This window comes from Mizuhopecten yessoensis, unplaced genomic scaffold, assembly GCF_002113885.1.
Source record: "Mizuhopecten yessoensis strain PY_sf001 unplaced genomic scaffold, ASM211388v2 scaffold10573, whole genome shotgun sequence".
NCBI lineage: Eukaryota > Metazoa > Mollusca > Bivalvia > Pectinida > Pectinidae > Mizuhopecten > Mizuhopecten yessoensis.
This window is the reverse complement of record NW_018408614.1, coordinates 263675-326776: the sequence shown is the minus strand read 5'-3', so window position 1 is coordinate 326776 and position 63102 is coordinate 263675. Positions and strand designations below refer to the sequence as shown.

Below are 63102 nucleotides of genomic sequence, written 5' to 3'. Positions count from 1 at the left end.
AGAAGAAGTCGTTTGAAGTTTTTGACATATTTGACCCCTGTGACCTTGAAAACAGGTCAAGGTCATTTTCGTTCTCAAACTTTGTAGGGCTCCTACCAACGAAGCTTTCAGCCAAATATCATGACTCTAGGCCTGTCCGTTCTTCAGAAGAAGTTGTTTAAAGGAAAAGTTGACGGACGAGGACGGAAGGACGGACGGACGACGGACGACGGACGCCGCGCCACGGCATAAGCTCACTTGGCACTTCGTGCCAGGTGAGCTAATAATGCTTGGTGCCTACATATCAATGTTAGGCAATGACATATCAACGCTTAATGTTGATATAAACAGGAGGATTTACATGAATTTTAAGTGGTCCTTTGTTGCTCAGCAATTGTTCATGTTGTTATAGGGTAGGGATCTCAAAAGTTGCTGTGGATCTTGACCATTTCCATTTTATGAACCAGAAAGTCCCTGTTGGCTGAAAGCATATGTGTATTCATCTTTTTATGCCAAGCAATTGCATATTAAATTGTTATAGAGTGAGGATCTCAGCAATGTTCGTGTTGTGACCAGGGAATCGAGTACCAATACCCCAGGACCAACTCTGATAGCATATATGTGTTTCATGCTATCTTTATGCCAAGCAATACCGTATTTATTTTACCACCAATNCCCCCCCCCCTCCTGAGAAAAAAGATGGGCCAAAAGTGCTAGCAACCCCCCTGTTCACATAAATTCAACATGGTCTACCATCTTGGTCTTTATCTCACCTCTACTGTTGAGTGTCCAGTAAATATTTCGACATAAAAAAGTTCATGTTCTATTCCGTAATATACTATATATTTGTATCTGTGGCATACATATGAGATCTATAATATATGAACCCTGAGTAGACATCGTTGTCATGAACTGTTAACCACCTAAGTGAGTTTTTCAAGCCGATTTTGTTCTGCCCGGATTTCAGGTGGAATCTGCATTAATAGAATTAGTGCTTCGTAAATAAGAGGTTGCAGTCGTCAAAATCATATCCGATAGAAAAAAGGCCGACCAGCGGCCTCTCATGTTATAGGAGTAAGAAGGTACATGATTTTAATCAGATTGTACAAATGTCAATTTTTTGTTTCATGTATTAAACACATGTAGGCAAGCAAGTTCTGTTATCCACGGGATTTTTTTCCCCTTTAAGGGGTGGGGGGTGGGGTAGGGGCTTAATGGCAGGCACCCACCCTGTTCCCAGGACATTTACCAAAGTGGGGAGGGGGCTTATTGCCGGTAAAATACGGTAATATGGTTATGGGATGAGGACCTCAACTGTTTTCAAAGTTGTGATCAAGGGACTAAGGTTCCTCCAGGGGTAGAGCCAGCCACTGGAACCAATCTAGATTATTTCCCATGTATACTGCCAAGTACCAGGTAATAACAACTCAAACCCTGATTCTACAACTCTAAAACTTGAACATGTTCAAGGTATTTGTGTACCAAAAAACTATTAACCCGGTATATAGTTTTGTGAAAATCACAAGCAAAAAGAGCAATGAAACATATTTTCTATTCATAAAAATGACCTTGACCTTGGATCTACAACCCTGAAAGGCAAGCCCTTTAAGTAAATTTTTGTGTTCTGAACAATTGTATCGAGTAGCATTCAAATCAGAAAGAAAATGAAGCCAGTAGAGTGATGATTAAGATTTTTTATTTACAAACAATGAACTAGACCTTGGATCCGAACCCCTTGAACACAAACTTATTTATATTTCCGATTTCAATGTGAGGCATGTAAAACAGACATAAATTCTAGACACAAAGTAGCTAAATCAGCTGCTCTTTTAAGCTCAAATTACCAGTATAACAATTTTGCTGAAACTTATTGGAAATGATAAACACATGGTCCTGACCAATTAATGTTTTTTTAAACCTGATTTGAATACCAATATGGCAGCAATTAAAAAAAAAAAAATGGAATTTAAACTCAAACTCTATGAAAGCAATTTTGACAAAACATGGTCTTGACAAATTCTTCTTATTGTCAAGTCGATTTGAAATCCAATAAGGCCACCATTGCAGCCATTTTGAAAACCTATTTGATAATTAAACTCAAATTCTACTGCTGAAACTTCATGTAAATGATTAGGGCATGGTCCTGGGTCAGACTTGAAATAAAATATGGCCGCCATTCAATTGTCTTGAAAGTCTGTTTTGAACTTTCAGTATGATCATAATGATGTAAACATTATTGTGCCATAAAGTAGTATGCCTCTTACAGTGTCTGTTCATCTTTTTTCATTTTAATTAGGTCATAAATCTCATGTGAGTGGTAAGGCCCTGTGTTCCTTTTGTTTGAATTGAAAAGTAAACGCAATGATCCCTTAAGAAAATACTGCTATTACTGTATCATGTCTAGCGTATGGAAACTCTACAAAAAAGCCTTTATGCCTGCAACATAGCTATCTATCAGCTACTCAGCACCTGGTGAAGTGTTTACTCTTGTTTACCTCTGTGCTGATACTGTACATTCAATACACCCAGTAGATGATGTCTGAAACAAGAGGCCCATGGGCCTTAACGGTCACCTGAGTCTATAGTATTTATTTTTGTTGTTGAAATATGTACCAATTTGAGTAAAAAATAGTATAATGTTAACTTAACTTTGTCAGGACCATGAGACGATCATTCCTACCAACTTTCAGTTCAATCGGTCCAGCAGAACTTGACTTTAAGTTTGAAATGTAAAATGTTAACGGACGACGGACGACGGACGACGAGGGACGAAAACGGGTAGCAATAGGTCACTTGAGCTAAAGCTCAGGTGACCTAAAAATGCTCATGCGCAACACAAAACGTTCGTATATCCAACAGGTAAGTGTATGTTTTATCCAGTATACCTACAGGGGCTACAATAGTAAGGAAACTTTCTGGAATGCTTCAAAATGATATACTAAAACAATTTTATCATGCTAACTTTTTGCCCATTAAAGTGTTAGCTTTATATAAAGGGGTTTGGCCATATTATAATGGAAATACATAAAGGAATATTAGGAAACTAGATTTAATTTGAAGTGGGGACTTTGTTCACACACCTTAAGATTTTTATATAAAACGATACAGAAGAGAGGTTTAACTGATCCTTTTTTGGTATGCTACACATCATCTGACCATGGTAGGTATAAGCATACGAAGCATGATCTCCCTACATGAATCTTTGCATAAGATATGGCACAGAAACCTGTATTTGGGGTCCTCAACATCAAGGTTAAGTGGGGATTATAGTGTCCTGTTCAGTGCCTTCTCATGATGTTCCTAGATACCAAGTTTAATGTCCGTATATATAACAGTGGCCAAGATATGCTCTATATTTCTGCATCTGAAGGTAAACAAGAGCACAGCGAGCGGAAGCATGATACAGCACTGCTAAGGGATAGAGTCAAGTGTATTTAATAGTCTATCTAAAACAGAATCAGTCCAGTTCAAAAAAGTGTACTAGTCCATGACAAACGTACAAAGGTGAAGAAATTGCAAACTTTGACCATCTGTCGACACTGCAATGCTGTTTGGTGTCCGACAAGCTTTGTTCCTGAACTGAGACAGCTCTGATACTCATGGTCAGGCTACTTGTGTAGCCAGTCCCTGGCCACAGCAGAATCATCCAATTTAGCATGCTAGAACCTTTGATCAGAAACCTGTGGAGACAGGCTTGGTGAGTGACCCTTAGTCTGGTAAGTGTTCAGGAAATAGGATTGTTCTGACTGGCATGGTTTTCAAACTCTTGCTGTAGTCTCTCCTCCAGTGCACCCACAAACAAGGGAGGTAACTGTGCCTCTTGACCAATTCTTCTAGCAACCGCCCCAGCTCTGTCACACTGGAAGAAAAAATAGAGAAATAAAAGGTTTTGAAAGGTCAATAATCAAAGATCAATATACTTCATGGAGTTCACAGGTAAAATGTACAAACAAACACATCAGTAAACAAATGCTACCTGTGATGTCAACAAAGGTGAATTTGTTGCATTTTTTGCATGTTTTTTGTTAAACAGTCTCAAAATTGACTATGCCCAAATTTGGACCAGCAGGAACCTAGCTATATGTGAAGTTTAAAAAAAAATACCTCAAAGTTTCCAAGAAATTATAAATAGGGATAATTTTTAACTGTTAAAATCTGATAGCTGCCTGGTGAACATGTTCTTCTGGGTATCAGATTCAAAAAGGAACAAACACAACTATTAAAGGATCAACGGGAACCTACATCTGAAATTGGGGAAAGATCCATCCAGTACTTCTTAATGAATAGAGAAAACAAACATTAACAGTCAATATCCTAGATGGCCACTTGGCATGTGACCATTCCTAAAATTAAAAATGTACAACTAAGGATGAAGAAAAACCTGCTTGTGACATTTAAGAAAGATCTTTACAATACTTTATGGCAAACAGTGAAAATAACTACAAATGTTAAAAATCCAAGATATGATCAGTCTCAAAATAATACATGCACAACCAAGGACCAATTGGAACCTACATATGATATTGGAGAAAGATTCAACCAGTAATTATTGTGAAATAGTAATAACAAAAGTTGCCCAAGGAAGAACCACAGTCGGACCATGAACCAAAGTGATAATAGTGAGCTAAAAAGAAACTGATGGCTGTCGATGACGCAAACCTGTCTTAAATCACGAACCTGGTAGACCGTGAAGTTGTAAACTTCTCCATTTTTGTCTTCAAACTCCAAACAAAACATTTCTTCTTTCAAATTTTCATCTAGAAAAAAAGAAAAAATAGTTCTTGATAAAATTTTCCTATTTAAAAGGAAATAAAACAAAGTAATAAGTGAAACACTTTGCATTTGAAATTCAGATTATTTTTTTCTTTAGAAATTTAAATTTTCAAACATTCAAATATCAAACAACTATCTATGATTTGATAAAATGCATTGCAACATGTGCTTTTTACCAAATACTTCTTTTCAAAAACACCGAAACAAATAGTCACATTACAGTGACAGTGGTAATAAACAGTTTATTGGTACCCTCTACTTTATTACAAGATTGACAAATTATTACCAATATTTTGACGAAAACTCATGGGCCTACAACAAGTTTCATTTACAACTTTCTTATGCCGAATATGTTCAAATGCTTGAGGAAATACCTTAACTGGCAATTATGATCTATACACATCTTTTTTCTGATTTTTTTAAGACAATCAATCAAAATGTTTCTGGTAGAGTGTGGAAAAGAGCACATGACTCCAAGTGTGAATTAGCGGTACCTTTCTGCTGTCTCATAGGAGGAATGTACACATGGGCCTCAGGTTTCTTGTGCTTAGACCCAGAATGTTTGCCAGTCTTTGACACGCCCTTCTTAGCTTTGACTTCTTTCTCATATGTGTTTCTGTAAGTAGATGTAATATAAAGTGATAGACATATAACAGGTGTGAGAATGTAACAGACCAGATGGAAGTTAGAACTTGGTACCCACAAATTATTGATGGACACTCTGCCAATGATACCCTGTCAAAAGCTACTTCGGTTAAACAATTTAACTACAGGATACTTACAACTTCAAACTTGACATTTCTATTGCTCTTGGACATAAAAAAAGGTCCACATGGCCTGTATCATTCATCTGGATATCTAAGAAAATCACTGCGATATATTCTCATTACAAGTAGTGCAACCTTGCTATATATGTTCTTCCCCATTGCCACAGCATCAATATTATGACCATAAACTTTAGTTGTTTTGATGTTGTTAGAACATTATAGGACTATATCTCTGAAGTCTGGTAGCTGCTTGAAAATATTACAACCCTGGGCATTTCTAAAATTTAATGACTTTTACTTATTAAAGTCCATGTTGTCATTGACCCTAGTTGATACTTTATAATAAGCTGAAGTTTGACCTATTCACAACATAAAGCATGTATGACAAAGAATTATTAACATTTTACGGTACCATAGTATCAAACCTCTACACATAACGATGTTTTAGATAATGCTACTGTTACTAGTAACTCTAGAACACTGGTCCCAATTTTGATTGGAGCCTTTAAGTTCTCTTAATGGACTGGATGATTTGCGAAGACTTTTCAGCATTTTCCAGATTTACAAAGGAACCGCAACATCCTGATCTTAGGTACTGAAACTATCGGGCCGAAGAAACAGAATTTGATGGGAGTTTGAGAGGGTTGGGGGGGTCCCAACCTGAACATGTTGAAACAACTATGCAGAAAAAGGCAGAAAAAGAAAAACAGAAACAAAAATGAGAGATATCGAAATGGTCAGTTAAATTTAGACTACCATGACTACTGAGGTTTTAGTACTGATCGCCAAGCTAGCCTATTGGCATCACAATCGATTTGATCTCTGAATTGATTAAACATCTGAATTTGATCAATTCATCTCTGGAACAAGGCTGTTACCTTCAGGGCCTCCATGATGATTCCTCATCATTTGCTAGAGGATTCATGACGATAAAACTTTGGTAACGTCAGTGAAATGTGGGAGGACTTCCATCTTAACCTGAGCAACATCTAGTCTAAGAATGTCCTGAGCAACATCCAGTCTAAGAATGTCCTGAGCAAAATGTCCTGATCGTGCCACACAAACCTGTGGATTAACACTGACATGTACATCAGGAGACATTTAGGAGGCACGGTAGTCTAGTGGTAGGACTCTGGGCTCGTCACTGAAGGGTTGAGGTTCGAGTCACGGCACAGCACTGTGTTGTATTTTTGAGCAAGATAATTTACTCCATTTAATCCAGTCTACTCAGCTGTAAATGAGTACTTGGTTGGGCAGTGCTAGAATTGTAGAATACTAGCTGTGAGCGTCAAAATGGCAGCACCGGCTCAATGCTCCCCAGGGAGTTGAGAAAGGTATTGGTTGGTTGTAAAGGTCCCATAACCACGGATAATAAATTGTGAACCACTTTGAGACGACCTATGAACTAGATTGTGATAAAGCGGTATATAAGAACCTCAAATTATTATCAATCATTATTACTAGCTCACCTGCCCGAAGGGCAAGTGAGCTTATGCCATGGTGCGGCGTCCGTCGTCCGTCTGTCCGGCGTCAACTTTTTACTTAAACAACTTCTTTTCAGTAACCGAAAGGCCTAGGATGATGATATTTGGCCAGTAGCATCCTGGAATCAAGGGCTACCAAGTTTGTTCAAATGAATGACCTTCATCCATTTTCAAGGTCACAGGGGTCAAATATGTTAAAATCTTTGAACAACTTCTTCTGAAGAACCAAGAGGCCTAGGGTGATGATATTTGGCCAGTAACATGCTGGGATGAAGGGCTACCAAGTTTGTTCAAACAAATGACCTTCTCCCATTTCCAAGGTCACAGGGGTCAAATATGTTTAAAACCTTTAAAACAACTTCTTCTCAATAACCAAACAGCCTTGGATGATGATATTTGGCCAGTAGCATCCTGGAATCAAGGGCTACCAAGTTTGTTCAAATGAATGACCTTTATCCATTTTCAAGGTCACAGGGGTCAAATATGTTAAAATCTTTGAACGACTTCTTCTGAATAACCAAAAGGCCTAGGGTGATGATATTTGCCCAGTAACATGCTGAAATGAAGGGCTACCAAATTTTTTCAAACAAATGACCTTCACCCATTTTCAAGGTTGTAGGGGTCAAATATGTTAAATACCTTTCAACAACTTCTTCTCAGTAACTAAAAGGCTAAGGGTGATGATATTTGGCCAGTATCATGCTTGGATGAATGGCAACCAAGTTTGTTCAAACAAATGACCTTCTCCCATTTCCAAGGTCGCAGAGGTCAAATATGTTTAAAACCTTTAAAACAACTTCTTCTCAATAACCAAACAGCCTTGGATGATGATATTTGGCCAGTAGCATCCTGGAATCAAGGGCTACCAAGTTTGTTCAAACAAATGACCTTCACCCATTTTCAAGGTTGCAGGGGTCAAATATGTTAAAATCTTTAAACAACTTCTTCTGAACTACCAAGGGGCCTAGGGTTATGATATTTTGCCAGTTAGATGCTGGGATGAAGGGCTACCAAATATGTTCAAATGAATGACCTTGACAATTATTCAAGGTCACAGGGGTCAAATATGTTTAAAACCTTTAAACGACCTCTTCTCAATAAGCAAAAGGCTAAGGGTGATGATATTTGGCCATTAACATGCTGGGATTAAGGACTACCAGTTTTTTTCAAATGAATGACCTTCGCCCATATGCAAGGTCACAGTGGTCAATATATGTTTAAATCTTTAAATGACTTGTTCTGTATAACCAAAAGGTCCTGAGGTTAATGATATTTTGCCAGAAGCATGCTTGGTTGGACAACTATAAACTCTGTTCAACCTTATGTCCTTATTCGACATTCAAGGTCACAGGCGTCATATGTTTAAATCTTTTAATAGGTTCTTATGAGTCAAACACTGATATTCTGCCTGTAGCTGTATTTTAGTCCACTTTAAAGATTATTTGTGAGATTAATACCAGGTGAGCGATTCAGGCCCATTGGGCCTCTTGTTATTATCAGACGACTCATCAGACGTTTGGACCGAGCCTACTACAAAGCCAAAGCTAAGGAAAAGGATCGTGACTGGAGAAGGTATTACCCTGAAGACTGAGGCAAGGAGGAAATCAGATCTCCCCACAACCAGTATGTCAACAACATCATCAGTCCACACTGAGTGCAGAACCCAAAACAATTCTGGTCCTTTATCAAGAGTAAAAGACAGATGTTTTCTGGAGTTGTACTCTTGAAGAAGAGAGATGGCCCGCTGTACAACAATGCTGTACCACTATGCAATCTATGGGTCACCATCAGCACATGGACATGAGTATTTAAGCTTCTGGGAGGACTCCTAAGCCTCACAAGGCTTCAAGACCGGACTCCGGACCAGCAAGGCTACTCAATGAGCTACAGGAAGAAACAACACCTGTCCTAAGGATGATATTCCAGTCATCACTTGACTCAATGCATGAAAACTAGCCTATGTTGTTACGGTTTTCAAGAAGGGCGACCGGTCAAGCGCTGCTAACTGCAGACCTGTGTCATTGACTGTAACATGTTCAAAGTTAATCGAACACATCCTACATAGCTCTATCATGGAACACCTGGACCAAGAACAGATTCTGTCTGACACCCAGCACCGATTCCGGAGAAGGTGGTCATGCAAGACCTAGTTGGTGAAGACCATTGATGACATTGCAGAGGGCACTGACAGTGGGAAGCAGACAGACATCATTCTTTTGGACTTCTCTAAGGTCTTCGACAAGATCCCACACCAATGTCTCCTTCACAAGCTCCACCACTATGGGATCCGAGGAAACATACATCAATGTCTCCTTCACAAGCTCCACCACTATGGGATCCGAGGGAACATACATCAATGTCTCCTTCACAAGCTCCACCACTATGGGATCCGAGGGAACATACATCAATGTCTCCTTCACAAGCTCCACCACTATGGGATCCGAGGGAACATACATCAATGTCTCCTTCACAAGCTCCACCACTATGGGATCCGAGGGAACATACATCAATGTCTCCTTCACAAGCTCCACCACTATGGGATCCGAGGGAACATACATCAATGTCTCCTTCACAAGCTCCACCACTATGGGATCCGAGGGAACATACATCAATGTCTCCTTCACAAGCTCCACCACTATGGGATCCGAGGGAACATACATCAATGTCTCCTTCACAAGCTCCACCACTATGGGATCCGAGGGAACATACATCAATGGATCAGGAACTGTTTATACAGCAGGAAACAACGAGTTGGCGCTGAAGGGAACAGATCATCAGAAGTGGACGTACTATCAGGAGTTCCCAGGGCACGGTGACCGGACCCTTAATTCTTGCTGAATATAAATGACCTGCCGTAGGTAGTGAAATCCAACCAACAAATACATTCTGCCTGAGACGGCATTGAGCTACAGGGCAATCTCAATGCCCTCCACCAGTGGACATGCAATTGGCAGATTGATTTTTACCCAGACAAGTACGTTTTCATGCATGTAACTCGTAGAAGGAACATCCAGAAAACTAACAATCACATGAACAGAATCCAACTTGCAGAGGTAGAGAACAGCCAATACCTTGGTGTCACCATCAGGAACGACCTCTCCTGAGTCCTGGCATGATCACATCAGTGCTACATCATCGAAGGTAGATAGGTTGGTAGGCTTCCCCCAAAGTAACCTCCGAGTCTGCCCAGAGGAAGCTAGGGCAAGAGCATATACCACTCTAGTCTGTCCCATAATGGACTACGCTGGAGCAGTATGGGACACTTATCAAGACCAACATTATATCGAAATGATGAACAGAGTCCAAAAGCAGGCTGCAGGATTTTCTACACAGAACTACTCCAGAGATGAAGATAGCATGACGGCCATATAGCCCAAGTTTCCTCTGGCCCCGACACAAGACTTAGATATTTTGAAAGATAGATGCCTGGTGCGGGGCTAGAGCGTACTGCTATATATATGAAAACGTGGAATTTTCCAACTGTTTGGTATGGAGGAGTGACTAATCAACAAAAAGATGCGGTCCGGAAATCTTCAAAACAAGAATAATATATCCCGTTTTCGATAAGGGTGAAACGATAAACTGTGGTACAGGATTTACCGCGGTATTTCTTTTCGTTTCGGTTCACGATTATTTTGAGCAGTCCCACGGTACAGTCGTTACGGTCCTGCCCACTCGGCTGTTTACAACACCCCAATATAACGCCGGTTCTGATTGGTTTGTCTCATCAATATCAGGTTGCATTGTCCAATCGCTGTTGTCGTTTCAAAATCAGAGCACTTCGAAATAAAGAAACATGGAGACGAACTCTGATCATGTTACGCTGAAGAAACCTCCGGCATCATTACGGTCCCCTGTCTGGGGATATTTCGGATTTCGCGTAGTTAACAATAACCTAACAAACATGTGAGTACCTGTATTATTTGTTTCACTAACGTGAGTTACAAAACAGGCAGCACAACAAATATAGCTACCTATCTAAAGAGGAAGCATGACATTTTTTCAAGTCGAAAGCATCAATATCGCCATCAGAGAAAAAGACATCAGTGACGACAAAACATGGAAGGCCTGTGCAGTCATTACTATTACGTTACAGTCAAACGGTCTTCCTGACGCCAAAAGTTTGATATCAAAAGTCCACAAAATGAAGCTATCACAACAGCAATAAGGGAATTAATTGCTGTCGATATGAGGCCGGTTTCTGTAGTTGAGAATGCCGGGTTTCTAAACATTTATATTAACTTCTTTTTTTTTTTAAATATTGTCGAGTAAAAGAAATCACCTTTTATAAGATTTTTATTTGTATTTTACAATTAATTTCCTTTTTCTTCATTTAGTTTTGTATTATTTTGAGGAGAATCAGCTAATTATCATTCCTTTACATTTATATATTCATTTTATTTCTTAAGTAAAGCATTGTATTAAAAGTATTGTATTGAATCGAAATGTACCAAACTGTGAATGCCCTTCCTCATGATACGTATCGTGAGGTAGGCGTATCGTTTCAGCCCTCGTTTTCGGTCTGGATCAGTATGGTGGGTTGATTTGTCACCCTGTGACCTACAAAAATGGTGATCCCTCAGGTGGGAAATTTTGAATGATTGAAAATCAAAGACTCTACTGATGGAATTTAGGAGCTGTTGGTGATAATAAGAACTGATTTGGATCACTAAATAATTCCATTTATCAATATCTGTGAGGTATGTGTTGTGTCATAGTAGATTTTTGTTGTCAGTACCTCATAACTATCAGATACCAAACGGTGTCGGAGAATTCCACGTTTTCATACAAGAGGCCCAAGAGGGCCTGATTCGCTCACCTGAATATTTACGCAGTCATAGCAAAATATTCTCATTAAATATCATACTGCACTAAAAATATTTCCCTTGCAAACTTTGTTGGCTCCATCTGTTGAAACTATCAGCAAAATATTGTTATAAGATTCTATGCTTTTTGATTCTTCCTCAGAAGTTGCTTGACATATTTTTTCCTGTGACCTTGTAAGTAGGTCAATGTCATTTTCCTTCTCAAATTGGTTAGCTCTATTCCAAATAGCTACCAGCCAAATCTTATGAATCCATTTCTTTTAGTTCTTAAGAACAAATCCTTTAAAATGTTGTTGACCTCTGTGACCTCTAAAGTAGGTTGAGGTCATTTTCATTTGCAAACTTTGGTGAGCTCTATCCCAGGAAGTCACCAGCCAAATATTATAATTTTATGCCTTTTAGTTCTTCAGAAGAAGTAGTTTGAACCATTTGACATATTTGAGCGCTGTGACCTTGAAAGTAAGTCAAGGTCATTTTCATTCGCAAACTTTTTTTGGCTCTTTCCCAGGAAATAACTAGCCAAATATTAAGGTTCTATACCTTCCAGTACTTCGGAAGAAGTTGTTCTATGCATAGACATATCTGACTCCTGTGACCTTGAAAGGAGGTCAATGTCATTTTCATTCGCAAACCTTGTTGGGCTCTTTCCCAGGAAATAACCAACCAAATATTAAGGTTCTATACCTTCCAGTTCTTCAGAAGAAGTTGTTCTAAGCATTAGACATATCTGACTCATGTGACCTTGAAAGTAGGCCAAGGTCATTTTCATTCTCAAACTTTGTTGGGGTCTTTCCCAGGAAGCTACAATCCAAATATTTAGGTTCTATAACTTTCAGTTCTTCAGAAGAAGTCGTTTTAAGCATAAGACATATCTGACTCCTGTGACCTTGTAAGTAGGTCAAGGTCATTTTCGTTTTCAAACAATGTCGGGCACTATCCCAGGAAGCCACCAGCCAAATATAAAGATTCTATACCTTCCAGTTCTTCAGAAGAAGTCGTTTGAAGCATTTGACATATTTCACACCTGTGACCTTGAAAGTAGGTCAAACTAATTTTCATTCTCAAACTTTGTTAGGCTCTATCCCAGGAAGCCACCAGCCAAATATAAAGATTCTATACCTTTCAGTTCTTCAGAAGAAGTCGTTTGAAGTGTTTGACACATTTGACTCCTGTGGCCTTGAAAGTAGGTCAAGGTCATTTTCATTCTCAAACTTTGTTGGGCTCCATCTCAGAAAGCCATCAGCCAAAAATGATGATTCTATACCTTTTAATTCTTCAGAAGTCGTTTGAAGTTTTTGACATATTTGACCTCTGTGATCTTGAAAGTAGGTCATTTTAGTTCTCAAACTTTGTCGGGCTCCTACCAACAAAGCTTTCAGCCAAATATCATTACTCTAGGCCTGTCTGTTCTTCAGAAGAAGTTGTTTAAAGGAAAAGTTGACTGACGTGGACGGACGGACAGACGGACGGACAGCGAACGGACGACGGACGCCGCACCATGACATAAACTCACTTGCCCTTCGGGCAGGTGAGCTAATAAAGCAGTGCGCTCTGGCCACACAACAAACATATTTCTGTCAAAATGTCTAAGTCTGGTGTCGGGCCAGAGGAAACTCAGGCTAGACAGCCATACTGTGTCATCTGAGATGGAAGCCCCTAGCAGTAAGAAAAGCCAGGGCAACGTTGTTATTCAACATCATAAACAACATTGTGGAAGTGGAGTTCAGCCATAAGATCAGGCAGGCAAATGTAAGGACCTGTGGAGCCACCAGCGGCAGCTTGAAGCAAATCCCGGTCAAGACTGACATTTACCAGAAGTCCTTTCTTCCAAAAACCATCATAGAACCACATTCTCAGTAACAACAAGATTGCCCCTTCAGTGGAATCCTTCCAGTCCTCATTACGACCCAGAGGACCTTTCAGGAAGGTCATCTGGACCTTCAGGACCTCCCTTATAAAGAAAGGGTGAAGAAGATAAAATTACCAACATTAGCATACCGTCGCATTAGAGGTGGCATGATAGAAACGTACAAGATAGTAAGTGGGATATACGATAAAGATCAACATATATTCAAGAACAGACTGGACAAGGCCTGGAATAAACAGGAGCTATTGTTCAATTACAGAGCGGATATTAGAACAAGCTAGGTTATATGGAAGTGACAGACCAACCCTGGTATTAATTACGAGTCCGGTGTAGAGAAACTATAAAGTTCCTGTACTGGAAATCAACTACAAGTAACTATAAGTAAGTAAGGAAGACACCACTAAACCTGCATTGCACAGAAGGCACAGTAGTCTAGTGGTAGAACGCCGAGCTCGTGACCAAAGGGTTGCGTGTTCAAGTCACTGCAAGGCACTGTGTTGTATCTTTGAGCAAGATACTTTACTCGGCTTGTTCCAGTCTACTCAGCTGTAAATGAGTATGTGGTTGGGCAGTGCTAGAATTAGTCTGAATTATTCTGACGTTTTATCATTTTTTTTTATATCGGTCTGGCATTGATTAACTTCAAAACTCTGGTTCTCTATAACATGAGGGAAATAAGCGACCCGTGCCAGGGTCGCTTTTCAAACTAAAATATTTTAGAAACAAATTGTCACTTTCACACACATGTCGCACATGGATCGAAAGATCTATTCTTTATGCACTAGGTGGTATCATTAACATGTTTCAAAGATCATTACGAACAGTATTTTCCAACGTTTTCTATACCAAACCATGTTTTTAATGGAAATTAGGGCATAAGCCATGTCACATGACTTGACGAGATCACGAAGGTATTTCCTAAAGTTATGACGAGATTTTAGTCACGTGGCATTAAAAGGCGGGCAGGGACAAATCTAGCTTCATTTTGCTGCCGTTTAACGGCACTTTCCACTCGAGAAAAAGGTACCAATTTTTCCCTATTTCCCCTCAAAATTCCCCTTTTTTTGGCAAAAAAGTAATTACAAAAATCTTTAAAATGCTTTCAGTGTTACTGTTGTTGTTCGCCATTTGTGCATTTGTCAATTTTGAGTGAAAATCGGCGCCAGAAAAATACTTTTTGTGACAATATTTGGTGCAAAACCCATCTGTGTATAAAGTAGTAGGAAAGCAAAAGTAACTTATTTACGTAAGCGTAATCCGTCTTCAGGTGTTAATTATTGCAAAGCTAATTAAATAGAAGGCAATCTGAGTAGATTATTACGCAACACATAAATGAGGACTAAAATATGCTTGCGTAACAGTTACAGCATAAACGCAAAATTCTGTGACTAACAATGCTTGACTGACAGGTTTGCTGTTCAACTTGATTGCACGTCATGCTGGTACTGATTCCTTGGTGATTGTTTGCATATTTTGACTTATTAAATATAAACTGAACATTACAATAAAGATGTGTTCACAGTGTAAAAGTAGAGTTTGTGGAGAATAATTATGATTAACTTACACATGAAATGATATCAACAAATTCAAAATATTTGAATGAGGAAAAATGTGAATGTGAATGTGAATGTGACACTGATACTGTTACTTCTGAATTTCTGTGTTTATATTGTCCAGACAATTGAAGTAAAATAGTAAATCGAAAACCAAGACGATATTCTAAGGCCGTAAGTCCATGGACATTGGCAAACAATAAGAAATAAGGAATATTGTGTTCCAACAAAATAATATCAAATAAATTTACAAACTTAATGTAATAAATTAAATCAACTTTGCTGGTTTATTTTGAAACATTATATATATAGAGGAAAAATAATTATATTTATCAATGGTACGGTATCACTGGGGTTACGTAGGTGCTAGAGTACCTGTGTATGTAGGGGTAAGGCGTGGAGTCTAACGTACACGGTGAATTACGTGTTGCATGTGAATTACCNCCCCCCCCCGGTCAACTTGGTAGCGAGCAATAGAGAGTTAATTTGTTTTGATGTTACTTGCCATTTGGTGTATGCTTTCAGGTTTATAGGCTTTGGCATATTACAGAGCTGCTAGGACAGATCCTTTGGGATTGGGACTTGGAGCTAGAGGAACAGTCGCTCAGGAACAGTCGCTCAGGAACAGCCGTGCACAGTCGCGTGTTGTTGCCGTGTTTTTGTAGTTACCACAATAAAAGCGCTAGCTGCAGTCAGCTATTTCCTATATTACAGTGTTGAGTTGTAATTGATAAATGATTTATGTTCGTTTGAACTGGTGAATTAGAACATCATGTACTTTAATTAAAACTTCGTATCAACAAATAAAAATTGAAGTTTAGCTACGTAACAAGAACCATTTTTCCTAAACATGAATAGAATATGAGTTCACAAACAATGTATTTATAAAATTGTCATAATTTTTTTTTAATCAATTTTTACTTTCCTTTTTTATTTTTATTACATTGTTTACAGAGAGAAAACATTCTTATTAAAGTTTCACATCTAAAAGTGAACAAAAAACAAAAGATTGAATTAAGCAAAACATGCTTTTCCTAGATAACAGACAACGTTGCGAAGGGAAGTTGTAAGGGTTAAGATACTGACTTTATTCTGAGTAATAACAGCTAGTACACATAAATATCTTACTTTCACATCTTCTTCTTCTTCTTCCATATAATTGCCTCCTTCGTCTTATCGAAGATTATGCAATGTTAATGATACATATTATGATATATACAAGATAGTCAGATTGTGTCTTTTTCCCCCCAAGTAGGGAAAAAGTTCCCCTTTTTACTGAAAGGGCACTTTCCCCCCAAAACCTAGATTAATCCCTGGTGCCGGGGGGGCTATCAAAAACGTAAACTATAATACAGTAAGTTTGAAAAATAAGATTTTAGTGATTGTATTGGTTGTTTGAGGCATGTTATATATGTTCACCTTATGCATAAAGAATAGATCTTTTGATCCATGTGCGACATGTGTGTGAAAGTGGCGATTTGTTTCTAAAATATCAGTTTGAAGCGGCAGCACGATTTACCCAAAAAGACCCAAACACCCAAAGATACCAAAAAAGACCCCAAAAACACACAAAAACATTACATATAAAAATATATTTATATTTATGCTACCTGACATTTTGTAACATAATGATGTTTCCCGTTAATTGGATAGTGACGCAAGTAATATTAACTATACGTATTTGAGTTACTTCCCCTGCATTGCTGCAAACAAGTTTACCGTTTGCCTTTTCACAGAAGATCGATATTTGTTATATAAAAACGTATTTTTCTCACTCTTTCCACATTATTTGACATAGGTAGCCTATGTTTATTTTGTATTTGATAAGTGCATTTGCTCTAAAGAGGATATTGTTTGATGTGTTAAATTCGTACTTGTTTTTTTGAGGTTCTGATTATTTCAATCTATTTTGCATTTGCAGAAAATTAGGTTACTACATTATAATATTAACTGAATATTATTAAGTGTCATCAGTGTTTTTTTGTGGTCTTATCAGGATGTTTTGGGGTGTTTTTAGGTAAATCGTGCCACCCGTTTGAAGAGCGACCCTAACACGGGTCGCTTAATTATTTCCCGCATGTTATTAGAGGGCCGGAGTTCTGATGTTAATCGACGCCAGACCAATATAAAAAAAAGTTGATAAAACGTCAGAATAATTCGGACTATGCTAGAATTTGAGACGACTTACAAACTTAAGGTTGTGAAAAAGCGGTACATAAGAACCTCAAATTATTATTATTATTATTATTGACGGATACCACATTTTTAAATATATAACCATACCGGCCAGTAACCACATGTACTAACAACTAGCCTCATCTGTCAATATAATAAAACATATTATATGTGTATTGACAGACGGGGCTAGTGCCTGTGATATAACAGCTCGTAGCTGTAACATAGAAATATCTCACTTCTTTAAAATGAACTGGCTGTTCGAGATATGTGCACCATGCTGTCATGTCGCTTGAGCATCACACCCTGGATCCTAAGGATGATGACGATGAAACTGACTTGAGCCAGTCGAGGATAAATCTGAACAAGAAAAACAAATAAGAAGATAACAAGAATAATTAAAAATAATATATTACCGGTCCACTTGATTCCTGATAATACTTTTCATAAATCCATGTTTCATATCAATCCTGGTGACCGGTGTTTCAGCCATGGTTAGTGAACACCATCGGCATAATCAGCTTCAACTAGCTTTACCATAAATGTAACATGTGATAAACGTCATCGATTTACGTATTCTTTGATTTTCACATCAATGTCATGTAAACGCTAGGACAATAAATAAGCCGGTAAAACGCTTTGCTAACCACGATGCCATAGTGTACACATGTGTGACGTTTTGTGTACGCGCATGAAAGTATGGCGGAAAATGAGAGCCGGGAGTTGGCAAACGAGCTCAAAGGTATCTTAAAAAGAAAGCGAGATAGCTCACATCTGGGCAAACACGAGGATGAAAATCCAATAAGATCTATTCTGAAGAAAGGAAAAACATCTAAACCCAAAGAATCAAAACCGGAATCGGTCGAAACACGTGCGTCAAAGGCTGATCTAGTGCACGACAGTCCGTCTAAAAAGGGAATATTGAAGTCTTCGGTTGTTGTACCGTCACAGCAAGGAAATACCCCGAGAAGCATTCTTGTAAAAACACAAAACAACACAGATAACGTTTTAGCTGCTGAACAAGCTCAATCTATTGTAAGCCTGGGCAAAACATCTAGAAATATATCACAGCCTCAAGTTAAGCAAGAAATTAGAGATGAACTATATGAAATAGCAGAGGCTGAACTTCTTTCCGAAGAACAAGAACAGTCAGAACAGGAACCGTCGTCTCCTCCCCCACAACCAAAAAAAGCAACATCTGATGCTAACCGAGAAACGAAATCGGAGCCAGAGCATGTGAAAGAAGACAGGCGATCAAGCTCCAGCAAACATAAGTCAGGTTCTTCAAAGTCGCATTCATCACGGAAGGAAAAGACATCATCAGACAAAAAGCCCAAGACTGATAAAAAGCAAAAGCCTTATCAGCCAGCAAATACTACCCTTGTGGACGATTATGACGATGATGATGAAATTGGTAATTATGGACATAAATTGTTTTAGTTTTCCTAAAGCTGACAGTGCAAGTTAGAAATCGAGATTAAAAAAACATTAAATTAATTTTTTGATTACCTATGAAATGTTCCCTAGTGACTTTCACCTATGCCAACATTTAGTTTGTGCTCTTTCGGCTACAGATATGAACTGCCCTTGGTATAAAAGTGCTGGTTATCATTCTTACACAGACAGATTCAATAAATGCATTGGGTGCCTTGATTGGCAGCTGATATAAAGAAAATCAAACACATTAACCTGAACGGCGAAGACTTTGGAATGCTGTATAGCTGGTTATTACCTCCCAAACATCCTCAAAAATAAAGTGTGTATCCAAAAATTAAAGATATAACACTGAAAGCTGTCCAATTAACCCCATATAGATTAACCGATTTAGCCCTTTGGAAAGCTTGCTGCTTTGCAATTTAAATTGCTTTAATCATTAATCAGTTCATCAAAACATTAATCAATCAATGATGCATATGGATATTCTTGACCCTTCAAGTTTTGCATGTACACCAAAAATTTATAATGTGGCATCTTTCTAGTGGAAAAAAAATTGTGATACAAATTTGTGTTGGAGAAATCTAAATTTTGATACCTTAGTGCTCTCTAACCCTACATAACACATCTATCTGTCAAAAAGTCTGGTCTTGGAAACTCAAGCCCCAACACCTGTTAGATACAACAAAAAATTTCCTTCAGTAGTTGCATGATTGTAAAACAAAATTCTGATGACCATAGCACTTGTCAGTTTTAAATTTGTTTGTGGTCATTCATAATTTGACTTAACAACAACGTTTCTAAGTCTTGGTTCGATTTCTCTGACAGAAAACTGGAACAATAGGATTTTTCTGGCATTTTGGTTCAGATAAAGAAATTGTTATAGTTAATGATATTTTTTTCAGAACCCATTCAGGATCCTAAAGTTGACAAGAGTCGTTCCTGTCCATATCTGGACACAATTAACAGGTAACACAATTTTTATGTTGGCCCTTTACAGAGAATTGTTATTTAAGACACAGCTAATTAATTTCAAATGTTGAGATTTTTTGCATTAGTTTATTTTCTTTCTTCATGGTAAATTGTTGTCATTTCAACCATCATATCTGTGTTTGCATGAGATTTATTGATAATGCCTTAAGGTCATAGGAGTGTATTGATAAACGGAAATAGGATGTACATTCCTAGTTGAAAATCCAATGTAGGGAGACAGTATCACAATTTCCGCATATTCTAATGTTTAATATTGAACTGATGAATATTGTGTGTTTATTATTGATAGAACAGTGTGTTCTCTCAATATTAAAGTATTTCAAAGCAATCCAGGCATTAATTCAGTTGTTTTTTTATCAATGAGTCACATATGTCCATTTTTCTGTACTCAGGAAACCGGCTACCTATATTCACTACTGTGAAGTTTTTCAGGACAGATAACTCTTACATGCAATTACTATGTGTATATGGTTTTATTATAAAATGTCAATTTTTATTTTTTTAGCGATAATTAATTTTACACAATTTCAACATTTATTGAATTGATATACATTACTTTAATGCAATACTAATCTATGTCAGTATCATTTTTATTGACATTATTTTGCAAAAAAGTGTCTTTCATTTTGTTTTCAAAATTCACTCCTTTTTACATAAATTTCCATTTAAAATCCTTAAAATTCTGACAACCTATATTTTTTTGTGGCAGAAAATTTTCTTTACTTCAAAGCAATATAACTACAAAATTTGAAGAAATTCTACTGAGAAATGGTGATACAATCCTATTACCTTAAAAACAAGTGTGTTTCCTGTTACCTGGCCCGTTCATTTTGCAGAAAAAGCACACTTACACAGAGAAGGTACAGAATATTGGTTCCTAAAATCGTTTTGCCTGTACTTGCTCCATTTCCTAAAAATGAAGTGAATAAAAAATTATCCAAACTGGCAGTAATGCAGTGTGGTACACTAAATATTAGGAAACAAACAAAAATTGGATGAAAAACAAACCTATTCTTTGATTTAAGGTGAAATTTGGTGGTGGCAAGGACAAACAGACTTTCCAACAGTTCAGATGATTTTTAGGCTTAAGAAAATAACTGATATTGCAGCAGAATTAAAGAATTAGGATATTTAGGCAGTCCTCTTATACTGTATACTTGGTATTGTTTTAATTTAGACACGGAGACAGCTGGTTTCCAGTAAAAATGTTTATGAAGCTGCAATGTGCAACTAATGAAAAATCGGGACAGTAGACAGATCTTGAGCCAGCACTTCTGTTTTTAAATTTGTCTCTGTTGTATTTAGTGCACATGTGTATAGGCGAATAGAAATTTAAAGAAAAATTATCAAGATTATACTAAGGAAGTCGGTGCTTGATAACAGGATAGCCATAGTTCCATATAATATAATTATTTTTTTTCTTTCTCAAATCTTAATATTTTGTTGTGTACATAAGTAGTATTCACTTGATAATGATGTCGTGATTACCACAAATAAATGATTCATGTCGGTATCTTCCTAAATAATCAAACTGATGTGTAACCCTGGACAAATAATTAGCTCAATAGATTTTAGAACCCAAACAGGATCTACTCGCTCTCCAACTAAAATAGGACCCATTTGTAAATTGGAAAAAATTGATTCATTTGAATATGAATTGTGAAAATTCCATATCAAATATTTGTTTTTATTATCAGGTCTGTGCTGGATTTTGATTTTGAGAAGCTGTGCTCTGTTTCTTTGTCGCATATCAATGTGTATGCCTGTCTAGTGTGTGGAAAATACTTTCAGGGTAAGCATTAATAAGTCTTGATATTTTAAGATTGATAAACTTTGATAAATCTTTAAATAATTTGCTTGATAATCACTATCTTTCCGAAAAATTTTAACATATTCACTATCTTATAAGAATAAAATTTCAGAGCTAAGCATGCTTGATATGGTAAATGTTTTGTTGTAGGTCGAGGAAAGATGTCCCATGCATACACCCACAGTGTACTGGACAGTCATCACGTGTTTCTCAACCTTCTCACCCACAAGTTCTACTGCCTCCCTGACAACTATGAAATCATTGATTCCTCTCTTGAAGACATCATTGTAAGTGTAGTACCAGTCCAGTAAATGGAAGACATCATTGCATGTGTAGTATACCAGTCCAGTAAATGGAAGACATCATTGTAAGTGTACTACACTTACAATGATGTCTTCCATTTACTGGACTGGTACTACACTTAAAATGATGTCTTCCATTTACTGGACTGGGATACTACACATGCAATGATGTCTTCCAGTCCAGTAAATGGAAGACATCATTTTAAGTGTAGTACCAGTCCAGTAAATGGAAGACATTGTAAGTGTAGTACCAGTCCAGTAAATAGAAGACATCATTGTAAGTGTAGTACCAGTCCAGCAAATGGAAGACATCATTGTAAGTGTAGTGCCAGTCCAGTAAATGGAAGACATCATTTTAAGTGTAGTACCAGTCCAGTAAATGGAAGACATTGTAAGTGTAGTATCAGTCCTACCAGTCCAGTAAATGGAAGACATCATTGTAAGTGTAGTACCAGTCCAGTAAATGGAAGACATCATGGTAAGTGTAGTACCAGTCCAATAAATGGAAGACATTATTGTAAGTGTAGTATCAGTCCAGTAAATGGAAGACATTGTAAGTGTAGTACCAGTCCAGTAAATGGAAGGGTTGCACTTTGGAACTCCCTCATTTTCTCTTTAGTACATGTAAACCTATTGTAATGAAGGTAAGGGTTGCCATTTCAAGTAATAATACTTCAGATCTGCTTTTACGGGATAGAGTATTCTCCTTTTTAAGTAGAAGTTTAAAAGCAATCTAAAGGAGTTTTAATGCTTTGGAGTTATTTCCCCTTGACAAGGTATTTATCTTCCCTGTAGAGTGACTTTGGTAAAGTGTTAGAGTGACAGTAGGTAGATTCGGAGTTTAACCCTGGAATTCCGTGTTTTGTTTGTTTTCGTATGCTTCCAAATATTTAGTCAATTTTCAAAAACTCCAATTTCGTAGAATCACATGATGTGTTTTAGAATACATTTGCTTTTAGAAAAAGGCTGAAACAAATATGTATTTACAATGACAATGGTAATGATATAATAATGATATTGTTACATTTAGTTGGCTTTATTGCTAATCCTACCAAACAGAAATCGTAATTTTATGGATTTCAAAAAATAGGCAAATACATTTTGAGTTTCTCATTACCAAATCTGTATGGGTTTTAAAGTCACTGTTGGTAAACTAACTAGACAGTAGAGCTATTGTCATAGAAGTTATACTAGATCTGGTTTATAAGTTTTTCTGGATCATGAATTCACTAATAAATGTATGGTGGAATATGGAGTAAGATTATGCATGATGACATCTATAAATTTCATTTCAGTATGTTTTGAATCCAACATTTACAATTGATCACATCAAGAAACTGGACTTCACAAACAAGTTATCTCGTGCTTACGATGGGACAACGTATAATCCAGGTATGCTTTGTTTACTTCATAGACTTTTATTTTACAGCTACCGGTATTCAAATTTTATCATCCATTAACATCACAAGGTCAGATTTGTTAAAAAGTATAAACACATTCTGTCTACTAAACAGGAGGCCAAGGGTGATGATACTTGGCCACTTTATGCCAGGATAATGATCTGTCAATTATGTTAAAATACATAACTTTGGCCCACTTTCAAGGTCGCAGAGGTCAAATAATTACAAACATGCAACAACATTGTCTATATAGGATGATATTTGGCCAGTGGTATGCTGTGTTGAAGAACTATGAAGTTTGTTCAAATGAATGGTATTGACCAACTTTTCAAGGTCATAGGAGTTAAATTTGACATTTAAACATACAATTATATGAATGTATTCCCTGACATGTAACTGTATTAATGTCCTCTGTCACCATGTTCCCTTTGTAGGTATAGTTGGATGTATTCCCTGACATGTAACTGTATTAGTGTCCTCTGTCACCATGTTCCCTTTGTAGGTATAGTTGGATGTATTCCCTGACATGTAACTGTATTAATGTCCTCTGTCACCATGTTCCCTTTGTAGGTATAGTTGGATGTATTCCCTGACATGTAACTGTATTAATGTCCTCTGTCACCATGTTCCCTTTGTAGGTATAGTTGGATGTATTCCCTGACATGTAACTGTATTAATGTCCTCTGTCACCATGTTCCCTTTGTAGGTATAGTTGGATGTATTCCCTGACATGTAACTGTATTAATGTCCTCTGTCACCATGTTCCCTTTGTAGGTATAGTTGGATGTATTCCCTGACATGTAACTGTATTAATGTCCTCTGTCACCATGTTCCCTTTGTAGGTATAGTTGGATGTATTCCCTGACATGTAACTGTATTAATGTCCTCTGTCACCATGTTCCCTTTGTAGGTATAGTTGGATGTATTCCCTGACATGTAACTGTATTAATGTCCTCTGTCACCATGTTCCCTTTGTAGGTATAGTTGGATGTATTCCCTGACATGTAACTGTATTAATGTCCTCTGTCACCATGTTCCCTTTGTAGGTATAGTTGGATGTATTCCCTGACATGTAACTGTATTAATGTCCTCTGTCACCATGTTCCCTTTGTAGGTATAGTTGGATGTATTCCCTGACATGTAACTGTATTAATGTCCTCTGTCACCATGTTCCCTTTGTAGGTATAGTTGGATGTATTCCCTGACATGTAACTGTATTAATGTCCTCTGTCACCATGTTCCCTTTGTAGGTATAGTTGGATGTATTCCCTGACATGTAACTGTATTAATGTCCTCTGTCACCATGTTCCCTTTGTAGGTATAGTTGGATGTATTCCCTGACATGTAACTGTATTAATGTCCTCTGTCACCATGTTCCCTTTGTAGGTATAGTTGGATGTATTCCCTGACATGTAACTGTATTAATGTCCTCTGTCACCATGTTCCCTTTGTAGGTATAGTTGGATGTATTCCCTGACATGTAACTGTATTAATGTCCTCTGTCACCATGTTCCCTTTGTAGGTATAGTTGGATGTATTCCCTGACATGTAACTGTATTAATGTCCTCTGTCACCATGTTCCCTTTGTAGGTATAGTTGGATGTATTCCCTGACATGTAACTGTATTAATGTCCTCTGTCACCATGTTCCCTTTGTAGGTATAGTTGGATGTATTCCCTGACATGTAACTGTATTAATGTCCTCTGTCACCATGTTCCCTTTGTAGGTATAGTTGGATGTATTCCCTGACATGTAACTGTATTAATGTCCTCTGTCACCATGTTCCCTTTGTAGGTATAGTTGGATGTATTCCCTGACATGTAACTGTATTAATGTCCTCTGTCACCATGTTCCCTTTGTAGGTATAGTTGGATGTATTCCCTGACATGTAACTGTATTAATGTCCTCTGTCACCATGTTCCCTTTGTAGGTATAGTTGGATGTATTCCCTGACATGTAACTGTATTAATGTCCTCTGTCACCATGTTCCCTTTGTAGGTATAGTTGGATGTATTCCCTGACATGTAACTGTATTAATGTCCTCTGTCACCATGTTCCCTTTGTAGGTATAGTTGGATGTATTCCCTGACATGTAACTGTATTAATGTCCTCTGTCACCATGTTCCCTTTGTAGGTATAGTTGGATGTATTCCCTGACATGTAACTGTATTAATGTCCTCTGTCACCATGTTCCCTTTGTAGGTATAGTTGGATGTATTCCCTGACATGTAACTGTATTAATGTCCTCTGTCACCATGTTCCCTTTGTAGGTATAGTTGGATGTATTCCCTGACATGTAACTGTATTAATGTCCTCTGTCACCATGTTCCCTTTGTAGGTATAGTTGGATGTATTCCCTGACATGTAACTGTATTAATGTCCTCTGTCACCATGTTCCCTTTGTAGGTATAGTTGGATGTATTCCCTGACATGTAACTGTATTAATGTCCTCTGTCACCATGTTCCCTTTGTAGGTATAGTTGGATGTATTCCCTGACATGTAACTGTATTAATGTCCTCTGTCACCATGTTCCCTTTGTAGGTATAGTTGGATGTATTCCCTGACATGTAACTGTATTAATGTCCTCTGTCACCATGTTCCCTTTGTAGGTATAGTTGGATGTATTCCCTGACATGTAACTGTATTAGTGTCCTCTGTCACCATGTTCCCTTTGTAGGTATAGTTGGATGTATTCCCTGACATGTAACTGTATTAGTGTCCTCTGTCACCATGTTCCCTTTGTAGGTATAGTTGGATGTATTCCCTGACATGTAACTGTACTAATGTCCTCTGTCATTCTGTTCCCTTTGTAGGTATAGTTGGATGTATTCCCTGACATGTAACTGTATTAATGTCCTCTGTCACCATGTTCCCTTTGTAGGTATAGTTGGATGTATTCCCTGACATGTAACTGTATTAATGTCCTCTGTCACCATGTTCCCTTTGTAGGTATAGTTGGATGTATTCCCTGACATGTAACTGTATTAATGTCCTCTGTCACCATGTTCCCTTTGTAGGTATAGTTGGATGTATTCCCTGACATGTAACTGTATTAATGTCCTCTGTCACCATGTTCCCTTTGTAGGTATAGTTGGATGTATTCCCTGACATGTAACTGTATTAATGTCCTCTGTCACCATGTTCCCTTTGTAGGTATAGTTGGATGTATTCCCTGACATGTAACTGTATTAATGTCCTCTGTCACCATGTTCCCTTTGTAGGTATAGTTGGATGTATTCCCTGACATGTAACTGTATTAATGTCCTCTGTCACCATGTTCCCTTTGTAGGTATAGTTGGATGTATTCCCTGACATGTAACTGTATTAATGTCCTCTGTCACCATGTTCCCTTTGTAGGTATAGTTGGATGTATTCCCTGACATGTAACTGTATTAATGTCCTCTGTCACCATGTTCCCTTTGTAGGTATAGTTGGATGTATTCCCTGACATGTAACTGTATTAATGTCCTCTGTCACCATGTTCCCTTTGTAGGTATAGTTGGATGTATTCCCTGACATGTAACTGTATTAATGTCCTCTGTCACCATGTTCCCTTTGTAGGTATAGTTGGATGTATTCCCTGACATGTAACTGTATTAATGTCCTCTGTCACCATGTTCCCTTTGTAGGTATAGTTGGATGTATTCCCTGACATGTAACTGTATTAATGTCCTCTGTCACCATGTTCCCTTTGTAGGTATAGTTGGATGTATTCCCTGACATGTAACTGTATTAATGTCCTCTGTCACCATGTTCCCTTTGTAGGTATAGTTGGATGTATTCCCTGACATGTAACTGTATTAATGTCCTCTGTCACCATGTTCCCTTTGTAGGTATAGTTGGATGTATTCCCTGACATGTAACTGTATTAATGTCCTCTGTCACCATGTTCCCTTTGTAGGTATAGTTGGATGTATTCCCTGACATGTAACTGTATTAATGTCCTCTGTCACCATGTTCCCTTTGTAGGTATAGTTGGATGTATTCCCTGACATGTAACTGTATTAATGTCCTCTGTCACCATGTTCCCTTTGTAGGTATAGTTGGATGTATTCCCTGACATGTAACTGTATTAATGTCCTCTGTCACCATGTTCCCTTTGTAGGTATAGTTGGATGTATTCCCTGACATGTAACTGTATTAATGTCCTCTGTCACCATGTTCCCTTTGTAGGTATAGTTGGATGTATTCCCTGACATGTAACTGTATTAATGTCCTCTGTCACCATGTTCCCTTTGTAGGTATAGTTGGATGTATTCCCTGACATGTAACTGTATTAATGTCCTCTGTCACCATGTTCCCTTTGTAGGTATAGTTGGATGTATTCCCTGACATGTAACTGTATTAATGTCCTCTGTCACCATGTTCCCTTTGTAGGTATAGTTGGATGTATTCCCTGACATGTAACTGTATTAATGTCCTCTGTCACCATGTTCCCTTTGTAGGTATAGTTGGATGTATTCCCTGACATGTAACTGTATTAATGTCCTCTGTCACCATGTTCCCTTTGTAGGTATAGTTGGATGTATTCCCTGACATGTAACTGTATTAATGTCCTCTGTCACCATGTTCCCTTTGTAGGTATAGTTGGATGTATTCCCTGACATGTAACTGTATTAATGTCCTCTGTCACCATGTTCCCTTTGTAGGTATAGTTGGATGTATTCCCTGACATGTAACTGTATTAATGTCCTCTGTCACCATGTTCCCTTTGTAGGTATAGTTGGATGTATTCCCTGACATGTAACTGTATTAATGTCCTCTGTCACCATGTTCCCTTTGTAGGTATAGTTGGATGTATTCCCTGACATGTAACTGTATTAATGTCCTCTGTCACCATGTTCCCTTTGTAGGTATAGTTGGATGTATTCCCTGACATGTAACTGTATTAATGTCCTCTGTCACCATGTTCCCTTTGTAGGTATAGTTGGATGTATTCCCTGACATGTAACTGTATTAATGTCCTCTGTCACCATGTTCCCTTTGTAGGTATAGTTGGATGTATTCCCTGACATGTAACTGTATTAATGTCCTCTGTCACCATGTTCCCTTTGTAGGTATAGTTGGATGTATTCCCTGACATGTAACTGTATTAATGTCCTCTGTCACCATGTTCCCTTTGTAGGTATAGTTGGATGTATTCCCTGACATGTAACTGTATTAATGTCCTCTGTCACCATGTTCCCTTTGTAGGTATAGTTGGATGTATTCCCTGACATGTAACTGTATTAATGTCCTCTGTCACCATGTTCCCTTTGTAGGTATAGTTGGATGTATTCCCTGACATGTAACTGTATTAATGTCCTCTGTCACCATGTTCCCTTTGTAGGTATAGTTGGATGTATTCCCTGACATGTAACTGTATTAATGTCCTCTGTCACCATGTTCCCTTTGTAGGTATAGTTGGATGTATTCCCTGACATGTAACTGTATTAATGTCCTCTGTCACCATGTTCCCTTTGTAGGTATAGTTGGATGTATTCCCTGACATGTAACTGTATTAATGTCCTCTGTCACCATGTTCCCTTTGTAGGTATAGTTGGATGTATTCCCTGACATGTAACTGTATTAATGTCCTCTGTCACCATGTTCCCTTTGTAGGTATAGTTGGATGTATTCCCTGACATGTAACTGTATTAGTGTCCTCTGTCACCATGTTCCCTTTGTAGGTATAGTTGGATGTATTCCCTGACATGTAACTGTTTTAATGTCCTAGATCACCATGTTCCCTTTGTAGGTATAGTTGGATGTATTCCCTGACATGTAACTGTATTAATGTCCTCTGTCACCATGTTCCCCTTGTAGGTATAGTTGGATGTATTCCCTGACATGTAACTGTATTAATGTCCTCTGTCACCATGTTCCCCTTGTAGGTATAGTTGGACTCAACAACATCAAAGCCAACGACTACTGTAATGTGATTTTGCAGGTGAGTACTGGCACCCTTGGATTCTTCAATAAAATAATGAATTATCATTATGGTAGACATTTAAAAAAATGATGTAAAAGTGCATTTGTGATAATATTCTCATTTTGCTGGTAGAATATTAGCAGTTTCTTCAATTAAGACCCTTTTTTGGACATTAAGACTGATGAATATAACTGAAACTACATCTAAAATATACATAGATGAAGAATTTACTTACTCACTGAATGTTTTTATGCACTAGTTAACAAATGAGGGATATTGTTTTGGCCTGATAAAAACATCTCTCTTTTATCAACAGGAAAGTGCAATGGTATGACTAATAACCGGACACATCTGAACCGAGATTTCAGAAATTCAAAAATGAACCAAATTAAAAATAGTAATCGTAAAAAGCAAACCTGAGCAATGGTCATTTAAGGACGAGTCAGGTTTTGGTGGTGGAGGATATAGATATACCAAAAACGCCCCACAATACTGATACGTATCAGTGTATTAATCCACAACTAGTCATAACATGGAAACAGTTGAGATCACAATCCTATAACCATATATTACCAATTAGAATTAGTAATTGCTTAAATATGCAGGTGAACAATGAAAGCCCTTTGGTTCGGTTCTGACAAATAGAGAACAATGAAAGCCCTTTGGTTCGGTTCTGACAAATAGAGAACAATGAAAGCCCTTTGGGTCGGTTCTGACAAATAGAGAACCATGAAAGCCCTTTCGTTAGGTTCTGACAAATAGAGAACAATGAAAGCCCTTTGGGTCGGTTCTGACAAATAGAGAACAATGAGAGCCCTTTGGTTTGGTTCTGACAAATAGAGAACAATGAAAGCACTTTGGTTCGGTTCTGACAAATAGAGAACAATGAAAGCCCTTTGGTTCGGTTCTGACAAATAGAGAACAATAAAAGCCCTTTGGGTCGGTTCTGACAAATAGAGAACAATGAAAGCCCTTTGGGTCGGTTCTGACAAATAGAGAAATCATTGTTAATTGGATGTTTCATTTACAATAGAAGAATTGCTAAACCAGACGAGGTAAAATTGGCTGTTAATCTTGTTTCTCCGGCACTGTCCGACGTATCACCACGAAGGCACCGCTTCTTTTATGAGCACAGCTACAAAGTGGGGTAGACTGTTAATCATATCTTGTTTCTCCAGGCGCTGTCCCATGTGTCGCCACTCAGGAACTACTTCCTGCAAGAAGAAAACTATAAAAAGATCAAGAGGCCTCCTGGAGACCAGATGTTGATGATTTGTCAGCGATTTGGAGAACTTATTCGGAAATTGTGGAATCCACGGAACTTCAAGGCTCATGTCAGTCCTCATGAGATGTTGCAGTCAGTGGTTCTGTGCAGCAAGAAGAAGTTTCAGATCACAGAACAGGGTGCATAATGAAAGTTTTTTGTATGGTTAAAGAACTGTGTTTGTAATATAGGATTTATGTATGGTTAAAGAACAGTGTTTGATATATAGGATTTATGTATGGTTAAAGAACAGTGTTTGTAATATAGGATTTTTGTATGATTAGAGAACAGTGTTTGTAATATAGGATTTATGTATGGTTAAAGAACAGTGTTTGTAATATAGGATTTTTGTATGATTAGAGAACAGGGTATGTAATCAAGGTTTTATGTATGGTTCAATATAGTATCATAGTAACTAGACTTTAACCCTTTCACCACTGTAGACTGTAATGGACTTATCCAGATCAATGCAAAGAAGAGTTTACTAAAGTTACATAGGGGTGAAAGGGTTAAACAAGATTCTTAATGGGTCGATCAAAATGGATTGTGCTATAAAAAATTCTCAAATAAATTACTTTTGATAAACTTTAAAGGTCACAAATGTCAAATAAGTTAAAAAGTAAAAATGACTTAATCTGAAAGTCTTGTGACATCTAGAGCAATGATACGCTAGCATGTTATAAAGACCAGCTGTATGCATCTTTTTCTAGGGTATTGTGTTTAGGTCAAAGGTCAATTTTAAGAAGTTGCTGTGGTCAAATGCTAACATCTGAAATTATATGTGAAAGCTTTTTAAATCTTTTTCTGAATAACCTAGGGTCAAAATATTTGGCTTGTATCGTGCTGGTGTATAGGGCTATCAAGTTTGCAGTTATGAATGACCTTGACCTTTTCTGAAGGTTACAGAAGTCAAATGTGTTAATACCTTGAAACAACTTAAAAACCAAGATTCCTATGTTAAGGTATGCTAGACTTGACTCTGTCCTAATGTCACATATGTGAGGTGGATTACAGGTGTGTGATTCAGGCTCTTTAGGCCTCTTTTGTAACAAGTAATTGACCACAAACTCCAGTATCAAAAATTGTTGGTCAAACTCTCCAGAGGAACATGCCTTTAACAGACCCTAAATACATTAGAAATATCTATATTAAAAACAATTACAGCAGAAGATAACTGTCTTGAACAGGCCCTAAATAAACCCCAAACTATACCAATAAATACTGGTAAAAATATCCAGCGAAAAAGCCCTCTATACCCCCTCGAAGTGTCACTAAAGGGTTGATCACAGAAGCAGGTAGAATGTTGATTTAGAAACCTTAGGGTCCTGAGCCTGAATTGCAGTCTTGTCTTCTGTATTTGTCCTAGCACAAACACCATTAACTGTTTATTTACATCATAGGTGACTCGCTCGACTTTATGTCCTGGTTCCTAAATGCCCTACATGTGTCCCTGAACGGTACGAGGAAGCTCAACAGTAGCATTGTCAACAAGACCTTCCGAGGAAAGATGAGGGTGTATACGCGCAAAATGCTGCCTGTGGAATTGGTATGTGGATGTTAACAATTGATTTTAGATTTACTTAATTGGTACAATATTTAGTGGACTCCAAATGTTCTGATGACTTATCTACTGATTCTGATCTTGGTTAAGGTAGCAGTATACAGTAGAAGGGTTGTGGCCATGGGTGATATTTTTGTTAAATGGCTAACCCCTGTATAATGATATGTAAAAAAATTATAAGCTTCACATTTGTAAAAAAAATAGATTTTTTTGGTTCGAAAGGGTACCTACACATGAAAAGCTAGCTTTACAGGAGGTAAAATTTTGACAACAGCACACGACGCAAAATTGCAAAAAAATCAAGTTTTACAACTTTACTGGGACCCAGATAATTCTGCAACCAGGTAGGTAATCTTTAATTTCAGACAGAACTTGGGAAAAAAGCTACTAGTTGCGGGGGTCAAATTTTGGGTCAAAAATAGCAATTTTTGGCATTTTTTTGGGAATTTTTGAGGGGGTAGCCATGGTTTTTAGACAAGTGACATACATAGAAAAAAGAGGTTTATACACTTCTCAGTACTTTATATGTATTGTAAATGTAATGCAGTTTATAAATATATATATATACATGTATACATGTGTTGTGTAGGGTAAATCCGCTGTGTTTACATTTCCTCGACATGTGCCTTGCAGATCAGAGTCAGCCATTTCTACTGTACACTGCTACCTAAAAGGACATTTGTAATAGACATTTCAAATATTGAGTGGTCTTCACTTAGGCTTCATATGATGTGAAGTAGCTCACCATTTCCAATCTTAGCATTATCCAAAGATTATGAATTATCCAAAGATTGTTTTTTATCATGCTGAACTATGGACAAGCTTTCCAGGTATCCTGTATCTACCTTTCTTATTAACAGAAAGAGGAAGAAAAAGAAAAGTTGCTCCAGACAGAAGAGTATACAGGTAACTACATATTAATTCCAACTTTGTCAATAATTGGGGGAAAAAAATTGTATTGGTCAAAAGTTAACAAAATCTAACATTTATAGCAAGTTGCCAAAGGTCAGACTCCTTCAGTAAAGCATGACTGTTATTACAAGGTGCATGTCACATCAATCTTCCTTGGGTTCTCCTTTTGTTTGTAGATATGAAAAACATTTTGATTGCAAGGCGGCCATTTTGTATTTCAGGAGTGGATATATCTATTGCTTTTTATCAAAAAGTAACCTTAAAATCTTAGTCAGCTTTTGTATACAGGGTCCCATTGAATCCAAGTTGTGCAACTTTAAAGGGAGTCATTTTGTGTTTTACACTTGCTGTATACATATTACTGAGAGCCATATTGTATTTTACACTTGCTGTATACAATATGCTGAGAGCCATATTGTATTTAACACTTTGGAGAGGGCGTTTCTAAGTTGAGATAACTTGTGCCTAATCCTTTTGGTTGAATGACAAATAAAAAGAAATTAAATCAAATTTAACACTTGCTTTATACAAAATGCTGAGAGCCATATTGTATTTAACACTTGCTGTATACATAATGCTGAGAGCCATATTGTATTTAACACTTGCTGTAAACATAATGCTGAGAGCCATATTTTATTTTACCCTTGCTGTATACAAAATGCTGAGAGCCATATTGTATTTAACACTCGCTGTATACATAATGCTGAGAGCCATATTGTATTTAACACTTGCTGTAAACATAATGCTGAGAGCCATATTTTATTTTACCCTTGCTGTATACAAAATGCTGAGAGCCATATTGTATTTAACACTCGCTGTATACATAATGCTGAGAGCCATATTGTATTTTTCACTTGCTGTATACATAATGCTGAGAGCCATATCGTATTTTACACTTGCTGTATACATATTGCTGAGCGCCATATTGTATTTTACACTTGCTGTATACATAATCCTTAGAGCCATATTGTATTTTACACTTGCTGTATGCATAATCCTTAGAGCCATATTGTATTTTACACTTGCTGTATACATAATCCTTAAAGCCATTTTGTATTTTACACTTGCTGTATACATAATGCTAAGAGCCATACTGTATTTAACACTTGCTGTATACATATTGCTGAGAGCCGTATTGTATTTAACACTTGCTGTATACATATTGCTGAGAGCCATATTGATATTGTATTTTACACTTGCTGTATACATAATCCTTAAAGCCATTTTGTATTTTACACTTGCTGTATACATAATGCTAAGAGCCATACTGTATTTAACACTTGCTGTATACATATTGCTGAGAGCCGTATTGTATTTAACACTTGCTGTATACATATTGCTGAGAGCCGTATTGTATTTAACACTTGCTGTATACATATTCCTGAGAGCCATATTGTATTTTACACTTGCTGCATACATATTCCTGAGAGCCATATTGTATTTTACACTTGCTGTATACTAAATTCTGTGCACAGTCTTTACCTTATATTTACTGTCTATATGTACCCTTGTTTTACTGTGGCTATATGTAGAGACCTATGAGGAGATCCCCTGGCTGTACTTGACCTGTGACCTTCCACCCCCACCCCTGTACCCTGATGAGCTGCGAGAGAACATCATCCCACAGGTTCCATTCTCCATCATCCTTGCCAAGTTTAACGGGATATCTGAGAAGGAGTACAAGACCCATAAGGACTCGAACATGAAGAGGTTTGAACTGACACGTCTCCCTCCCTACATCATCTGTTACATTAAGGTAGGTCTTGTTTTACTGAACTGGTTTTGTTAATATGTTTAAACACAAATAGTATAAATGTCAGGCATAAATTCAGTGGATCTCCACACTGCTGCAGCTGTAAAATCCTTGGCCAGATTAAAAATGTATAGTTGATTAGACCACAAAGTCTCGTTACTTTTGATTATTCAATTGTGTTCCATGCTGTATTCAAGGTCTAATAGGGGTAAAATCTTTTTAAAACACTACAAGAACTTATTTTTAAGAATAGAAAGGCCTAAAGTCATGCTTGTACAGACGTTAACTTGAGAACGATTGATCATCCAAAGTTGGAAGAACTCTATTGATTTTTGGCTTGTTCTGCCAGAGGTCAAGGTCACTGTTGCTGAAGATCCATGATTAATCAATAGCAAATCCTGCACATGACTACCTTTCCATTTGATCTGTTGTAGATCTTCTTCATTTTTAGATATTAAACAGTATCCATAAACTAAGAACAGAAATTGTTGACCCCCACGTTTTGTAAACCTTACCCCTGGAAAATGCAAGAAAATGTGGTTGAATTTTGTCCTGAAATGTCCTATTGACCATAGTGGCCATTAGCTTGCTGGAATGGAGTGCTAATCACTTTTTGATAATTGTGACTCCTATGTGAAGTAACAAGCTTTAAATTTGTTAAAACACTGAAGCAATTTCTTCTTCGAACCAAAAGACTTTGAGGAATGCTTTTTGTCCTGTAGCTTGCTGGTATAGAGTGCTACTAATTTTGTGAGAGAAATGACTTTCACCCATATTCAAGGTCAAGGGAGTCAAAGTTGCATTAAGACTCAACAACTTTTCTCTGGAGAACCAAAGGTCCTTAAGTCATGGTACTTTGCCAGTGGCTTGCTGTCATACATTTTTTGATATTTTAGAAAAGGAATGACCTTATTTTTGTAAGATACAGGGCTCAATTTATTTGTTTATATATATATTCCATCTTTTTAAGACTCAAAAGGCCTAAAGCTTTGGTGTTTGGCCAGTAGCTTGCTGAATATATTCAAGGACACAAATGTCAGATTCGTTAATAACACTGTAATTGTTTATCTTCAGAACCAAAGCTCCTAATGCCATATTCAACCATTAGCTGCTGAAATGTACCACACATGAGATTTTGGAAAGAACCTATTTTGGCCACTGCATGACCAGTAATTTAGGTCACAGGGGTTAAACTTAATTAAGGTCACAGGGGTTAAACTTAATTAAGGTCACAGGGGTTTAACTTAATTAAGGTCACAGGGGTTAAACTTAATTAAATACTTGAATGACTTCTTAAGAACTAACCTGTCTAGAGTGATTTATTAAGCCTGTAAATTGCTAATTGTAGTGCAAGGAATTTACTGAATCCTGTGTCTTCTGACTCTTGTTATAAAATAAATTGATCATGTATTTATAATCTTACAGAGATTCACAAAAAATTACTTCATTCAAGAAAAGAACAGAACAATTGTCAACTTTCCAATTAAGTAAGTATATTGATGTTTTTAACTTTTTATGGTAAACTGCGAATAATTTTGGATTACCCGATAGTTGCGACACATACAACTTACAATACTGATTTATGGTACCAGTGTTTCTTCTTTATATCGATATGGTTAACAAAACTGACCATGGTTAGAAATGTGAGCGAGTGAAGAGATAAGTGAACGCCTAGCCAAATGTGGACAGTGACAATGTTACGCTCGTCCATGTAGCATATCTATTTCAACAGGATTCTTGTTCATTTGGATGTCCATTTCTATAATGTAGATAATTCATCCAAATCCAACAAAGCAAAATCTTGGTTAGACTTTGTGTTTTGCCCCACTTCTCTAATATAGCATAATAGCTGTCCTTATATAAGGTCATTTTGACCAGATACATATACATATTAAACGTGTCACAAAGTTTGCCCAAGAAAGTCAATATAAAGTAAAACTTCGATATTATAGATTACCAAACGGATAATCTTTTTGAATACATATTCAATAGCATTACAATATATCTAAGACATTGGCTTTGAGGGAATCGCTGTCATCACAGTCCCTCTCTATATACACACAATGTACCTATATAATCCCTCTCTATATACACACAATGTACCTATATAATCCCTCTCTATATACACACTATGTACCTATATAATCCCTCTCTATATACACACTATGTACCTATATAATCCCTCTCTATATACACACTATGTACCTATATAATCCCTCTCTATATACACACTATGTACCTATATAATCCCTCTCTATATACACACTATGTACCTATATAATCCCTCTCTATATACACACTATGTACCTATATAATCCCTCTCTATATACACACTATGTACCTATATAATCCCTCTCTATATACACACTATGTACCTATATAATCCCTCTCTATATACACACTATGTACCTATATAATCCCTCTCTATATACACACTATGTACCTATATAATCCCTCTCTATATACACACTATGTACCTATATAATCCCTCTCTATATACACACTATGTACCTATATAATCCCTCTCTATATACACACTATGTACCTATATAATCCCTCTCTATATACACACTATGTACCTATATAATCCCTCTCTATATACACACTATGTACCTATATAATCCCTCTCTATATACATACTATGTACCTATACAATCCCTCTCTATATACACACTATGTACCTATATAATCCCTCTATATATACATACTATGTACCTATATAATCCCTCTCTATATACACACTATGTACCTATATAATCCCTTTATATATACATACTATGTACCATGGACTTTGTAATTTGCTAATAGAACATTTAATTACCCTGGAATGCAGAAAATGCAAACGATTGTTGATTTTTATCTCAGGAACATAGATTTGAAGATTTGCTAATCCATATTTCACTCTGTTTCTCAGAAATATAGACTTTGGTGATCTTTTGGCTCCGGAGATCAGAGCCCAACACAAGAACACGACATATGACCTTATGGCTAACATCGTCCATGATGGGGAACCCAAGAAAGGGAAGGGCACATACAGAGTTCATGTCATACATAAGGTGAGTCATTGTTTACATATCATACATAACATGGGTCAGTGTTTACATGTCATACATAACATGGGTCAGTGTTTACATGTCATACATAACATGGGTCAGTGTTTACATGTCATACATAACATGGGTCAGTGTTTACATGTCATACATAACATGGGTCAGTGTTTACATGTCATACATAACATGGGTCAGTGTTTACATGTCATACATAACATGGGTCAGTGTTTACATGTCATACATAACATGGGTCAGTGTTTACATGTCATACATAACATGGGTCAGTGTTTACATGTCATACATAACATGGGTCAGTGTTTACATGTCATACATAACATGGGTCAGTGTTTACATGTCATACATAACATGGGTCAGTGTTTACATGTCATACATAACATGGGTCAGTGTTTACATGTCATACATAACATGGGTCAGTGTTTACATGTCATACATAACATGGGTCAGTGTTTACATGTCATACATAACATGGGTCAGTGTTTACATGTCATACATAACATGGGTCAGTGTTTACATGTCATACATAACATGGGTCAGTGTTTACATGTCATACATAACATGGGTCAGTGTTTACATGTCATACATAACATGGGTCAGTGTTTACATGTCATACATAACATGGGTCAGTGTTTACATGTCATACATAACATGGGTCAGTGTTTACATGTCATACATAACATGGGTCAGTGTTTACATGTCATACATAACATGGGTCAGTGTTTACATGTCATACATAACATGGGTCAGTGTTTACATGTCATACATAACATGGGTCAGTGTTTACATGTCATACATAACATGGGTCAGTGTTTACATGTCATACATAACATGGGTCAGTGTTTACATGTCATACATAACATGGGTCAGTGTTTACATGTCATACATAACATGGGTCAGTGTTTACATGTCATACATAACATGGGTCAGTGTTTACATGTCATACATAACATGGGTCAGTGTTTACATGTCATACATAACATGGGTCAGTGTTTACATGTCATACATAACATGGGTCAGTGTTTACATGTCATACATAACATGGGTCAGTGTTTACATGTCATACATAACATGGGTCAGTGTTTACATGTCATACATAACATGGGTCAGTGTTTACATGTCATACATAACATGGGTCAGTGTTTACATGTCATACATAACATGGGTCAGTGTTTACATGTCATACATAACATGGGTCAGTGTTTACATGTCATACATAACATGGGTCAGTGTTTACATGTCATACATAACATGGGTCAGTGTTTACATGTCATACATAACATGGGTCAGTGTTTACATGTCATACATAACATGGGTCAGTGTTTACATGTCATACATAACATGGGTCAGTGTTTACATGTCATACATAACATGGGTCAGTGTTTACATGTCATACATAACATGGGTCAGTGTTTACATGTCATACATAACATGGGTCAGTGTTTACATGTCATACATAACATGGGTCAGTGTTTACATGTCATACATAACATGGGTCAGTGTTTACATGTCATACATAACATGGGTCAGTGTTTACATGTCATACATAACATGGGTCAGTGATTTACATGTCATACATAACATGGGTCAGTGTTTACATGTCATACTAGAATATACCCTTTCAAGAACCTTTTTGTTTGCCTATGATACACAAATTGACAGGAAAAAGAACGATAAAGATAGAGAAGCACTACAACATGATTTGGATAATCTACAAGCCTGGTCTAAAACATGGCTTTTAAAACTTCACCGTCAAAAATGTAAACTACTTACAATAAAAGGAAAGGCGACAAGAACTTATTTCATGGCTGGAGTGGGAGAAAAGATAATTAAACTTTAGAAAATTTCATCGGAAAAGGATATAGGGGTAATGATGGATGAAGATCTCAGTTTTTCATCACATATACAACAAACCGTTAACAAGACAAACAGTACAAACAATACTTGGGCTTATCTGTAGATCCTTCATACATTTAGATGAAATAACATTTAAACAGCCTTTCAAGGTACTGGTCAGGCCTCACTTGGAATATGCAGCAAGAGTGTAGATTCCAGACAAAACAGAAGACATAAAACCAATAGAAAAAGTGCAGTGTAGAGCAACAGAACTGATACCTGGGCAAAAAGGACCTAACATACAGCGATCATATAAAAAGATTAGGATTTCCATCCCTCACACATACCATAGACTAAGAGGAGATACAATCAATGTGAACAAGATTATGAACAATTTCTTTGATGAAAAAGTAACGTCTGGAATTTTTAACCATGAAATGTCATGAAGAACAAAAGGGCACATTTCTTCCAAACAACATCTCAATCATCATTATAATCATAATTAAGTTATTGTTCGATTACAATCAAATTGGGAAAATACATGTATTTTCGCACTGCAAACTCAGTCGCAACATCCGTTTTCTGATTTGACAAAAATTGGCTGAGCACTGTATATTGGGTTCTGATTGGTCGAAATTCAGTTACTGTTCCATTTCGCTAAAAATAAGTATGAAAGTGTATTTTAGCATTGCAAACTCAACTGCGGCATCCAGTTTGTGATTTGACAACATGGTTGCCGTAAATTGGCTTCTGATTGGTCAAAACTCAGATATTGTTCGATTTCGCTCAAATTTTGTATGGAGGTGTATTTTGTCACTGCAAAATCACCCACATTATCCATTTTCTGATTTGACATAATGGTCACCTATACTGACTTCTGATTGGTCGAAATTTGGTTATTGTTAGATTGTTAGAACTCAACTGCGGCATTCGTTTTCTGATCTGACAAGACAGTCTTCATATACTGGCTTGTGCATGATTGGTCGAAATTCACATATATTTTGATTTTGCTCAAATTTTGTACATGACTTCCGTTCACCTATTTACATTTGTTTTTCTGAATGCGCAGTTAGTTTTGGGGGACATCTGTAATGGCCAGCTCCCATTACAATTAGCACTTGTGCCTTTTATGCCTTCATGTTGATGTATTGGCAAATTTGTTTATTAAATATAAAATTCCGAACTTCGGCTCAAACTTACAATGCTTGACACGTTGAATCATATGCTCAAAGCAGGGACAGGAGAGACATATAATTACGTGTAATTCTTGTTCAAATCCAACTGTGAACAGAAATATCTGATTAAAGGTGTATATCATGATACTTATAATTCCTGCTTGCGATGTATTGTGTAAATTCAAAATGACAAGAATGCGTTATGTGTGAACTCAGACTCATAACTGACACCGTGTTGTCGGTCGACAGCGTAGTTCTGTATATGTTAACTTCTCACTGAAAGGTCCAGATATTACGCTATTTCGGTCTTAGCTATCTTTATTACCGGCTTTTCCAAAAGATAAAGCTGGCCACACTTGAAGTTGGCTTCAGGTAGTGTCATTATCAACTATGTAGACTTACGTTAGGAGATATGTATTTTCAGTATCGACTCGATTTTCAGGATGTCATTTGACTAAATAGCCCCTTTAAGGTGACCATTCCTGTTACTCTGTTGTAAACATTTGAGGGTGACTATATAGCTATCCTCCTAATACTCTGTTGTAATCTAAGGTGCCAATATTCACATACTGATATAATAAATATGCTAGATATTATTTAAAAATGTTGTCCCGATTCTGTGTTCTTATTGGACTTGTTGTTTTGTTTAGGGCTTAGGTAAATGGTATGAGATGCAGGACCTCCACGTGACAGACATCTTGCCCCAGATGATTCCCCTCTCTGAAAGCTACATACAGGTGAGTAGAAAAAATCAGATACTGTTTGACCTTGAAAGCACACTTAAATATTAAAAAATAAAGATGATTGAGGTGCTCTTAGCGATCACGTAGAATCTCAGGTAGAAATCAGATACTGTTTGACCTTGAAAGCACACTTAAATATTAAAAAATAAAGATGATTGAGGTGCTCTTAGCGATCACGTAGAATCTCAGGTAGAAACTAGATACTGTTTGACCTTGAAAGCACGCTTAAATATTAAGAAATAAAGATGATTGAGGTGCTCTTAGAGATCACGTAGAATCTCAGGTAGAAATCAGATACTGTTTGACCTTGAAAGCACACTTAAATATTAAAAAATAAAGATGATTGAGGTGCTTTTAGCGATCACGTAGAATCTCAGGTAGAAATGGTTTATGAACAAAACATGAATCTTTTTCAAACATAAAAGAACAAATTTTGCTTGATACCATAATATTTGGCTAGCACTATGCTTGTTTAAAGGGTTATAAAATTTGTTAAAAAGAATTTGACATCTTTGAGTAACATTTTTAAGCTTGCAGCATGCTTAAATGGCCTTTATCAGCTTTGAAATGTTTAAATATGTTTAGGCATTACTTAAAAAATACATCAGGTTTTTTTTAGTAAATATAGTCTTTAGTGTTTGCTTGCTATCAAGTTCAATTTTAAATGTTGACCTTGACCTGCTTTCAATTGCATGAATAAAACAAGTAAAAATGTTACAACAAAAATTCTTTAGATGTAGAGGTCAATATAATGATATTAAGCATGATTATATAAATTTGACCTTTACCTTCTTTGAAGGTCGTATATATGAGATGATTACCAGCTGAGCAATACAGGTCCATTGGGTCTCTTTAAATAGATAAAATAATTAATGGGAACTCAATGCTGATAATGGAAGTACCCTGTAGATATGCTTCTTTAGATTATCATTTGAGCTTTTGTACAAAAACGTATTTTTGAATATTTTCCAAATAGATTGGTAATGGCTTTTGTTGATAAAGGAATGAATGAGGTAAGGGATGATATATCAGAAACACTACTGGTGTAATACAGTGTCGGTGTGTAGGAGATCTGTTTGAACACATGACAGAAGCCATAAAAACATGGTTGATAGAAGAGTTTACATTGTAAAGGTGATAGATCAAACTAACACATTTCTGTGAAGAGTCTCTTAACGCATAGGTAAACCTGTAAGGTAAATGTTGGGTGTGTATAAATATTGCTTGTCACAGCTAGTAAATGTATAGGGGACCTTTGGTCTATCAGCATTGATCAAACTAATGGTACTCAACATGATGTTAACACCACTAAACATGTACAGAATTTATTTTTAATATTGATTTTGATGCTTTATTTTTAACCTGAGCTGGGAGAAGGGATAAAAATCAATTGATCGGGTTGACATTTACCTGATGCTACAGAGGTAGTATATTTGACATTTACCTGATGCTACAGAGGTAATGATTGGGTTGACATTTACCTGATGCTACAGAGGTAGTGTATTTGACATTTACCTGATGCTACAGAGGTAATGATTGGGTTGACATTTACCTGATGCTACAGAGGTAGTGTATTTGACATTTACCTGATGCTACAGAGGTAATGATTGGGTTGACATTTACCTGATGCTACAGAGGTAGTGTATTTGACATTTACCTGATGCTACAGAGGTAATGATTGGGTTGACATTTACCTGATGCTACAGAGGTAGTGTATTTGACATTTACCTGATGCTACAGAGGTAATGATTGGGTTGACATTTACCTGATGCTACAGAGGTAGTGTATTTGACATTTACCTGATGCTACAGAGGTAATGATTAGGTTGGCATTTACCTGATGCTACAGAGGTAGTGTATTTGACATTTACCTGATGCTACAGAGGTAATGATTGGGTTGACATTTACCTGATGCTACAGAGGTAGTGTATTTGACATTTACCTGATGCTACAGAGGTAATGATTGGGTTGACATTTACCTGATGCTACAGAGGTAGTGTATTTGACATTTACCTGATGCTACAGAGGTAATGATTGGGTTGACATTTACCTGATGCTACAGAGGTAGTGTATTTGACATTTACCTGATGCTACAGAGGTAATGATTGGGTTGACATTTACCTGATGCTACAGAGGTAGTGTATTTGACATTTACCTGATGCTACAGAGGTAATGATTGGGTTGACATTTACCTGATGCTACAGAGGTAGTGTATTTGACATTTACCTGATGCTACAGAGGTAATGATTGGGTTGACATTTACCTGATGCTACAGAGGTAGTGTATTTGACATTTACCTGATGCTACAGAGGTAATGATTGGGTTGACATTTACCTGATGCTACAGAGGTAGTGTATTTGACATTTACCTGATGCTACAGAGGTAATGATTGGGTTGACATTTACCTGATGCTACAGAGGTAGTGTATTTGACATTTACCTGATGCTACAGAGGTAATGATTAGGTTGGCATTTACCTGATGCTACAGAGGTAGTGTATTTGACATTTACCTGATGCTACAGAGGTAATGATTGGGTTGACATTTACCTGATGCTACAGAGGTAGTGTATTTGACATTTACCTGATGCTACAGAGGTAATGATTGGGTTGACATTTACCTGATGCTACAGAGGTAGTGTATTTGACATTTACCTGATGCTACAGAGGTAATGATTGGGTTGACATTTACCTGATGCTACAGAGGTAGTGTATTTGACATTTACCTGATGCTACAGAGGTAATGATTGGGTTGACATTTACCTGATGCTACAGAGGTAGTGTATTTGACATTTACCTGATGCTACAGAGGTAATGATTGGGTTGACATTTACCTGATGCTACAGAGGTAGTGTATTTGACATTTACCTGATGCTACAGAGGTAATGATTGGGTTGACATTTACCTGATGCTACAGAGGTAGTGTATTTGACATTTACCTGATGCTACAGAGGTAATGATTGGGTTGACATTTACCTGATGCTACAGAGGTAGTGTATTTGACATTTACCTGATGCTACAGAGGTAATGATTGGGTTGACATTTACCTGATGCTACAGAGGTAGTGTATTTGACATTTACCTGATGCTACAGAGGTAATGATTGGGTTGACATTTACCTGATGCTACAGAGGTAGTGTATTTGACATTTACCTGATGCTACAGAGGTAATGATTGGGTTGACATTTACCTGATGCTACAGAGGTAGTGTATTTGACATTTACCTGATGCTACAGAGGTAATGATTGGGTTGACATTTACCTGATGCTACAGAGGTAGTGTATTTGACATTTACCTGATGCTACAGAGGTAATGATTGGGTTGACATTTACCTGATGCTACAGAGGTAGTGTATTTGACATTTACCTGATGCTACAGAGGTAATGATTGGGTTGACATTTACCTGATGCTACAGAGGTAGTGTATTTGACATTTACCTGATGCTACAGAGGTAATGATTGGGTTGACATTTACCTGATGCTACAGAGGTAGTGTATTTGACATTTACCTGATGCTACAGAGGTAATGATTGGGTTGACATTTACCTGATGCTACAGAGGTAGTGTATTTGACATTTACCTGATGCTACAGAGGTAATGATTGGGTTGACATTTACCTGATGCTACAGAGGTAGTGTATTTGACATTTACCTGATGCTACAGAGGTAATGATTGGGTTGACATTTACCTGATGCTACAGAGGTAGTGTATTTGACATTTACCTGATACTACAGAGGTAGTGTATTTGACATTTACCTGATACTACAGAGGTAGTGTATTTGACATTTACCTGATACTACAGAGGTAAAGATCAGATTGACATTTACCTGATACTACAGAGGTAGTATATTTGACATTTATCTGATACTACAGAGGAAGTGTATTTGACATTTACCTGCTACTACAGAGGTAGTGTATTTGTCATTGACCTGATGCTACAGAGGTAGTTTATTTGACATTTACCTGATACTCCAGAGGTAGTGTATTTGACATTTACCTCATACTACAGAGGTAGTGTATTTGCCATTTACCTGATACTACAGAGGCAGTGTATTTGACATTTACCTGATGCTACAGAGGTAGTGTGTTTGTATTTGCACCTACAACAAAATACTTAGGAAATTGAAGCTTTACCTTTAAAAGTGATGTAGTCACAGTGCAGAGTAATGGACTATCACTTTTGATTCACGTTGTATACAGTGGCATCATGTAACCTCTAACCCTGGTGTAGGTCACTTACTCTGTTACGACATCTGGCCCATAGTCCCCTGTCTATCAACAGTTGACAGTTTCCATTTGTTTAGTCAATTCTAGGTCACAGGGATCAAATTTTTGAAATCTTTAAGCCAGTTCTCAAGAACAATAAAGCGTTTGGTCAGTTGGTATTTGGCCAGCACTAAATAACCTAAACACTGACTTAATCAGAGCATTGTGAGTTTTTCTGTATGCACAAATACAGGCAAAGTTAGAATAGAAGTAAAGTTTATCTTCTTCTGTTGGATTTATACTTAATATGTATATATTTCAGATATTTGAGTTGAGGAAAGACATCCCCAATCCAACATTTGGTATGGCCGCTGAAGACCAGCCACCTCGGCCAGAGTTCATTGCTTCTATGGAAACATAAATGTTGGACTTAATATCAAGATTTACCAGTTCCATCATGTGGTAAATGACTTACCAATCACATTGTGTGTTACAGAGAGTTTTGGTAAATGTCTTACCAATCACATCGTGTGTTACAGAGAGTTTTGGTAAATGACTTACCAATCACATCGTGTGTTCCAGAGAGTTTTGGTAAATTGCAAGAAAATAGCATGTATTGATGTTTCCTGAACTGTGAAGTTACAATGAGTCTGAAGATTATGTGAAAGGAAAAACTGTTGGAGATCATTATGCAAAATACTAACACAGTTATCCTGAAGAATACTTAAGTAAGACAAAAACCTGCCAAGAAATACGTAACTCCTTCATTGATGAAGTTTTGTAGTTTAAATCCTTTATTTCTGTGCGTGGCTTTAGATACACATACATTGTACACAGATACCTGTGTCAGTTAGTGTTTCCTGGGAATAACATTACTTTAAATCATTGTACACAGATTCCTGTGTCAGTTAGTGTTTCCTTGGAATAACATTACTATAAATCATCGTACACAGATACCAGTGTCAATTAGTGCTTCCTGGGAATAACATTACTTTAAAGCATTGTACACAGATACCAGTGTCAATTAGTGCTTCCTGGGAATAACATTACTTTAAATCATTGTACACAGATACCTGGGTCAGTTAGTGTTTCCTGGGAATATCATTACTATAAATCATTGTACACGGATACCTGTGTCAGTTAGTGGTTCCTTGGAATAACATTGCTATAAATCATTGTTCACAGATACCTGTGTCAGTAAGTGTTTCCTGGGAATAACATTGCTATAAATCATTGTTCACAGATACCTGTGTCAGTAAGTGTTTCCTGGGAATAACACTACTATAAATCATTGTACACAGATACCAGTGTCAATTAGTGCTTCCTGGGAATAACATTACTTTAAATCATTGTACACAGATACCTGTGTCAGTAAGTGTTTCCTGGGAATAACATTCCAATAAATCATTGTACACAGATACCAGTGTCAATTAGTGTTTCCTGGGAATAACATAACTATAAATCATTGTACACATATACCTGTGTCAGTTAGTGGTTCCTTGGAATAACATTGCTATAAATCATTGTACACAGATACCTGTGTCAGTTAGTGTTTCCTTGGAATAACATTGCTATAAATCATTGTACACAGATACCTGTGTCAGTTAGTGTTTCCTGGGAATAACATTACTATAAATCATTGTACACAGATACCAGTGTCAATTAGTGTTTCCTGGGAATAACATTACTATAAATCATTGTACACAGATACCAGTGTCAGTTAGTGTTTCCTGGGAATAACATTACTATAAATCAGTGAATAGTTATAGGAAAGAATGTAAGTTGTGTTCAATGTAAACATGTCCGGGATTTTTGTTGCCTTGTAGAATGCTAAAAAGTGTTTTACTGGAAGTAAAAGAAATATTTCTAAAACAACAGTCTGCGTTTGTAGATGTGGATGAAAGAAAGTCTTCCTAGATCTAAACCATTAAACCCCTCCATCTCAACAAAGTTATGGGGGTCAATCTGTTGTCTGTCTATCCATGGGTACAAGCTTGTCCGGACAACTCCTAAACTTAGAAACCAATTTCAACAGAACTTTATGGGCATAATACATACATCATGTTGTTATACACCAGATATTTATATTTCAGTTTGATTTTTTCCCCCCAAAGTTAAGAGTCCTTTTTTTACTAAGTCATTTCAAACCCTGTTCAGACAAATTTCGAAATTTATTTGACAAATTTAACATTAACTTTTTGGAAGTGAAATATAAGGAATATATCAGCATCAAATGGCCAACTTTTTTATATATTTGATTCAAGATAGCCACCTCTGTGAGACATTAAAAACTTCAATGGTTGAAGGGGGGTGGGGCATTAAAAACTTCAATGGTTGAAGGGGGAGGGTTAGTTTGCTATGGCTCACAGTTTAAGTTATACAAGTTAATAATTTTGAACAGTACAAGTAAACATGGCTCGTAAAAAAATCATAAGGGTATTTATAAAAAAAAAATATGACAGATGAAATCCAGTCTGACTTTACATATTTTAGATCAATGAATTTTGCAAATGAAATGTGATGTTTTCTTATGGCAATGTTTTCATTTGATTTGGATTTTTTTTAATGTTTTTTTGTTTGTTTTTTTAAACTTTATTTAATGAGCTAATGGACTGGTTTGGGCCTTTTTTAGCCCCCAAATTCATCAAAATTAAAAATCTGCTATAGAACTTTCAAACGAATGTTTCTTTAATTTTGAATACTTCCCCAGTACTATTATGTAAATATTTATTTGTGTTTTCAATTTTGGCTGCTAAGGTAACCAGGTCATATTTGCATAAATTATTGAAACTTGATTATTTAGTCAATTTTGACAGGTTTTCACCTAGTTTTTCTCTTAGCTACCATAGAGCGCACTCTTGAACAAACTTTATATTTCTCCTAAAGATGTATTACAGGTGCCTACACATTATCCTTTGATATTAAGTTTGTTCAAGCATGCGCTCTATAGTTTCTAGGAGAAAAACTATGCAAAATATCCCAATATTCACTGAATATTCAAATTTTTCTAATTTATGCAAATTTGAACTTGTTTCCATGGCAACAATAATTAGAAATATAAATAAATATTTTCATAATAGTATTTAGGAAGTATTCGAAATTAAAGAAACAGTCATTTCAAAGTTCACTGAAAGGTTTTGAATTTTGATGCATTTGGGGGCCAAAACAGGCCCAAACCATACATAGTCCTTTTGATACTAAATTATTATATTTGCAGAATAAAAGGTGTATACCGGTACATCTTTGTTAATCATTTGGGTTAAAAATCTTTGTTATATTGACTTTATATTACTGGTAACTTCTTTCTTTATACAAACTGAATTATTTAAAATTTCTTTTATGATTTTTCATCTGTACTGTCATTTCACTGATGAAGTGGTTTGAAATCTTAATTAGCAGATGTTTTAAAGTAGAATACATGTATGTGGTATGGCATGGGTGAATCACTGCTAAACGCTATTGAAAGGGTTTTAATTTTACAGACAGATGAATTAAATAAATGTTTTGTAAATTTCAATAATGTTGTTGGTAATTGATTTGTTTGACAAACACACAGCTAATACTGTTTAGTATTAGAGAATATATAATTTTTTTTATTACATAATATATAATGTATTAGAGGTCTTGAATCTTGATCAGTTTCATTGGTGATATTAGGGATATAAAAGGTACAGATACACACTGTGAGCATGAAGAAATGAATACATCCATGCTACTATGATCGGTTTCAGCATATTAACCTCCTCAGGGACTTAGTCCCTGGGTCATATCTTTGGGACAGGTTATTCCCATTTCTTAAACTAGAAATATTTTGCTGGACATTAAGAGATACATCCATGCTACAAGGTTTGGCCTCAATAGTCTGGCTTCGACCCTAGGAACTCAATTGCAGGTTTAAAACACTAACAGCCCAATTGCTAGGTATGAAGGGACAAATACATCCATGCTACAAGGATTGGCCTCGATAGTCTGGCCTCGCCCCTAGGAACTCAGTCGCAGATTTAAAACACTGTAACAGCTGAGATCCCTACAAACTCACTATGTGTGCAATCAATTGCTGGGTATGAAGGGACAAATACATCCACCCCCCAAGGATTGGCCTCGATGGTCTGGCCTCGCCCCTAGTAACTCAGTCGCAGGTTTAAAACACTAACAGCCCAATTGCTAGGTATGAAGGTACAAATACATCCATGCTACAAGTATTGGCCTCGATAGTCTGGCTTCGCCCCTAGGAACTCAGGCGCAGGTTTAAAACACTAACAACCCAATTGCTAGGTATGAAGGTACAAATACATCCATGCTACCAGGATTGGCCTCGATAGTCTGGCATCGCCCCTAGGAACTCAGTCGCAGATTTAAAACACTGTAACAGCCGAGATCCCTACCAACTCACTATGTGTGCAATCAATTGCTGGGTATGAAGGGACAAATACATCCATGCTACAAGGATTGGCCTCGCCCCTAGGAACTCAGTCGCAGGTTTAAAACACTAACTGCCGAGATCCCTACAAACTATGTGTGCAATTAACTTCTGGAAATTAAGGGACAAATACATCCATGCTACAAGGATTGGCCTCGATAGTCTGGCCTCTGGATATGAAGGGACAAATACACTGGTGCTTCTATGATTGCTCTTTGGGTCCCTCTGACCCCTTGGGACTTGGTCCTTATTTTACATTTAAAGGAATAATCTAATTCGGTTTAAAGGATCCCTGGACCAAGGAACCAGTATATACGTAGGGGTCCTGTCCAATAGGGAGTATATACAGACAGTTTATAAAGACCTCTCAGCATGTTCTAGTTCTACATCTATATATAACATACAGGGATACTGGGTTATCAAAATTCCATATTTTTGAATTAGCTTGTAAAATGTTCATATATGACAATTAGGTTACTGCTTAAAATAACTGTTTCTATCTGATATAAAATAACTATTTCTATCTGATATAAAATAACTGTTTCTGTCCGATATACATTTTTTACTATTTCATTATAGGATTGTACAGTTGTCCCTGATACAGGATTGAATCTTCTGATCAATACAAAAAGACAATAAAACTTCTCTTATTCTTTAGGTTGTCCACTTTCTGGACACATGATTTATTTTCTGGTGTTGTAGACCTAGGACATTATAATGTATTATTTGAGGTTTGTATTTAAAGATCTAGTGCATAATTGAGTATTTATATGGCATTGAAATTACACAACTAGGATGTGATTGATGTTTTTCTTGAGTCAGTCCTCAGCATAGCTTTATTGCATATTTTTATTTTGTTTGAAGTGCTTATTATTTCTCTCAGTCGGTGAGTCAGCCATCTTGAAAATGAAATGATGAATGGTGAAGTTTTATAGGAGAACAATAGGTTACCTGGCTGGTGACATTGGTCCATACTGGTATCATCGCTCATGTCGACAACGTTCATTATAATCAATATATAGGATTACCTGGCTGGTGACATTGGTCCATACTGGTATCATCGCTCATGTCGACAACGTTCATTATAATCAATATATAGGATTACCATCACAAAGGAACTCGAGCTAGAAAGTCCAGACATGAAATTACCTTAGAATTTTACTTATTGAAAAAAGCTCTACCACAATTTAATGAATTGGGTACTTACTGCGATGTTTGTTTGATATATGTACAAGTACTTAGTGACGCCGATGACAATGAAATGCTGTTACTGCCTTTGTCATCAACTGTCGTTTGACAACACAAGACCGCAGTGTTCTGAATAGTCTGCTGAATTCAATAGACCTTTCTTTGGAAGCCTTTAACAAACTTTTCTTACATTCCTTCACAGTTGTGGAGATTTCATGACGCAACAGCTTTTGTTTTTGATGATGTGGAGAAAATTAACAAAAAAAAACATTTATTGCTGGGATGACTTCTGATACTCCAGGCAATGAGAGGAAATGATCTAAATATAACAGATTGTTTTGATAATTTCTCACAGAGATGGATCTCAAAATCACATAATATGGAAGTTTTAGAGCTTCAGACCATTTAATAAAGGTCTGTTAGTATGAAAACTTGAGATATTTTTCAACATACTGGTATGCTCTACCAAAGCATGTAAACCTTTCTCAAGAAGTATTAGACAATTCTTTCTCAAATTTCACATGAGTATCTCCATGGTCCTTAGACATGGAACGTTTTATTTTTTGTTTTGATTGGAAAAACAAGATTGCCAATAGGCAGCATTCTTGGATTTTGAAAGTTCAAGTTTGTTATGGCTATTTCTAGTACTTAACACTTTTTTCTAGCCCACCATCATCACATGGTGGGCTACTCAAGTCACCCTGTGTCTGTCGTCCGTCTGACCGCCCGTAAATAATTCTTGTTAGCGCTATTTCTCAGAAAGTATAGAAGGGATCTTTCTGAAATTTCATGTGAAGGTTCCCCATGGTCACTAGTTATGCATATCAAATTTGGGACTGATCACAAAACCAAGATGGCTGACAGGCAAGCATCTTGAATTTGAGAGTTAAAGTTTGTTAGCGCTATTTCTCGGGAAGTACTGGAGGGATCTTTCCCAAATTTCACATGAAGGTTCCCTATGGTCCCTTGTTGTGTATAACATATTTTGGAGAGGCAGCCATCTTGAATTTGAGAGTTAAAGTTTGTTAGCACTAATTTTCAGAAAGTTCTAGAGAAGTCTTCCTCAAAATTCACTTGAAGGTTCCCTCTGGTACTTAGTTACGCATATCAAATTTAAGAACTGAAGAGAAAACCAAGATGGTCTACAGGTGGCCATCTTAAATTTAAGAGTTAAAGTTTGATAGCACTGTTTCTCAGAAAGTACTGTAGGAATCTTTCTCAAATTTGATATGTTGGTTTCCCTTGGTCCTTAGTGATGCATGTTTACTTTTGAGACTAATTTTAAGACAGAAAAAGTTGACGGACAGGCAACCTGATCAAACAGATAAGAGAAAAGAAGAGAAAAGATCAATCTGACAGAACTAATGAAGATGGTACGATGGTGCATGTTTTATTTTGAGACTTACTGGAAAAACAGACGGTCACTAGTTAGCCATCTTGGATTTTAACTGTTCAAATTTGTTATCTTTTTTTTAGCTCACCTGGCCTGAAGGACACCTATTCAAGATCAAAGATATCAAATATGTTTAAAACATTTAAACAAATTCCTCTGAATAACCAAAATGCCCAGGAAGATGATATATGGGCCAGAAGCATGGTTGGATGAAGGGCTACCAAGTTTGTTCAAATGAATGGCCTTGACCTTTATTCAATTTCACAGGGAACAAATATTTTCACAATATTGAAACCACTTCTTCTGAATAACCATAAGGCACAGGATAATGATATTTGGCCAGTATTATGCTGAGGTAAAGGGCTTCTAAGTTTGTTCAAATGAATGACCTTGACCTATATTCAAGGTCACAGAGGTCAAATATGTTTGAAACCTTGAAACTACTTCTTTTGAATAACCAAAAGGTGCAGGATGATGATATTTGGCTAGTAGTATGCTTGGATGAAGGGCTATCAAGCTTGTTCATTTGAATGACCTTGACTCACTTTCAAGGTCACATTTGTTCAAATATGTATAAACCTTTAAATAACCTAATCTCAATAAAGAAAAGGTCAAGGGAAGTGATATTTGACAAGTTGCATCCTGAGATGAAGGGTTGTAAAGTTTGTACATTGTAATGACCTTGCTTGACTTTCAAGGGGTCAAATGTATTAACATCTTTTAACAAGTGCTGTTGAATGATTTATAGTCATAACTACTGATATTTTGCCTATTACTTTACCTAAGATCACTTTTAAGGTTACAAGTGTGAAATTAATATCAGGTGAGCGATGCAGGCCCATTGGGCCTCTTGTTTCAAAGAGTACTAGACATATATTTTTCAAGTTTTAATTGAGGTTCCCACTGGTCTATATAGGACATTTTTTGAGACTGATATGTAGAAGTAGATGGCCACTAGGCAGCCATCTTGGATTTTGCCAGTTCAAAATTATCGTCAGTTTTTCTAAAGAGGTACCAAACTGTCTTTCCTTAAACTTCATATGAAGGTTCCCCTTTGTCCTTAGTTGTTCGTGTTTCAGTTTTAGACTGATCCTGAAAACAGGTTGATGTCAGGCAACCTAGTGTCAAGGTCACTGGAGTCAAATGTGTTCTAAACAATGCAGCTACAAACAATCGGGAAGTTTAGCCTTGTGTTTGATGTTTTCCTCCTGACAGTTTAAAAGATATTATCTTGACACCATGAAAGAAGCTTGAACTACATTTAAATTACAAGTCGAAGAATTATTATGCTAAGCTTACATGTAAAGTTCAGCCGGGTGATTCATGTCCTCTGGGCCTCTTGGTTTGGGCAGTTTGCGATGGAACAGTATACAGTAACGATGTATACACTGGAAGAAAATATAGGTGGAGTCTGCTGGAGATGTTTCAGTATGTTATCACACAACCTTAACATTATACATACATTGTGGTAGGGAAACATGTTTCTTTGTTTTGCTGATATTAACCATGTTCCATGAGGGCAATAGATATTGTACCGAAATAAAACAATAACAACAGGAAAGATGGCCAGGTTCACGCAAACATGTCATAATGGCTCTGGCCGCAGACCTGTCATGATGGCTCTGGCCGAAAACCTGTCATGATGGCTCTGGCCGCAAACCTGCCATGATGGCTCTGGCCGCAGACCTGCCATGATGGCTCTGGCCGCAAACCTGTCATGATGGCTCTGGCCGCAGACCTGGCTCTTGCCGCAGACCTGTCATGATGGCTCTGGCCGCAGACCTGTCATGATGGCTCTGGCCGCAAACCTGTCATGATGGCTCTGGCCGCAGACCTGCCATGATGGCTCTGGCCGATTGTTCTAGAGAGGCTCAATATAAGGGAAATATGAGCAGGAAAATTGAGCGTGTGAGAGTGTCACAATGTTTTATTTCCTCGTCATGCGATCAGTGATATGTTATCACAGCTATACACAAATAGCATTATTAATTTTCTATCACGCAACCATATATAGGGTCGTATTGTGAAAATCTGTTCTCAATCAGCTTAACTTTATGTGATAGTGCTATTTAATAATATTATAATTGTTTTGTGTTGAAAAAAATCATGATCTAAGAAAAGTTACGAATCAACAAATGGCCCAACTAGAGCCGGTTCTGATCACCCGTTATTCAGTACATATAACCAAGTGCACACACTGGTTATACATCATGTTTGTGTGTGCTATTTAAATCCCCATACCAGTTTATACCTATGTACTTGTGTGGAGATCCTCGGAGGTTTTAAGTGGACATTTTTCCCAAACTCTGACCCCAGTTAATGAGGTAACAGTTCATCTGACATTCCTGTTACAAGTCAATCATGCATTTAAATGATCACAGTTGATTGAGGTAATGATTGGAATAGTGGAAATCAATCATCAAAATACTTAATTTTCAATTTAAATATTATCATTCAGGTTTTCTTTGACTTTTGTTCAAATGTATTGGATAATTATTTGGCTTTGGTTTAGTGATTATTATTGAACTATTTGAAGAAAAAAAAATAGGTATTAAAAACAATGAACAGGTTTATCTGGGTATGACACCTATAGAAATAATCACGTATGGGTACAAGTTATACGAATACTCTGACACCTATAGAAATAATCATGTACGGGTACAAGTTATACGAGTACTCTGACCACCATAGAGGTCGTCATGTACAAGTTATACGAGTACTCTGACACCAATAGAGGTTATCTTGTACAAGTTATACGAGTACTCTGACCACCATAGAGGTCGTCTTGTACAAGTTATACGAGTACTCTGACCACCATAAAGGTCATCTTGTACAAGTAAGTTGTACGAGTAATCTGACACCAATAGAGGTCGTATTGTACAAGTTATACGAGTACTCTGACACCCATAGAGGCTATCTTGTACAAGTTATACGAGTACTCAGACCCCATAGAGGTGATCTTTTACAAGTTATTACTCAGACCCCATAGAGGTGATCTTTTACAAGTTATTACTCAGACCCCATAGAGGCTATCTTGTACAAGTTATACGAGTACTCTGACACCCATAGAGGTTATCTTGTACAAGTTATTACTCAGACCCCATAGAGGTGATCTTTTACAAGTTATACGAGTACTCAGACCCCATAGAGGTGATCTTTTACAAGTTATACGAGTACTCAGACCCCATAGAGGCTATCTTGTACAAGTTATACGAGTACTCAGACCCCATAGAGGTGATCTTTTACAAGTTATACGAGTACTCAGACCCCATAGAGGTGATCTTTTACAAGTTATACGAGTACTCTGACACCCATAGAGGTTATCTTGTACAAGTTATTACTCTGACACCCATAGAGATCTTCTTTTTCAAGTTAAAAAGAGTACGCAGACACCAATAGAGGTGATCTTTTACAAGTTATACGAGTACTCTGACCCCATATAGGTCGTCTTGCACAAGTTATACGAGTACTCTGACACCCATAGAGGTGCTCTTGTACAAATATACGAGTACTCTGACTCCGTAGAGGTGATCTTTTACAAGTAATACTAGTAGTCTGACCCCATAGAGGTCATCTTGTACAAGTAAGTTGTACGAGTAATCTGACCCCATAGAGGTCATCTTGTACAAGTTATACGAGAACTCTGACACCCATAGAGGTCTTCTTTTACAAGTTATACGAGTACTCAGACATCAATAGAGGTGATCTTGTACAAGTTATACGAGTACTCTGACCCCATATAGGTCGTCTTGCACAAGTTATACGAGTACTCTGACACCCATAGAAGTGCTCTTGTACAAATTATACGAGTACTCTGACCCCTTAGAGGTGATCTTTTACAAGTAATACGAGTACTCTGACCCCATAGATGTCATCTTGTACAAGTAAGTTATACGAGTACTCTGACCCCATAGAAGTCATCTTGTAAAGGTCATACAGATAACTCAACTGATAACCTTACAGGTCATCCATTACAGGTTATATGGATACCATAGCAATACCCATACAGGTTATATGGATACAATAGCAATACCCATACAGGTTACGTTATATGAGTTATACAGATTGTACAACCATAGAGAGAGATGTTATACCGATAACACGTCTGACAACCCTAGAAGTTATCGTGTGTGAGTAGAGTTATATGTGTCACAATACTACATAGGATTAATATTCTTATTTGTGACCATTTTCTTTCAGGACAACTTAGCAGTGTCTGGTAAATCACGTTTCAATGGTTTATTTAATAAGCCAATTCATTGGTGTAGTCTGTCTCTTTAACATGACATAAAAACACCGAATTATAACGTTTCTTCTCAAGTGCTATTCAATTCAACGTACGTAACTACAACACTGTTTAAATTGACTTGAAACTATTTGAACTTCTAGATTTTTTTTAATTAAACAATTCTTAATTCAGGGTCTTTAAGACAGAATTTAAACACTGGCTATTTTGGTATTTAAGTGACTGGTCGTGCTGTCGGAACTTGCTTGGGTCTGGTTACACAATATACACAATGATTCTATACAACTGTGGAGGTTTAAACGATATGGTACCTGCTTTATACGGTAATTACTCCCGTCCGTAGTTTTGCTGATATGGTTGTTCTACAGGGATATTGATCAGGGATCTGCCGTTTACATTTCAATATCTTGACAGTCGTTTAGAATTGAATGACAAAATCGGTTTATTATAAAGGTCATTTTGATATATTTTGTCTTGAAATTCTAGCTAGGGTTTGTTACAAAGAATGTTACTCTTAATTTGATAGCTTTTAAAAAAAATCATGAAGTGTAGGATAAATTGAAGCTGATTTTTTAATCAATCTATTCGACTTTGTAATTTTTTAGATGTGCTAGTCTGTAAATAGGTATAATAGCATTGGTGTGTATTTCAGTAACTGATCTTTGAAAAGTAAAACATGTTCTCACTGACCTGGTGAGCGAGCAAATTGAAAGTGGGGTCCAGACCTCAAGTCCCCTGTAAAACTGAATGCAATGACAGAACAAAAAAAGTCGGATTTTGCTGAAAGATGTCTCGAAAATATCCGTCTCTCGGCTACAGATGTGCCTAGGGCAACATAACTCTGAGGTAGCTGAAAGATTTTTTATTTGAACGTAAATATTGTCTTAACTGAAATTTTATAGGTAATCGGACAACTGTTTAAAGTTAAACCTACATTAATGGTCCTGTGTCGGGTTAAACCTACATTAATGGTCCTGTGTCGGGTTAAACCTACATTAATGTTCCTGTGTCGGGTTAAACCTACATTAATGGCACTGTGTCGGGTTAAACCTACATTAATGGCCCTGTGTCAGGTTAAACCTATATTAATGGCCCTGTGTCGGGTTAAACCTACATTAATGGCCCTGTGTCGGGGTTAACCTACATCAATGGCCCTATGTCGGGTTAAACCTACATTAATGGCCCTGTGTCGGGTTAAACCTATATTAATGGCCCTTTGTCGGGTTAAATCTACATTAATTGCCCGGTGTCGGGTTAAATCTACATTAATGGTCCTGTGTCGGGTTAAACCTACATTAATGGCCCTGTGTCGGGTTAAACCTATATTAATGGCCCTGTGTCGGGTTAAACCTACATCAATGGCCCTGTGTCGGGTTAAACCTATATTAATGGCCCTGTGTTGGGTTAAACCTACATCAATGGCCCTGTGTCGGGTTAAATCTACATTAATGGCCCTGTGTCGGGTTAAATCTACATCAATGGCCCTGTGTGTTTTTGTTTACCGAAGGTGAACAATCACATGCACAATTTAGTGACAGAAGTATTGGTATCAGACGTTTAAATCAGTTAGTGACAACCGAGTTTATGAATAAAAAATCATGAAAATGCAAACAAATTCTAGGTTTTACCGGGTCTAGTTTACATTTAAAGATGCGAACAAAAATCCAATTAAAATCTGTAACTGTTTTAATCTTGGAAGTCTAGCCTAGTGATTACACAGCTGCACGACTTGTATAATGTATGTAAATCAGTTACAAGCTCTAGGCCCCTACATGAAGGTACACCTGTGTATGGTGTGTAGAAGTCTATATCATACATACTGTCGCTGATTTTTGCCTATTTCAGTGTCTTGTTTTCGCCCAGAACTAACCTGAAATTTCGTTGTTTTGTCTCTTCGTCCCGAAACGATGAGAACTAACAAACCTTAATTCTTGTTTTTTGTCTTTTCACTCTGATTACTAAATCAACAAAAATGTCGCCATGAACTACAAATATATTTTTGAAATACTCATTGACCATTTTTTATTTCTGAAAATTTCCTACCATACAATATAATTAGATATTGTAAAGAAATACTATATTTGAGAATAAAAATTGAGATCTGTGAAATTGAAATTATATATAAAGTATTCGGATTCCATTGCATGTTGACAATACTGACTGAAAGTCATTTAAGACTCACTTTAATTAGGTATCTGTTGACATGTGTTTTGTCCTGTCTAGCCCCTGTGAATGTTGAGGTTGGACTTTATGAACAGTAGTGATTTAAGAGAGGGTAAATACACATTATTTGTCTAAGTATTTAGCAAGCTGTCGAGATCCACTCAGGCATTGTAATCTAGGGGATCCGGAGTTGTCTACAGAGTGAACTGTCTAGTTTGACTGGCTGAGTTTTGGGGCTAACACACTCTTCTGTCTACTCCCATCAGGCCTTTGTAATTTTCCTTCTGTAATCAGTAAAGCAAACATGTTGTATTTTTTCAGATAAAATTTGAACCATTTTTAATAAGAAAGTAGAAGGTACGTATTAAACTTTTAATTCTGAAAGTATTTGTCATTGTAAGATAAGTAAAGTGTTGGGTATATAACTTCGCCTAAACAGCTATATATTTGGTACTTATGATGATATATACCGTGCTCACCCGGGCCACTTACCAGGGCTACCCACACGGGGTTAATCCTCAGGTCAAAGATTATAAGAATACATGGACAAACAGTTTTCATTTTAAAGCTTTTAAATTTTCTAGGGTCAGTGTTTACTTTATTAAGATGGGGTTGTGTTGACAGTGTGGTTTAAAATTTTATCCTTAATGTGATAATTATTGGTTCAATTCCTGTGATACACTTGAGTGACTCGGTAGGGGTAGAATCATTACTGTAGGGGAAGGAAGTAGGGAACAGAATACGTGCGTTCGCAGGGAACCCCTACTGCTGAGCTAAAGCCATGTTAGTAAGGGGATTTTTACTACCCTTCACCCTTTCCGACGTCTTTGCACTCGAAGGCTACAACCACCTAGGGTGTTTGCTCCCCCGCCGCTCCCCCACCCGCCATGAGTCTGCACTACCTTGATAGTCACAGCACCAATTTGTAATTGGAAGTTAGTACAGTAGTAAAAAGGATATGTGCGCCGGGATCAAGTAGGTACCAGTAAAGCCTGTCATACTATTCTCCCTTTTAAAAAGTGTTTGCCCCTGTAGACCACCACAAGAGCACAGGTCCAACCCCCTGTCACCACAGGAAGAGCAACATACACAGTTTAACATGAAAGATAATAGTGTGCTTCCACTGGGGATCGAACCGCCGACCCACAGCTTCACAGCCGTTCCTATAATTTATAGTGAAGCTAGCTAGTAGACGACACAATTGAAAATTGCCCCATTACACCCAAACCACTCTGTCATTTCTCGGGAAATATTTACAGCTCAAAGATTATCAGCTTTTAGTTTTAAATGACAATCTGACACCTTAAAGGACTTCAGATTTAATCTTCTGGACCAAAGTGTGAGAATGGCATAAGGGGTACTTCATAAAATATTGTCTAAATAAGTTGTGATGATGAACAAATATGGTAGTGGTTTAAGACAGCGCCCCCTGTTGGTGAGTAAATAAGGTATAGATAGTATATCATTGTAGTGCCCTATCTCCTGTGTAGTGTCCAAACACGTCACACAACCCACCTCTATTGATTAGTGTAACAGGTGCGACGTACATAGGTCTCTAATATGTCTTTATAGTTTAGGTCTGTATAGATGTAAAATCATGTAGTTCATTCCTTTATAAAACAGTCCGTGTATTAAATTCTAATAAGGTTGCCATGAAAAGAATATGAGAATTTCTTTTTGTTAATCATTGTGCCACTTTTGACACAGGTCTTCTATAAGAGAATAAAGCTAGATGAGCCTAGGAAGGAAGTGACGGAATAAGATATGAATATTAAAATCCTTGGACCATTTGTAAATCAAGGATGCTGGATCGTTGTCAAAGGCCGACGATACCTATTACAAATGCAACTTGATTTCGAGTCCGACTGCGGTCCGACTGGTAAAACACCGGAGAGATACGGATACGAAAATGGGAAAGAAATTCACCTGTTCAGAACACAAACAGTCCCAGATCGAAAAATCGGCTATCACAGACCATGCCGCACATCATAATCCTGCTATTGACTGGGACACCCCAAAGTGCTGGACAGAGAGAGCAATTTGTTCCAGTGGCAGATTAAGGAAGCCATCCGGATACGCCGCACCGGCCCAGTTCTGAATCGAGATGAGGGGGCTCAAACAATCTCGTACATTTATGACTAGGTTTTAAGCGTAGCCGAATCGATGCGTAGGTTGATTCGTCATTTCATACATGTACACGTGTAACAACTAAATGTGCGACGCATATGGTGTAGCCAAATCGATGTCGATTTCATATTGCCAAATCGTATATATTTTACACCATTTTGTTCATACACCTCATTGGTCATTTTTCTGATGAAGGTAACAGAGTACATACCGCACTAGTCATCGAAACGTCACATATAACCCTTGTTACTTGAACCTTGCTGCTATGTAAAACAGAACCCTGTGTCTATTTTGTACAGCCCTTTGCAACTCCGATATTACCCTTGCCATCACACTTGTAAGCATAACTAGTGCCACAGTTGTCACCTAATGTAACGAAATTTTGATTGTGTCACGGGTATCATGAAGATTCTCATATTGTAAAATCGAGATCATGTGTGACTTTTACGAAAGTTATGGCCCTTTTCAACTTTTACTTTGACATTACACTTTCAATTTTCAATCGAATGTTATGACTTCTATATGTTTATTCCCCCAATTTGTTGAAGGTGAATAATGCTCTGCTTGTGGTGCTCTTGTTTTAAACGTTTCGTTAGCAATACTGTTAATATTCCTTGTAAACACGGTTCTTATTGCAATAATACCGTAAGCCGTTTCCCATTCGTGTGTACATCGATCACATGTAAGTATACATACGACTTTATAGGATAGGAATTATTGGTGTAACATTGACACGTTAACAGTACAGAGTTTACGGAGCCATGCGTGACTCCTCGGGGAACTTTCATTAATGTCCAAACTATTGACCAAGTTACTCTGAACTTGGGTTATTGTAAATTCACTGGAGTAGAATGAAGTGCTGTGGCGACTCTTTGTAGCCCTATACAGCTTGTCCTTAACTAGCTGTGCATTATAAAATCAAATCTTTTCACTGACTTTGATACGGACAAATGCCGTCACGTGGTGAGTGATTTAGTGACAAAATGGAGACAATAAAAGATCGATTTTAAGTTATAGAATACAGACTGAGGTTGTGAATTCATGTAGATACTTGTGTTTAATGAAAACTGAGGTTATGTACAGAGTGGGTTGACTCTCGAGGAGGATTGTGTTAAATGGTAAAAATTGAACATTCAGACCACTAGCGAACAAGTGAAGGGGAGGGAGGGATAACACAGAGGGAGGGATTACACGGAGGGGGAGGGATTACACAGAGAGGGGGGATTACACAGAAGGGGAGGGATTACACAGAGGGAGGGATTACACAGAGAGGGAGGGATTACACAGGCAATAGTTATAACAAGTGAAGGGGAGGGAGGGATTACACAGACAATAGTTATAACAAGTGAAGGGGAGGGAGGGATTACACAGGCAATAGAGGGAGGGATTACACAGAGAGGGAGGGATAACACAGAGAGGGAGGGATAACACAGGGAGGGATTACACAGAGGGAAGGATTACACAGAGGGAGGGATAACACAGAGTGAGGGATAACACAGAGAGGGAGGGATAACAGAGGGAGGGATTACACAGAGGGAAGGATTACACAGAGTGAGGGATTACACAGAGTGAGGGAGTACACAGAGTCAGGAATTACACAGAGAGGGATGGATTACACCGGCAATATTTAGGGAGGGATTACACAGGTAATAGTTATAACAAGTGAAGGGGAGGGAGGGATTACACAGGAGGGATTACATACAGAGGGAGGAATTACACAGAGGGAGGGATTACACTGGCAATAGTTATAACAAGTGAAGGGGAGAGAGGGATTACACGGG

At 37.2% G+C, this 63102-nt stretch overlaps 2 protein-coding genes across 2 annotated transcripts; one reads left to right on the top strand and one right to left on the bottom strand.

Annotated features, from left to right (window-relative positions):
- Positions 1-2801: 2801 nt before the first annotated feature.
- Positions 2802-17988, bottom strand: LOC110461132 (UPF0561 protein C2orf68 homolog). The gene is made up of 4 exons (XM_021514460.1): positions 17841-17988; positions 5247-5368; positions 4657-4736; positions 2802-3838 (listed from the first exon to the last, which is right to left on the bottom strand). The coding sequence occupies exons 1-4, from the start codon at positions 17915-17917 to the stop codon at positions 3704-3706; spliced, it is 414 nt and encodes a 137-aa protein (XP_021370135.1). The 5' UTR covers positions 17918-17988; the 3' UTR covers positions 2802-3703.
- Positions 17989-18079: 91 nt separating this feature from the next.
- On the top strand, positions 18080-46718 carry LOC110461135 (U4/U6.U5 tri-snRNP-associated protein 2-like). Its single transcript, XM_021514462.1, has 14 exons — positions 18080-18838; positions 19764-19827; positions 21549-21643; positions 21812-21948; positions 23259-23355; positions 29238-29293; positions 30454-30679; positions 31940-32085; positions 32961-33006; positions 34545-34768; positions 36191-36252; positions 37680-37821; positions 41492-41578; positions 46107-46718. Exons 1-14 carry the CDS (start codon positions 18124-18126, stop codon positions 46203-46205), a joined length of 2196 nt encoding a protein of 731 aa, XP_021370137.1. The 5' UTR covers positions 18080-18123; the 3' UTR covers positions 46206-46718.
- The last annotated feature ends 16384 nt before the right edge of the window (positions 46719-63102 follow it).

Bases quoted from the DNA above. Each gene is read 5' to 3' on its own strand.
- LOC110461132 (XM_021514460.1), bottom strand. From the start codon at position 17,917: ATGGCTGAAACACCGGTCACCAGGATTGATATGAAACATGGATTTATG. The intron at 4,737-5,246 runs GTACCGCTAATT...CTTTTTTTCTAG, and splicing joins TCCTATGAGACAGCAGAAAG to ATGAAAATTTGAAAGAAGAA. The intron at 3,839-4,656 runs GTTCGTGATTTA...TTTTTCTTCCAG, and splicing joins ACAACTTCACGGTCTACCAG to TGTGACAGAGCTGGGGCGGT.
- LOC110461135 (XM_021514462.1), top strand. From the start codon at position 18,124: ATGGCGGAAAATGAGAGCCGGGAGTTGGCAAACGAGCTCAAAGGTATC. The intron at 33,007-34,544 runs GTAACTACATAT...GGCTATATGTAG, and splicing joins CCAGACAGAAGAGTATACAG to AGACCTATGAGGAGATCCCC. The intron at 36,253-37,679 runs GTAAGTATATTG...TCTGTTTCTCAG, and splicing joins ATTGTCAACTTTCCAATTAA to AAATATAGACTTTGGTGATC.